A 69,743-nucleotide genomic window follows, 5' to 3' on the forward strand; every position below is an offset into this window, starting at 1 on the left:
TCCCCATGAGACCGGCCTCATCCTGAGTTGTGCAGGGAAGGTCGGGCCCCCTTGCAGACAAAGCAGGGGAATCGACCCACCGGTCACGATCAGGAGGGGAGAAGGGGCTTAAATGAAGTGGTGCCGGGAACCTCGGTGTTCCCCTTGAGTGAGACCGGCGTGTTGGGGGACTTTTGGGGTCGCATCAAGGGTGCCAAGTACCGTTTCGCATTTCAAGACGGAACCTGGGACATCTTTTGAAACGCTGTAGCGGGCAAGGGCCTCATCTTGCGATGACGGGAGAACCACGTGGTTTTGCTCGAGTTGCGGCGGGATTCTCGAGTTATGACCGGGAATTTAGGCTTCCTTTTGTTGGCCTTGAAATCCAATCTTCCTTTCGGGTTGCGAGGGGGAGCTGGGGATTGCGCTAGAGTCACTGCAGGGCAAAAGAGACCTAATCTAGGCTTGTGTCCAGGATCTAACGTTGCTCTCCAGGGGCGACAGGGATCTCGGGTTTGCATTCCAGACTCATCCGGGGAGTCAGTTCTCACCTCGAGGGTAAGCAAAGAATTCCGCTCTCGTCTCGAGTCGCGATGGGTATCTCTTGGAGCCCACTGTGTGTACTAAAGGGAGTCAAGCCTCCTGTGGAGTTTGGAGAGAGGACTCGGGATTGGACTCCAGGCCATGCAGGAAAAGAAGGCCCTCATCTCGAGATGACGGTGGCGTCTCGTGGGTTTTCTCGAGCTGCGGCGCCAGTGTGGGGTGTCTCATGAAGTACCACGGGGATCTCAGGGAGCCTCTTGTATGGCGCCAGGAAAATCCAGTATTCCATTCGAGTTGCAAGTTAGAACTGGGGTTTGCTCTCCAGTCACTGCAGGGCAAAATAGACCTCATCTACGCTTGTGTCCAGGACCTAGTGTTCCACTACTGGGCCAACAGGGATCTCAGGGTTGCATTCTCGACTCACCCGGGGAGTCAGGCCTCGTCTTGAGGGGAAAAAAAGGACTCCGCTCTCCTGTCGAGTCGCGACAGGTATCTCTTGGAGCCCACTGCGTGGCGTAAAGGGAGTGAAGCCTCCTATGGAGTTTGGAGAGATGACTCGGGATTGTTTTCCTGGCCATGCAGGAAAAAAGGCCCTCATCTCGCGATGACGGGGGCATCTCGTGGGTTTTCTCCAGCTGCGGCGCCAGTATCAGATTTCTCACGAGGTATGACGGGGAGCTCAGAGAGCCTCTCGTGTGGTACTAGGGACGTCAGGTCTCCGTGCGTGTGGTGAAGGGGAGTGCGTGATTGCTCTCGAGTCATAGTAGGCGAATCGGGCCTCAAGACGCATTGAAGAAGGACTCTTGAGGTCTTTCTCGGGTTGCGGCAGGGAACCCTGGGTTCCCTTGATTTGTGTCGGTGACCTCAGGCAACTTCTAAGGGTGCCTCTGAGAAGTCAGGCACACTGTGGATTTGGGAGGGGCCTTTCGTTACTCAACTGGGTTTGGTGCAATCGAAGAGGGCCTCATCTCGAATGGAGGCAGGAACCTCAGGGGTCCTCTCCATATCTGACTCGGGTCGCAGGGTACCTGCAGAGTATGGACAAGAGAGTCACGCCTCGTCTTCTGTGGAGGAATGGATTTCCCCTTGCCTTTCGAGTTGTTCACGGAGTGACAGGCCACTTGTTGAGCTGAGTGTGGAACCTGCGGGTTTTTCTGGACGATGCACGGGGGTGTCAGTGCCCCTTCGTGTTGTGCCTTCATCCACAGGGTTGCCTTCAAAGAGGTTTCCGGGCATCGGGTTCTTTTCAAGAGCGTACCGGAAAATTGGGGTCTTTCAGCATGTGGTACCACCCACGAGGCTACGTCTCGAATTTCCTCGGGAGACCGGCCTCATCCTGAGGTGCACCAGGAAGCTCGGGAACCCCTTGCAGACAAAGCAGGGGAATCGACCCACCGGTCGCAATCAGAAGGGGAGAAGGGGCTCAGATGAAGTGGTGCCGGGAACCTCGGTGGTCCCCTCGAGTGAGACCAGTATGTCACGGCACTTTTGAGGTCGCATCAAGGGTGCCAAGTACAGTTTCGCACTTCAAGACGGAACGTGGGAATTCTCTGGAGATGCTGTAGCGGGCAAGGGCCTCATATTGCGATGACGAGGGAAACGTGGTTTTTCTCGAGTTGAGGCGGGATTCTCGAGTTACAATGGGGAATTCAGGCTTCCTCTTGTGTTGGCCCAGGAAGTCCAATCTTCCATTCAACTTGTCAGAGAGAGCTGGGGGTTGCTCTCGAGTCACTTCAGGGCAAAGAGTCCTCATCTAGGCTTGGGTCCAGGACGTAATGTCCCTCTCCAGGGGCGACAGGGATATCGGGGTCGCATTCCAGTCTCACCCGGTGGGTCACGCCTCGTCTCGAGTGGAAGCAAAGGACTCCACTATCCTCTCGAGTCGCGACGTGTAACTCTTGGAGCCCAATGAGTGGCCTAAAGGGAGTCAAGCGTCCTGTGTAGCTTGGACAGAAGGTTCACGCTTGATCTGCATACCATGCAGTTAAAGATGGCCCTCCTCTCGTGATGACGGGGGCGTCTCATGGGTTTTCTCGAGCTGCGGCACCAGTGTGGGGTTTCTCACGAGATATGATGGGGAGTTCAGGGAGCCTCTCGTGCGGCGCCAGAGAAGCCTGACTCCATGCGTGTGGCCAGGCAGATCGCGTCATTGCTCTCGAGTCATGGGAGGGACTAGGGCCTCAAGAGGCAATTAAGAAGGACTCTCAAGGTCTTTCTTGGGTTGGGGCGAGAAACACTCGTTTCCATCGACCTCTAAGGGGACCTTAGGGAACTTCCCAGGTGCCTCTGAGAGGTGAGGGATACTGAGGAGTTAGAGGGGCCTCTCGGGACTCCACTAGGTTTGACGAAATGAAAGAGGGCCTCATCTCGATTGGAGGCAGGAACCTCAGGCTTCCTCTCCATTTCTGACTCCGACCGCAGGGTCCCTGCAGAGTTGGGACAGGAGAGTCAGGCCTCGTCTTGTCTGAGTAACGGAACTCTGCTTGCCTCTCGAGTCGTTCAGGGGGTCTCAGGGCCCTTGACAAGCTGTTAGTGGAACCTGCGGGTGTTTCCAGAAGATGCATGGGGGTGTCAGTGCCCCTTCGTTTTGTGCCTTCCCCCACAGGGTTTCCTTCAAAGAGGTGTCCGGGCATCGGGTTCATTTCAAGAGCTGACCGGGAAATCGGGGTCATTCGGCATGTGGCACCACCCACGTGGCTCATCTCGAATTTCCTCGTGAGACCAGCATCATCCTGAGGAGCGCCGGGAAGGCCGGGAACCCCTTCCACACAAAGTAGGGGAATCGATTCTCCTGTCGCGATCAGGAGGGGAGATGGGGCTCAGATGAAGTGGTGCCGGGACCCTCGGTGTTCCACTCGAGGGAACCCGGCGATTCAGGGAACTTTAGGGGTCGCATCAAGGGAGCCAAGTACCGTTTCCCACTTCAGGACGGAACATGGGACTTCCCTGGAGACGCTATAGAGGGCAAGGGCCTCATCCTGTGAAGACGTTGGAACCACGTCGTTTTTCTCGAGTTGCATCGGGATTCTCGAAAACGACAGGAATTTCAGGCTTCCTCTTGGGTTGGCCCTGGGAAGCCCAATCTTCAATTCGAGTTGCGATGGAAAGCTGGGGGTTCTGCTCGAGTCACTACAGGGCCAAAGAGACCTCATCGAGGCGTGTGTCCAGGACCTAATATTCCTCCCAAGGGAAGACAGGGATCACGGGTTTCCATTCCAGACTCCCCCGGGGGGTCAGGACTCGCCTGGAGGGGAAGCAAAGGACTCCGCTTTCCTCTCAAGTCGCGACACGGTTCTCTTGGAGCCCACTGAGTGGACTCAAGGGTGTCGAGCCTCCTCTTCAGTTTGGAGAGAGGACCCGGGATTGCTCTCCAGGCCAGGCAGGAAAAGAAGGCCCTCATCTCGCGATGACGGGGGCGTCTCATGGGTTTCCTCAGGCTGCTGCGCTCATGGAGGTTTTCTCACGAGGCACGACGAGGACCTCAGGGAGCCTCTCGTGCGGCGCCAGGGAAGTCAGGTCCCCATGCGCATGGCGAGGGGGAGCTGGTCATCACTCTCGAGTCATGGGAAACGGCTAGGTCCTCAAGAGGCGTTGAAGAAGGACTCTCGAGGTCTTTCTTGGGTTGTGGCGGGAAACCCTCGTTTCCCTCGACTTCTGCACGGGACCTTAGTGAACTTCCCACGGTGCCTCTGAGAGGTGAGGGATGCTGTGTAGTTGGCAGGGCCTCTCGGGACTCTGCTGGGTTCGGCGCAATGGAAGAGGGCCTCATCTCGAGGGGAGGCATGAATCTCAGGCTTCCTCTCGGTTTCGGACTCCGACTGCACGGTCCCTGCAGGGTTGGGACAGGAGAGTCATGCCTCGTCTTGTCTGAGGAATGGAATTCTGGTTGCCTCTCGAGTTGTTCCAGGAGTCTCAGGCCCCTTGTCGAGCTGTGTGTAGACCCTGCGGGTTTTCCCGAATGATGCATGGGGGTGTCACTGCCCCTTCGTGTTATGCCTTCACTCACAGGGTTGCCTTCGAAGACGTGTCCGGGCATCGGGTTCTTATAAAGAGCAGACCGGAAAATCGGAGTCGTTCGGCACGTGGCACCTCACACGTGGCTAGTCTCCAATTTCCTCCTGAGACCGGCCTCATCCTGAGGTGCACCAGGAAGGCCGGGAACCCCTTCCAGACAAAGCAGGGGAATCGACTCTCCTGTCGTGATCAGGAGGGGAGAAGGGGCTCAGATGAAGTGGTGCCGGGACCCTCGGTGTTCCCCTCGAGGGAACCCAGCGTGTCGGGGAACTTTTGCGGTCGCATCAAGGGTGTCAAGTACCGTTTCACCCTTCAGGGCGGAACATGGGACTTCCCTGGAGACACCGGGAACTTCGGTGTTCCCCTGCAGTGAGACCGGTATGTTGGGGAACTTTGGGGTCGCATCAAGGGTGCCAAGTAGCATTTCGAACTTTAAGATGGAACGTGGGACTTCTCTTGAGACTCTAGCTGGCAAGGGCCTCATATTGCGATGAAGGGGGAACCACATAGTTTTTAAGACTTGAGGCTGAATTCTCGAATTACGATGGGAAATTCAGACTTCCTCTTGTGTTGACCGTGGGAAGACCAATCTTCCATTCAAATTGTGAGGGAGAGATGGAGGTTGCTCTCGAGTCACTGTAGGGCAAAATAGACCTCATCTAGGCTTGTGTCTAGGACATAATGTTCCACTCCAGGGGTGACATGGATCTCGGGGTTGCATTCCAAACTCACCCGGGGAGTCAGGCCTCGTCTCCAGGGAAGCAAAGGACTCCGCTCTCCTCTCGAGTCGCACCGGGTATTTCTTGGACCCAACTGAGTGGCCTAAAGGGAGTCAATACTCCTGTGAAGTTTGGAGAGAGGACCAGGAATTGCTCTCCAGGTCAGGCAGGAAAAGAAGGCCCCCATCTCTCCTTGACGGGGGCATCTTGTGGTTTTTCTCGAACTGCGGCGCCAGTGTGGGTTTTCTCACGAGGTACGATGGGGTACTCAGGGAGCCTCTTGTGTGGTACTATGGAAGTCAGTTTTCCTGCTTGTGGCGAGGGGAGCGCGTCCTTGCTCTGGAGTCATGGTAGGGGAATCGGGCATCAAGAGACGTTGAAAAAGGACTCTCCAAGTCTTTCTCGGGTTACTTCAGGAAACTCTGGGTTCCCTCGACTTGTGCCAGTGACCTCAGGTAGCTTCTCAGGGAGCCTCTGAGAATTCAGGGATACTGTGGTGTTGGGAGGGGCCTCTCGGGACACCACTGAGTTTGGTTCAATGGAAGAGGGCCTCTTCTCTAGTTGAGGCAGGAACCTCAGGGTTCCTCTCCATTTCTGACTCCAATTGCAGGGTCCCTGAAGAGTTGGGACAGGAGAGTAAGGCCTCGTCATGTGTGAAGGAATGCAACTTCACTTGCCTCTCGAGTTGTTCACGGGGTGACAGTCCACATTTGGAGCTGTGAGTGGAATCTGCGGGTTTTTCCAGACGATGCATGGGGATGTCAGTGTCCCTTCGTGTTGTGCCTTCATCCACAGGGTTGCCTTCGAAGAGATGTCCGGGCATCAGGTTCTTATCTAGAGTGGACCGGGAATTCGGGATCTTTCAGCATATGGCACCAACCATGAGGCTACTTTTCGAATTTCCTCATGAGACCGGCCTCATCTGGAGGTTCGCGGGGAACGTCGGGAACCCCTTGCAGACAAAACATGGGAATCAACCCTTCTGGCGCGAGCAGGAGGGGTGAAGGGGCTCACAGGAAGTGGTGCCGTGAACTTTGGTGTTTCCCTCGAGTGAGACCGGTATGTCAGGGAACTTTGGGGGTCGCATCAAGGGTGCCAAGTACCGTTTTGTACTTCAGGATGGAACGTGGGACTTCTCTTGATACGCTGTAGCGGCCAAGGGGCTCATCTTGCGATGACGGGGGAGCCACGTGGTTTTTCTCGAGTTGCGGCGGGATTCTCGAGTTACGACGGGGATTTCAGGCTTCCTCTTGTGTTGGGCCAGGGAAGTCCAATCATCCATTCGAGTTGCGAGGGAGAGCTGGGGGTTGCGCTCGAGTCACGTCAGGGCAAAGGAGACCTCATCTAGGCTTGTGTCCAGGACCTAATGTTCCTCTCCAAGGGCCACAGGGATCTCAGGTTTGCATTCCAGACTCACCCAGGGAGTCAGGCCTCATGTCGAAGGGAAGCAAAGGACTCCGCTCTCCTTTCGAGTCGCGACGGGCACCTCTTGGAGCCCACTTTGTGGCCTAAAGGGAGTCAAGCCTCCTGTGAAGTTTGGAGAGAGGACTTGGGACTGCTCTCCAGGCCATGCAGGAAAAGATGGCCCTCATCTCGCGATGACGGAGGGATCTTGTGGGTTTTCTCGAGCTGCGGCGCCAGTGTGGGGTTTCACACGAGGTACGACGGGGAGCTCAGGGAGCCTCTCGTGTGGCGCCAGGGAAGTCAGGTCTCCATGTGCGTGGCGAGGGGGAGCGCATTATTGCTCTCGAGCTATGGTAGGGGAATCTGACCCCAAGACACATTGAAGAAGGACTCTCGAGGTCTTTCTTCGGTTGTGGCAGGAAACCCTTATTTCCCTCGACTTTTGCCGGTGGCCTCAAGGAGCTTCTCAGAATGCCTATGAGAAGTCAGGGATATTGTGGAGATGGGAGGGGCCTCTCGGGACTCCACTGGGTTTGTTTTAATGGAAGAGGGTCTCATCTCGGGTTGAGGCAGGAACCTCAGGTTTCCTCTCCATTTCTGACTCAGATCGAAGCGTGCCTGCAGAGTTGGGATTGGATACTCAGGCCTCGTCTTGTCTGAGGAAGGGAACTCCGCTTTCCTCTCTCATTGTTTAAGGGGTGACAGGCCAGTTGTGGAGCTGTATGTGGATCCTGCGGGGTTTTCCGGACCATGAACAGGGTTGCCAGTGCCCCCTCGTGTAGTGCCTTCATCCACAGGGTTGCCTTAGAAGAGGTGTCCGGGCATCGGGTTCTTATCAAAAGCAAGACCGAGAAATCGGGGTCTTTTGGCACGTGGCACCAACACGAGGCTACGTCTCGAATTTCTTCGTGAGACTGGCCTCATCCTGAGGTGCGCCATGAAGGTCGGGAACCCCTTCTAGACAAAGCAGGGGGATCGACCTTCCTGCCGTGATCAGGAGCGGAGAAGGGGCTCAAATGAAGTGGTGCCAGGAACTTCGGTGTTCCCTTGGAGTGAGACCGGTATATTGGGGAACTTTTGGGGTCGCATCAAGGGTGCCAAGTAGCATTTCGAACTTTATGACGAAACATGGGACTTCTCTTGAGACTCTGTAGCGGGCAAAGGCCTCTTATTGCGATGAATGGGGAACCACGTGGTTTTTAAGAGTTGCGGTGGGATTCTCGACTTACAACGGGAAATTCAGACTTCCTCTTGTGTTGGCCCAATGAAGACCAATCTTCCATTCGAATTGCGAGGGAGAGATGGGTGTTGCTCTCGAGTCACTGTAGGGCAAAATAGACCTCATCTAGGCTTTTGTCCAGGACATAATGTTCCTCTCCAGGGGCAACAGGGATCTCGGGGTTGCATTCCAGACTCACCCGAGGTAAGGCCTCGTCTCAAGGGGAAACAAAGTACTCTGCTCTCCTCTCAAGTCGCGACAGGTATCTCTTGGAGCCCATTGAGTGGCCTAAAGGGAGTAAAGCCTCCTGTGAAGTTTGGAGAAAAGACCAGGGATTGCTCTCCAGGTCAGGCAGGAAAAGAAGTCCCCAATCTCGCGATGACGGTGGGTTTTCCTGAGCTGCGGCGCCAGTGTGGGGTTTCTCACGAGGTATGACGGGGAGCTCAGGGAGCCTCTCATGTGGCGCCAGGGAAGTCAGGTGTCCATGCGCATGGCGAGGGGGAGCGTGTCATTGCTCTCGAGTCATGGTAGGGGAATCCGTCCTCAAGACGCGTTGAAGAAGGACTCTTGAGGTCTTTCTCGGGTTGCGGCAGGATACCCTGTGTTCCCTCGACTTGTGCCGGTGACCTCAGGGAGTTGCTCAGGGTGCCTCTGAGAAGACACTGATACTGTGGAGTTAGGAGGGGCCTCTAGGGACTCCACTGGGTGTGGTATAATACAAGAGGGCCTCATCTCGTGTTGAGGAAGGAACCTCAGGGTTCCTCTCCATTTCAGACTCCGATCTCAGGATTCCTGCAGAGTTGGGACAGGAGAGTCAGGCCTCGTATTCTGTGGAGAAATGAAACTTAGCTTGCCTCTCGAGTTGTTCACGAGGTAACAGGTCACTTGTCGAGCTGTAGGTGGAACCTGCAGAATTTTCCAAAAGATGCACGGGTGTTCAGGGTCCCTCCTTGTTGTGCCTTCATCCTACGGGATGCATTCCAAGAAGTGTACGGGCATCGGGTTCTTATTAATAGCTGACCGGGAAATGGGGTCTTTCCGCATGTGGCACCACCCACGAGGCTACATCTCCAATTTCCTCGTGAGACAGGCCTCATCCTGATGTGCGCTGGGAAGATCGGTAACCCCTTCCACACAAAGCAGGAGAAAAGACACTCCTGTTGCAATCAGGAGGGGAGAAGGGGCTCAAATGAGGTGGTGCGGGGAACATGGGTGTTACCCTCGAGTGAGGCCTGTAAGTTGGGGAACTTTGGGGGTGCCATCATGGCTGCCAAGCACCGTTTTGCACTTCAGTAGGAACGTGGGACTTCTTTTGAGACGCTGTGGCGGGCAAGGGCCTCATGCTGCGAAGACGATGGAACCACGTGGTTTTTCTCGAGTTGCGGCGGGATTCTCGAGTTACGACGGGGATCTCAGCCTTCCCCTTGGGTTGGCCCTGGGAAGCCCAATCTTCCCCTCGGGTTGCGAGGGAAAGCTGGGGGTTGCGCTCGAGTCACTGCAGGGCCGAAGAGACCTCACCTAGGCGTGTGTCCGGGACCTAATATTCCTCTGCAGGGAAGGCAGGGATCTCGGGGTTGCATTCCAGGCTCCCCCGAGGAGTCAGGCCTCGTCTCGAGGGGAAGCCAAGGACTCCGCTCTCCTCTCGAGTCGCGACGCGGGTCTCTTGGAGCCCCCTGAACGGCCTCAAGGGAGTCCAGCCTCCTCTTCCGTTTGGAGAGAGGACCCGGGATTGCTCTCCAGGCCATGCAGGAAAAGAAGGCCCTCAGCTCGCGAGGACGGGGGCATCTCAGGGGTTTCCTCGAGCTGCGGCGCCCGTGGGGGTTTTCTCCCGAGGCACGACGAGGATCTCAGGGAGCCTCTCGTGCGGCGCCAGGGAAGTCAGGTCTCCATGCGTGTGGCGAGGGGGAGCGAGTCATGGCTCTCGAGTCACGGGAGGGGACTAGGGCCTCGAGACGCGTTGAAGAAGGACTCTCGAGGTCTTTCTCGGGGGGCGGCGGGAAACCCTCGTGTCCCTCGCCTTCTGCCGGGGACCTTAGGGAACTTGCCAGGGTGCCTCTGAGAGGCGAGGGATCCTGTGGAGGTGGCGGGGCCCCTCGGGACTCCGCTGGGTCTGGCACAACGGAAGAGGGCCTCACCTCGAGGGGAGGCAGGAACCTCAGGCTTCCTCTCCGTTTCGGACTCCGACCGCAGGGTCCCTGCAGAGTTGGGACAGGAGAGTCAGGCCTCGTCTTGTCTGAGGAAGGGAACCCCGCTGGCCTCTCGAGTTGCTCAGGGGGTCTCAGGCCCCTCGTTGAGCTGTGTGTGGAACCCGCGGGTCTTTGCGGACGATGCACGGGGATGGCAGTGCCCTTTCGTGTTGTGCCTTCACCCACAGGGTTGCCTTCAAAGAGGGGTCCGGGCCTCGGGTCCTTCTCAACAGCGGACCTGGGGAATCGGGGCGTTCGGCATGTGGCACCACCCACGTGGCTCGTCTCGAATTTCCTCGTGAGACCGGCCTCATCCTGAGGTGCGCCGGGAAGGCCGGGAACACCTTCCAGACCACGCAGGGGAATCGCCTCTCCTGTCGCCATCAGCAGGGGAGAAGGGGCTCAGAGGAAGCGGTGCCGGGACCCTCGGTGTTCCCCTCGGGGGAACCGGGTGTGTCGGGGGACTTTTGGGGGTCGCAGGAAGGCTGTCAGGGACCGTTTCGCCCTTCAGAGCAGAACAGGGGACTTCCCTTGAGACGCCGTCGCGGGCAAGGGCCTCATTTTGCCAAGAGGTGGGAACCACGTGGTTTTTCTCGAGGTGCGGCGGGATTCTCGAGTTACGACGGGGATCTCAGCCTTCCCCTTGGGTTGGCCCTGGGAAGCCCAATCTTCCCCTCGGGTTGCGAGGGAAAGCTGGGGGTTGTGCTCGAGTCACTGCAGGGCCGAAGAGACCTCACCTAGGCGTGTGTCCGGGACCTAATATTCCTCTCCAGGGAAGGCAGGGATCTCGGGGTTGCATTCCAGGCTCCCCCGGGGAGTCAGGCCTCGTCTCGAGGGGAAGCCAAGCACTCCGCTCTCCTCTCGAGTCGCGACGCGGGTCTCTTGGAGCCCCCTGAGCGGCCTCAAGGGAGTCCAGCCTCCTCTTCACTTTTGAGAGAGGACTCGTGATTACTCTCCAGGCCAGGCAGGAAAAGAAGGCCCTCATCTCGCGAGGACGGGGGCATCTCAGGGGTTTCCTCGAGCTGCGGCACCCGTGGGGGTTTTCTCCCGAGGCACGACGAGGATCTCAGGGAGCCTCTCGTGCGGCGCCAGGGAAGTCTTGTCTCCATGCACGTGGCGAGAAGGAGCGCGTCATTGTTCTCGAGTCATGGGAGGGGACTAGGGCCTCGAGACGCGTTGAAGAAGGACTCTCGATGTCTTTCTCGGGTTGCAGCGGGAAACCCTCTTTTCCCCCGACTTCTGCCGGGGACCTGAGGAAACTTCCCAGGGTGCCTCTGAGAGGTGAGGGACGCTGTGGATTTGGCGGGGCCTCTCGGGACTCCACTGGGTTTGTCGCAATGGAAGAGGGCCTCATCTCGAGTGGAGGCAGGAACCTCAGGCTTCCTCTCCAATTCTGACTCTGATCGTAGTGTCCCTGCAGAGTTGGGACAGGAGAGTCAGGCTATGTCTTTTCTGAGGAATGGAACTCCGCTTGCCTCTCGATTTGTTCATGGGGTTTCAGGCCCCTTGTCAAACTGTGTGTAGAATCTGCAGTTTTTTCCAGACGATGCATGGGGGTGTCAGTGACCCTTCCTTTTGTGTCTTCATCCACAGGGTTGCCTTCGAAGAGGTGTCCGGGCATCGTGTTCTTATGAAGAGCAGCCTGGGAAATCGGGGTCGTTCAGCATTTGGCACCACCCACGTGGCTAGTCTCGAATTTCCTCATGAAACCGGCCTCATCCTGAGGTGTGCCGCGAAGGTCATGAAACCCTTCCAGACAAAGCAGAGGAATCGACCCTCCTGTGGCGATCAGGAGTGGAGAAGTGGCTCAGATGAAATGCTGCTGGGAACCTCGGTGTTTCCCTCAAGTGAGACAGGTATGTCGGGTAACTTTTGGGGTCGCATAACGCGTTCCAAGTACCGTTTCGCTCTTCAAATTGGAACGTTGGACTTCTCTTGGGGTGCTCCAGCGGGCAAGGGCCTCATCTTGGAATGACTGGGGAACCACTTGGTTTTTCTCTAGTTGCGGTGGGATATTTGAGTTACCACGGGGAATTCATGCTTCCTCTTGTGTTGGCCCACAAAAGTCTTATCTTCCATTCGAGATTCGAGGAAGAGCTGGAGGTGCGCTCTAGTCACTGAAGGCAAAAGAGACCCCAGCAAGGCTTGTGTGCAGGACCTAATGTTCATGTCAAGGGGCGACAGGAATCTCGGGGTTGCATTCCAGACTCACCCTGGAGTCAGGCCTCGTCTCGAGGGGAAGCAAAGGACTCTGCTCTCCTCTCGAGTCGGACGGGTATGTCTTGGAGCCCACTGAGTGGCTTAAAGGGAGTCAAACCTCCTCTGGTGTTTGGAGGGAGGACACGGGATTGCTCTCCAGGCAATGCAGGAAATGAAGGTCCTCATCTCGAGATGACGGTGGCGTCTCGTGGGTTTTCTCGAGCTGCGGCGCCAGTGTGGGGTGTCTCATGAAGTACCACGGGGATCTCAGGGAGCCTCTTGTATGGCACCAGGAAAATCCAGTATTCCATTCGAGTTGCAAGTTAGAACTGGGGATTGCTCTCCAGTCACTGCAGGGCAAAATAGACCTCATCTACGCTTGTGTCCAGGACCTAGTGTTCCACTACTGGGCCAACAGGGATCTCAGGGTTGCATTCTCGACTCACCCGGAGAGTCAGGCCTCGTCTTGAGGGGAAAAAAAGGACTCCGCTCTCCTGTCGAGTCGCGACGGGTATCTCTTGGAGCCCACTGCGTGGCGTATAGGGAGTGAAGCCTCCTATGGAGTTTGGAGATGACTCGGGATTGTTTTCCTGGCCATGCAGGAAAAAAGGCCCTCATCTCGCGATGATGGGGGCATCTCGTGGGTTTTCTCCAGCTGCGGCGCCAGTATCAGATTTCTCACGAGGTACAACGGGGAGCTCAGAGAGCCTCTCGTGTGGTGCTAGGGACGTCAGGTCTCCGTGCGTGTGGTGAAGGGGAGTGCGTGATTGCGCTCGAGTCATAGTAGGCGAATCGGGCCTCAAGACGCATTGAAGAAGGACTCTTGAGGTCTTTCTCGGGTTGCGGCAGGGAACCCTGGGTTCCCTTGATTTGTGTCGGTGACCTCAGGCAACTTCTAAGGGTGCCTCTGAGAAGTCAGGGACACTGTGGATTTGGGAGGGGCCTTTCGTTACTCAACTGGGTTTGGTGCAATCGAAGAGGGCCTCATCTCGAATGGAGGCAGGAACCTCAGGGGTCCTCTCCATATGTGACTCGGGTCGCAGGGTACCTGCAGAGTATGGACAAGAGAGTCACGCCTCGTCTTCTGTGGAGGAATGGATTTCCCCTTGCCTTTCGAGTTGTTCACGGAGTGACAGGCCACTTGTTGAGCTGAGTGTGGAACCTGCGGGTTTTTCCGGACGATGCATGGGGGTGTCAGTGCCCCTTCGTGTTGTGCCTTCCCCCACAGGGTTTCCTTCAAAGAGGTGTCCGGGCATCGGGTTCATTTCAAGAGCGGACCGGGAGATCGGGGTCATTCGGCATGTGGCACCACCCACGTGGCTCATCTCGAATTTCCTCGTGAGACCAGCATCATCCTGAGGTGCGCCGGGAAGGCCGGGAACCCCTTCCACACAAAGTAGGGGAATCGATTCTCCTGTCGCGATCAGGAGGGGAGATGGGGCTCAGATGAAGTGGTGCCGGGACCCTCGGTGTTCCACTCGAGGGAACCCGGCGTTTCAGGGAACTTTAGGGGTCGCATCAAGGGAGCCAAGTACCGTTTCCCACTTCAGGATGGAACATGGGACTTCCCTGGAGACGCTGTAGCGGGCAAGGGCCTCATCCTGTGAAGACGTTGGAACCACGTCGTTTTTCTCGAGTTGCATCGGGATTCTCGAAAACGACAGGAATTTCAGGCTTCCTCTTGGGTTGGCCCTGGGAAGCCCAATCTTCAATTCGAGTTGCGATGGAAAGGGGGGGTTCTGCTCGAGTCACTACAGGGCCAAAGAGACTTCATCGAAGCGTGTGTCCAGGACCTAATATTCCTCTCAAGGGAAGACAGGGATCACGGGTTTCCATTCCAGACTCCCCCGGGGGGTCAGGACTCGCCTGGAGGGGAAGCAAAGGACTCCGCTTTCCTCTCAAGTCACGACACGGATCTCTTGGAGCCCACTGAGTGGACTCAAGGGTGTCGAGCCTCCTCTTCAGTTTGGAGAGAGGACTCGGGATTGCTCTCCAGGCCAGGCAGGAAAAGAAGGCCCTCATCTCGCGATGACGGGGGCATCTCATGGGTTTCCTCAGGCTGCTGCGCCCATTGGAGTTTTCTCACGAGGCACGACGAGGACCTCAGGGAGCCTCTCGTGCGGCGCCAGGGAAGTCAGGTCTCCATGCGCATGGCGAGGGGGAGCTGGTCATCACTCTCGAGTCATGGGAAGCGGCTAGGTCCTCAAGAGGCGTTGAAGAAGGACTCTCGAGGTCTTTCTCGGGTTGCGGCGGGAAACCCTCGTTTCCCTCGACTTTTGCAGGGGACCTTAGTGAACTTCCCACGGTGCCTCTGAGAGGTGAGGGATGCTGTGTAGTTGGCAGGGCCTCTCGGGACTCTGCTGGGTTCGGCGCAATGGAAGAGGGCCTCATCTCGAGGGGAGGCAGGAACCTCAGGCCTCCTCTCGGTTTCGGACTCCGACTGCACGGTCCCTGCAGGGTTGGGACAGGAGAGTCATGCCTCGTCTTGTCTGAGGAATGGAATTCTGGTTGCCTCTCGAGTTGTTCCGGGAGTCTCAGGCCCCTTGTCGAGCTGTGTGTAGACCCTGCGGGTTTTTCCGGATGATGCACGGGGGTGTCAGTGCCCCTTCGTGTTGTGCCTTCACCCACAGGGTTGCCTTCGAAGACGTGTCCGGGCATCGGGTTCTTATCAAGAGCGGACCGGAAAATCGGAGTCGTTCGGCACGTGGCACCTCACACGTGGCTAGTCTCGAATTTCCTCCTGAGACCGGCCTCATCCTGAGGTGCGCCAGGAAGGCCGGGAACCCCTTCCAGACAAAGCAGGGGAATCGACTCTCCTGTCGCGATCAGGAGGGGAGAAGGGGCTCAGATGAAGTGGTGCCGGGACCCTCGGTGTTCCCCTCGAGGGAACCCAGCGTGTCGGGGAACTTTTGCGGTCGCATCAAGGGTGTCAAGTACCGTTTTGCACTTCAGGGCGGAACATGGGACTTCCCTGGAGACACCGGGAACTTCGGTGTTCCCCTGGAGTGAGACCGGTATGTTGGGGAACTTTGGGGTCGCATCAAGGGTGCCAAGTAGCATTTCGAACTTTAAGATGGAACGTGGAACTTCTCTTGAGACTCTGTAGCGGGCAAAGGCCTCTTATTGCGATGAATGGGGAACCACATGGTTTTTAAGACTTGAGGCTGAATTCTCGAATTACGATGGGAAATTCAGACTTCCTCTTGTGTTGACCGTGGGAAGACCAATCTTCCATTCAAATTGTGAGGGAGAGATGGAGGTTGCTCTCGAGTCACTGTAGGGCAAAATAGACCTCATCTAGGCTTGTGTCTAGGACATAATGTTCCACTCCAGGGGTGACATGGATCTCGGGGTTGCATTCCAAACTCACCCGGGGAGTCAGGCCTCGTCTCCAGGGAAGCAAAGGACTCCGCTCTCCTCTCGAGTCGCACCGGGTATTTCTTGGACCCAACTGAGTGGCCTAAAGGGAGTCAATACTCCTGTGAAGTTTGGAGAGAGGACCAGGAATTGCTCTCCAGGTCAGGCAGGAAAAGAAGGCCCCAATCTCTCCTTGACGGGGGCATCTTGTGGTTTTTCTCGAACTGCGGCGCCAGTGTGGGTTTTCTCACGAGGTACGATGGAGTACTCAGGGAGCCTCTTGTGTGGTAGTAGGGAAGTCAGTTTTCCTGCTTGTGGCAAGGGGAGCGCGTCCTTGCTCTGGAGTCATGGTAGGGGAATCGGGCATCAAGAGACGTTGAAAAAGGACTCTCCAAGTCTTTCTTGGGTTACTTCAGGAAACTCTGGGTTCCCTCGACTTGTGCCAGTGACCTCAGGTAGCTTCTCAGGGAGCCTCTGAGAATTCAGGGATACTGTGGTGTTGGGAGGGGCCTCTCGGGACACCACTGAGTTTGGTTCAATGGAAGAGGGCCTCTTCTCTAGTTGAGGCAGGAACCTCAGGGTTCCTCTCCATTTCTGACTCCAATTGCAGGGTCCCTGAAGAGTTGGGACAGGAGAGTAAGGCCTCGTCATGTGTGAAGGAATGCAACTTCACTTGCCTCTCGAGTTGTTCACGGGGTGACAGTCCACATTTGGAGCTGTGAGTGGAATCTGCGGGTTTTTCCAGACGATGCATGGGGATGTCAGTGTCCCTTCGTGTTGTGCCTTCATCCACAGGGTTGCCTTCGAAGAGATGTCCGGGCGTCAGGTTCTTATCTAGAGTGGACCGGGAATTCGGGATCTTTCAGCATATGGCACCAACCATGAGGCTACTTTTCGAATTTCCTCATGAGACCGGCCTCATCCGGAGGTTCGCGGGGAACGTCGGGAACCCCTTGCAGACAAAACATGGGAATCGACCCTTCTGTCGCGATCAGGAGGGGTGAAGGGGCTCACAGGAAGTGCTGCCGTGAACTTTGGTGTTTCCCTCGAGTGAGACCGGTATGTCAGGGAACTTTGGGGGTCGCATCAAGGGTGCCAAGTACCGTTTTGTACTTCAGGATGGAACGTGGGACTTCTCTTGATACGCTGTAGCGGCCAAGGGGCTCATCTTGCGATGACGGGGGAGCCACGTGGTTTTTCTCGAGATGCGGCGGGATTCTCGAGTTACGACGGGGATTTCAGGCTTCCTCTTGTGTTGGGCCAGGGAAGTCCAATCATCCATTCGAGTTGCGAGGGAGAGCTGGGGGTTGCGCTCGAGTCACGTCAGGGCAAAGGAGACCTCATCTAGGCTTGTGTCCAGGACCTAATGTTCCTCTCCAAGGGCCACAGGGATCTCAGGTTTGCATTCCAGACTCACCCAGGGAGTCAGGCCTCATGTCGAAGGGAAGCAAAGGACTCCGCTCTCCTTTCGAGTCGCGATGGGCACCTCTTGGAGCCCACTTTGTGGCCTAAAGGGAGTCAAGCCTCCTGTGAAGTTTGGAGAGAGGACTTGGGACTGCTCTCCAGGCCATGCAGGAAAAGATGGCCCTCATCTCGCGATGACGGAGGGATCTTGTGGGTTTTCTCGAGCTGCGGCGCCAGTGTGGGGTTTCACACGAGGTACGACGGGGAGCTCAGGGAGCGTCTCGTGTGGCGCCAGGGAAGTCAGGTCTCCATGCTCGTGGAAAGGGGGAGCGCGTCATGGTTCTCGAGTCACGGGAGGGGACTAGGGACTCAAGACGCGTTGAAGAAGGACTCTCGAGGTCTTTCTCGGGGGCGACGGGAAACCCTCGTTTCCCTCGCCTTCTGCCGGGGACCTTAGGGAACTTCCCAGGGTGCCTCTGAGAGGCGAGGGATCCTGTGGACGTGGCGGGGCCCCTCGGGACTCCGCTGGGTCTGGCGCAACGGAAAAGGGCCTCACCTCGAGGGGAGGCAGGAACCTCAGGCTTCCTCTCCGTTTCGGACTCCGACCGCAGGGTCCCTGCAGAGTTGGGACAGGAGAGTCAGGCCTCGTCTTGTCTGAGGAAGGGAACCCCGCTGGCCTCTCGAGTTGCTCAGGGGGTCTCAGGCCCCTCGTCGAGCTGTGTGTGGAACCCGCGGGTCTTTGCGGACGATGCACGGGGGTGGCAGTGCCCCTTCGTGTTGTGCCTTCACCCACAGGGTTGCCTTCGAAGAGGGGTCCGGGCCTCGGGTCCTTCTCAAGAGCGGACCGGGGAATCGGGGGCGTTCGGCATGTGGCACCACCCACGTGCCTCGTCTCGAATTTCCTCGTGAGACCGGCCTCATCCTGAGGTGCGCCGGGAACCCCGGGAACCCTTTCCAGACCACGCAGGTGAATCGCCTCTCCTGTCGCGATCAGGAGGGGAGAAGGGGCTCAGAGGAAGCGGTGCCGGGACCCTCGGTGTTCCCCTCGGGGGAACCCGGCGTTTCGGGGGACTCTTGGGGGTCGCAGGAAGGCTGTCAGGGACCGTTTCGCCCTTCAGGGCGGAACAGGGGACTTCCCTTGAGACGCCGTGGCGGGCAAGGGCATCATCTTGCCAAGAGGTGGGAACCACGTGGTTTTTCTCGAGTTGCGGCGGCATTCTCGAGTTACGACGGGGATCTCAGCCTTCCCCTTGGGTTGGCCCTGGGAAGCCCAATCTTCCCCTCGGGTTGCGAGGGAAAGCTGGGGGTTGCGCTCGAGTTACTGCAGGGCCGAAGATACCTCACCTAGGCGTGTGTCCGGGACCTAATATTCCTCTCCAGGGAAGGCAGGGATCTCGGGGTTGCATTCCAGGCTCCCCCGGGGAGTCAGGCCTCGTCTCGAGGGGAAGCCAAGGACTCTGCTCTCCTCTCGAGTTCAACGGGCATCTCTTTTAGCCCACAGAGTGGCCTAAAGGGAGTCAGGCCTCCTGTGGAGTTTGAAGAGAGGCCTCGAGATTGCTCTCCAGGCCATGCAGGAAAAGAAGGCCTTCATCTCGCGATGACGGAGGCATCTCGTGGGTTTTCTGGAGCTAGGGAGCCAGTGTGGGATTTCTCACGAGGTATGACGGGGAGCTCAGGGAGCCTCTCGTGTGGCGCCAGGGAAGTCAAGTCTCCATGCGAGTGGCGAGGGGAAACGCGTCATTGCTCTCGAGTCATGGTAGGGGAATCGGGATTCAAGATGCGTTGAAGGAGGATTTTCGAGGTCTTTCTCGGGTTGCGTCAGGAAACCCTGTGTTCCCTCGACTTGTGCCAGTGACCTCAGGGAGCTTCTAAGGGTGCCTCTGAGAAGTCGCGATACTGTAGATTTGGGAGGGGCCTCTCGGGCCTCCACTGTTTTTGGTGTAATGGAAGAGGGCCTCATCTCGAGTGGAGTCAGGAACCTCAGGGTTCCTCTCCATTTCGGACTCCGATCGCAGGGTCCCTTCAGAGTTGGGACCGGAGAGTCAGGCCTCGTCTTGAGTGCAGGAATGGAACTCTGCTTGCCTCTCGAGTTGTTCATGGGATGACAGGCCTCTTATCGAGCTGTGTGTGGATCCTGCGGCTTTTACCGAATGATGCACGGGAGTGTCAGTGTCCCTTCGTTTTGTGCCTTCGTCCACAGGGTTGCCTTCGAAGAGGTGTCCGGGCATCGGGTTCTTCTCAAGAGTGGGCCGGGAAATCAGGGTATTTCGGCCTGTGACACCACCCACGACGCTATGTCTCAAATTTACTCGTGAGACCGGCCTCATCCTGAGGTGCGCCGGGAATGTGGGGAACCCCTTCCAAACAAAGCAGGGGAATAGACCCTCCTGTCTCGAACAGGAGGGGAGAAGGTGCTCAGATGAAGTGGTGCGGGAACCTCGGTGTTCCTGTCGAGTGAGACCGGCGTGTCCGGGAACATTTGGTGTCGCATCAAGGGTACAAAGTACCGTTTCGCACTTCAAGACGGAACGTGGTTCTTTTCTTGAGACGCCATAGCAGCAAGGGCCTCATCTTTGGATGACGTTGGAAACACGTGGTTTTTCTCGAGTTGCGGCGGGATTCTTGAGTTACGAAGGGGATTTCTGGCTTCCTCTTGTGTTGGCCCAGGGAAGCCCAATCTTCCATTCGAGTTGCGAGGGAGAGCTGGGGGTTGCGCTCGAGTCACTGCAGGGCAAAAGAAACCTCATCCAGGCTTGTGTCTAGGACCTAATGTTCCTCTCAAGGGATGACTGGGATCTTGGGGTTGCATTCTAGACTCACCCAGGAGTCAGGCGTCCTCTCGAGGGGAAACAAAGGACTTCTCTCTCTTCTCGAGTCGCGACGGGTATTTCTTGGAGCCCACTGAGTGGACTAAAGGGAGTCAAGCCTCCTCTGGAGTTTGGAGAGAGGACTCGGGATTGCACTCCAGGACATGCAGGAAAAGAAGGCCCTCATCTCACGATGTCGGGGGGGGGGGTCTCGGTGGTTTTACCGAGCTGCAGCGCCTGTGTTGGTTTCTCAGGAGGTACGACGGGGAGCTCAGTGAGCCTCTTGTGTGGCGCCAGGGAAGTTAGGTCTCGATGCGTGTGGCGAGGGGGAGCGCGTCATTGCTCTCGAGTCATGGTAGGGGAATCAGGCCTCTAGACGCGTTGAAGGACTCTCAAGATCGCTCTCGGGTCTTGGCAAGAATACCTGGGTTCCCTCGACTTGTGCCGGTGACCTCAGGGAGATTCTCCGAGTGCCTCTGAGAAGTCAGGGATACTGTGGAGTTGGGAAAGACCTCTCGGGACTCCACTGGGTTTGGTGAAATGGAAGGGGGCCTCATCTCGAGGGGAGGCAGGAACCTCAGGGTTCCTCTCCATTTCTGATTCCGATCGCAGCCCCCTGCATAGTTGGGAGAGGTGAGTCAGGCCTTGTCTTGTGTGCAGGAATGGACCTCCGCTTGCCTCTCGAGTTGTTCACTGGGTGACACGCACTTGTTGAGCTGTATGAGTAACCTGCGGTCTTTTCCGGACGATGCACGGGGGTGTCAGTGCCCCTTCGTGTTGTGCCTTCATCCACACTATCTTCGAATAGGTGTCTGGGCATCGCGTTCTTATCAAGAGCGGATCGGGAAATCGCGGTCTTTCGGCATGTGGCACCACCATCGAGGCTACGTCTCGAATTTCCTCGTGAGACAGCCTCATCTGAGGTGCGTGGAGAAGGTCGGGAACCCCTTGCAGACAAAGCAGGGGAATTGACCCTCCTTTCGCGATCAGGAGGGGAGAAGGGGCTCAGATGATGTGGTGCCAGGAACCTCGGTGTTCCCCTCTAGTGCGACCCGTATGTCGGGGAACTTTTGGGGTAGCATTAAGGGTGCCAAATATCATTTCGCACTTGAAGACAGAACGTGGGACTACTCTTGAGACGCTGGAGCGGGCAAGGGCCTCATCTTGCAATGACGGGGGAACCACTTGGTTTTTCTCAAGTTGAGGCGGAATTCTCGAATTACTCCTGGGAATTCAGGCTTCCTCTTGTGTTGGCCCAGGGAGGTCCAATCTTCCATTTGGGTTGCGAGGGAAAGCTGGGGAGTGCTCTTGAGTTACTGCAGGGCAAAAGCGACCTCATCTAGCCTTGTGTTCAGGACCCAATGATCCTCCCCAAGGGCGACAGGGATCTCGGGGTTGCATTCCAGACTCACCCGGGGAGTCAGGCCTCGTCTCGAAGGGAATGAATGGACTCCACTCTCCTCTCGAGTCGCGACGGGTATCCCTTGGAGCCCAAGAGTGGCCTAAATGGAGTTAAGCCTCCTGTGGAGTTTGGAGAGAGGACTCGGGATTGCTCTCTAGGCCATGCAGGAAAAGAAGGCCCTCATCTCGCGATGACGGGGGCGTCTCGTGGGTTTTCTCAAGGTGCAGTGCCTGGTTGGGGTTTCTCACGAGATAGGACGGGGAGCTCAGGGAGACTCCTGTGGTGCCACGGAAGTCAGGTCTCCATGGACGTGGCGTGGGGGAGCGCCTCATTGCTCTCGAGTCATGGTAGGGGAATCAAGCCTCAAGACGCTTCGAAGAAGAACTCTCGAGGTCTTTCTCGGGGTGTGGCAGGAAACCCTGGGTTCCCTCGACTTGTGCCCATGACCTCAGGGAGCTTAGCGGGGTTCCTCTGAGAAGTCAGGGATACTGTGGAGTTGAGAGGGGCTTCTCGGGACATCACAGGGACTGGTGCAATTGAAGAGGACCTAATCTCGGATTGAGGCAGTAACGTCAGGGTTCCTCTCCATTTCTGACTCGGATAGCAGGGTCCCTGCAGAGTTGGGACAGGAGAGTCAGACCTCGTCTTGTGTGGAGTAATGGAACTCCGCTTGCCTCTCGAGTTGTTCACGGGATGACAGGCCACCTGTCGAGTTGTATGTGGAACCTGCGGTTTTGGGGGACGATGCACAGGGGTGTCAGTGCCCCTTCGTGTTGTGCCTTCATCCACAGGGTTACCTTCGAAGAGGTGACCGGGCATCGGGATCTTATCAATAGTGGACCAGGAAATCGGGGTCTTTCGGCATGTGGCACAACCCACGAGGCTACGTCTCGACTTCCCTCGTGAGACTGGCCTCATCCTGAGGTTCGCCGGGAAGTCTGGGAACCCCTTCCAGACAAAGCAGGGGAATCGACCCTCCTGTCGCCATCAGGAGGGGAGAAGAGGCTCAGCTGAAGCGGTGCTGGGAACCTCCATGTTCTCCTCGAGTGAGACCGGGGTGTCAGGGAAATTTGGGGGTCGCATCAAGGGTGCCAAGTACCGTTTCACACTTCAAGACGGAACATGGGACTTCCCTGGAGACGCTATAGCTGACAGGGGCCTCATATTTCGATGACGGAGGAGCCACGTTGTTTTTCTCCAGTTGCCGCGGGATTCTCGAATTACAATGGGGAATACAGGCTTCCTCTTGTGTTGGCCCAGGGAAGTCCAATCATCCATTCGAGTTGCGAGGGAGAGCTGGGGATTGCACTTGAGTCAATGCAGGACAAAAAAGACCTCATTTAGGCTTGTGTCCAGGACCGAGTTTTCCTCTACAGGGGCAACACGGATCTCGGGATCCCATTCCAGACTCACCCAAGTAGTCAGGCCTCGGCTCGAGGGGAAGCAACGACTCTGCTCTCCTCTAGAGTAGCGACGTGTATCTCTTGGAGGCTACTGAGTGGCCTAAAGGGAGTCAGGCCTCCAGTGGAGTTTGGAGAGTGGACTCGGGATTGCTCTCTAGGTCATGTAGGAAAAGAAGGCCCTCATCTTACGATGATGGGGGCGTCTCGTGAGTTTTCTCGAGCGGCGGTGCCAGTGTGGGGTTTTCATGAGGTAGGACGGGGAGCGCAGGGAGCCTCTCGTGTGGCGCCAGGGAAGTTAGGTTTCAATGGGCGTGGCGAGGGGAATGCGTCATTGCTCTCCAGTCATGGTAGGGTATCGGGCCTCAAGACGCGGTAAAGAAGGACTCTCGAGGTCTTTCTCAGAATGCAGCAGGAAACCCTGGGTTCACTCGACTTGTGCCAGTGACCGCAGAGAGCTTCTGAGGGTGCCTCTGAGAATCAGGGATACTGTGGAGTTTTAGGGGCCTCTCGGGACTCCACTGGGTATGGCGCAATGGAAGAGGGCCTCATTTCGAGTTGATGCAGGAACGTCAGGTTTCATCTACATTTCTGACTCCGATCGCACGGTCCCTGCAGAGTTGGGAAAGGAGAGTCAGGCCTTCTCTTGTGTGGAGGAACGGAACTCCGCATGCCTCTCTAGTTCTTCAAGGGATGACAGGACACTTGTCGATCTGTGTTTGGAATCTGCGTGTTTTTCCGTACTATGCATGGGGATGTCAGTACCCCTTCGTGTTGTGCATTCATCCACAGGTTTGCTTTCGAAGAGGTGTCCTGGCATCGGGTTCTTGTTAAGAGTGGACCGGGAAATCGGGGTCTTTCCGCATGTGGCACCACCCACCAGGCTACGTCTCGAATTTCCTAGTGAGACCGGCCTCATCCTGAGGTGCGCCGGGAAGGTCGGAAGCCCTTGCAGACAAAGCAGGGGAATCGACCCTCCTGTCTCGATCAGGAGGGGAGAAGGGGCACAGATGAGGTGATGCCGGGAACCTCGGTGTTCCCCTCCAGTGAGACCAGTGTGTTGGGGAACTTTTGGGGTCGCATCAAAGGTGCCAAGTACCGTATCGCACTTCAAGATGGAACGTAAGACTTCTTTTGAGACACTGTAGTGGCAATGGCCGCATCTTGCGATGAAGAGGGAACGACGTGGTTTTTCTCGAGTTGTGGCGGGATTCTTGAGTTACAACGGGAAATTCAGGCTTCCTCTTCTGTTGGCCCAGGGAAGTCCAGTCTTCCATTCGAGTTGCAAGGGAGAGTTGGGGATTGCTCTCGAGTCACTGCAGGAAAAAAGAGACCTCATCTAGGCTTGTGTCCAGGACCTAATGTTTCTCTCCAGGGGCGACAGGGATCTCCGGTTCACATATCAGACACACCCGAGGAGTCAGGCCTCGCCTCGAGGGGAAGGAAAAGACTCCGCTCTCCTCTCGAGTCGCGACGGGTATGTCTTGGAGTCCACTGAGTGACCAAAAGGGAGTCAAGCCTACTGTGGAGTTTGGAGAGAGGACTCGGGATTGCTCTCCAGGCCATGCTAGAAAAGAAGGCCGTCATGTCGCGAAAATGGGGGCGTCTCGTGGGTTTTCTCTATCTGTGGCGCCAGTGTTTGGTTTCTCACGAGGTATGACGGGGAGCTCAGGGAGCCTCTCGTGTGGCGCCAGGGAAGTCAGGGCTTCATGAGTGTAGCAGAGGGAGCGCGTCATTGCCCTCGAGTCATGGTAGGGGAATCAGGCCTCAAAATGCGTTGAAGAAGGACTCTTGAGTTCTTTCTATGGTGGCGGCAGTAAACCCTGGGTTCACTCGAATTGTGCTGGTGCCTCAGGGAGCTTCTCAGGGTGCCTCTGAGAAGTCAGGGATACTGTGGAGCTGGGACGCGTCTCTCGGGACTCCACTGGGTTTCGTGCAATGGAAGAGGTCCTAATCTCGAGTGGAGGCAGGAACCTCAGTGTTCCTCTTGTGACTTCACTGGCGCTGGTCTGATTCGGATCGCAAAGCCCCTGCAGAGTTGGGACAGGAGAGTCAGGCATCGTCTTGTGTAGAGGAATGAAACCCCACTTGCCTCTCGAGTTCTTCAGGGGTGACAAGCCACTTGTTGAGCTGTATGTGGAACCTTCGGGTTTTTCCGGACGATGCACGAGGGTGTCAGTGCCCCTTTGTGTTGTGCCTTCATCCACAGGGTTGCCTTCGAAGAGGTGTCCAGGCATCGGGTTCTTATCAAGAGCGTACCGGGAAATCATAGTCTTTTGGCATGTGGTACCACCCACGAGCTACGTCTCGAATTTCCTCGTGAGACTGGCCTCATCCTGAAGTGCCCCGTGAAGGTCGGGAACCCCTTACTAACAAAGCAGGGGAAGTGACCCTCCTATCACGAACAGGAGGGGAGAAGGGGCTCAGATAAACTGGTGCCGGGAACCTCGGTGTTCACCTCGAGTGAGACCGATATTTCGGGGAACTTTTGGGGTCACATCAAGGGTGTCAAGTATCGTTTTGCACTTCAAGACGGAACGTGGGACTTTTCTTGAGAAGCTGTAGCGGGCAAGGGCCTCATCTTGTGATGACGAGGGAACCAAGTGCTTTTTCTCGATTTGCGGCGGGATTCTCGAGTAACAAGGGGAATTCAGGCTTCCTCTTGTGTTGGCCCAGGGAAGTCCAATCTTCCATTCGAGTTGTCAGGGAGAGAGGGGGATTGCTCTCGAGTTACAGAAGGGCAAAAGAGACCTCATCTAGGCTTGTTTCCAGGACCTAATGTTCCTCTCCAGGGGAGACAGGGATCTCGGGGTTGCATTCCAGACCCACCTGGTGAGTCAGGCCTTGTCTCGAGGGGAAGCAAAGGACTCCATTCTCCTCTCGAGTCGCGACGGGTATCTCTTGGAGCCCACTAAGTGGCCTAAAGGGAGTCAAGCCTCCTGTGGAGTTTGGAAAGAGGATTCGGGATTCCTCTCCAGGCCATGCAGGAAAAGAAGGCCCTCATCTCGCGATGACAGGGGCGTATGGTGAGTTTTCTCAAGCTGCGGCGTCAGTGTGGGGTTTCTCACGAGGTACGACAGGGAGCTCAGGGAGCCTCTCTTATGGCGCCAGGGAAGTCAGGTCTGCATGTGCGTGGCGAGGGGGTGCGTGTCATTTCTATAGAGCCATGGAAGCAGATTCGGGCTTCAAGACACGTTGAAGTAGGACTCTCGAGGTCTTTTTCCCATTGTGGCAGGAAACCCTGGGTTCCCTCGACATGTGCCGGTGACCTCATGGAGCTTCTCCGGGTGCCTCTGAGAAGTCAGGGGTACTGTGGAGTTGGGAGGGGCCTCTCTGGACTCCACTGGGTTTGGTGCAATGGATGAGAGCCTCATCTCAAGTGGAGGCAGGAACCTCATGTTTCCTCTCCTGGGTTTCCTGTCGCTGGTACTGACTCGGATCGCAGTTTCCCTGCAGAGTTGGTACAGAAAATCAGGTCTCGTCTTGTGTGGAGGAATGGAACTCCACTTGCCTGTCGAGTTGTTCACGGGGTGACAGACCACTTGTTGAACTGTGTTTGTAACCTGCGGGTTTTTCTGGACGATGCACGGGGGTGTCAGTGCCCCTTCGTGTTGTGCTTTCATCCACAGGTTTTCCTTCGTAAAGGTGTCAGGGCATCACGTTCTTATCAAGAGCAGACCGGGAAATCGGGGTCTTTTGGCTTGTGGCACCACCCACGAGGCTATGTCTCGAATTTCCTCGTGAGACCTGCCTCATCCTTAGGCGCGCTGGAAAGGTCGGGAACCCCTTCCAGACATAGCAGGGGAATCGACACTCCTGTCGCGATCACGAGGGGAGAAGGAGCTCAAATGAAGTGGTTCCGGGAACCTCGGTGTTCCTTTCGAGTGAGACCGGTATGTCGGGGAATTTTGAGATTGCATCAAGGGTGCCAAGTACCGTTTCGCACTTCAAGACAGAACGTGGGACTTCTCTTGAGTCGCTGTAGCGGGCAAGGGCCTCATCTAGCGCTGATGGGGGAACCACGTGGATTTTCTCGAGTTTCGGCGGGATTCTCGAGTTACGATGTCGAATTCAGGCTTCCAATTGTATTGGCCCAGGGAAGTCCAATCTTCAATTTGATTTGCGAGGGAGAGCTGGCGATTGCTCTCTAGTAACTGCAGTGCAAAATAGACCTCATCTAGGCTTGTGTCCAGGACCGAGTTTTCCTCTCCAGGTGTGACAGGAACTCGGGGTTGCATTCCAGACTCACACGGGGAGTCAGGCCTCGTCTCGAGGGGAAGCAAAGGACTCTGCTCTCCCTTCAGGTCCTGACAGGTATCTCTTGGAGCCAACTGAGAGGCCTAAAGAGAGTCAAGCCTCCTGTGGAGTCTGGAGAGAGGACTCGGTTTTGCTCTCCATGCCAGGCAGGAAACAAGTCCCTCATCTCGTGATGACGGGGGCATATCATGGGTTTTCTCGAGCTGCGGTGCCTGAATGGGGTTTCCGAAGAGGTACGATGGGGAGCTCAGGGAGACTCTCTTCAGGAGTCAGGGAAGTCAGGTATCCATGCGCATGGCGATGGGGAGCGGGTCTTTGCTCTAGAGTCATGGTAGGGGAATCGGGCCTCAAGACGCGCCGAAGGACTCTCAAGGTCTTTCTCGGGTCGCAGCAGGAAACCCTGGGTTCCCTGGACTTGAGCCGGTGACCTCAGGTAGATTCTCAAGGTGCCTCTGAGAATTCAAGGATACTGCGGAGTTGGGAGGGGCCTCTCGCGACTCATCTGGGTTTGGTGCAATGGAAGAGGGCCTCACCTCGAGGGGAGACAGGAACCTCAGGATTCCTCTCCGTTTCGGACTCCGACCGCAGGGTCCCTGCAGAGTTGGGACAGGAGAGTCAGGCCTCGTCTTGTCTGAGGAAGGGAACCCCGCTGGCCTCTCGAGTTGCTCAGGGGGTCTCAGGCCCCTCGTCGAGCTCTGTGTGGAACCCGCGGGTCTTTGCGGACGATGCCCGGTGGTGGCAGTGCCCCTTCGTGTTGTGCTTTCACCCACAGGGTTGCCTTCGAAGAGGGGTCCGGGCCTCGGGTCCTTCTCAAGGGCGGAGCGGGGAATCGGGGGCGTTCGGCATGTGGCACCACCCACGTGGCTCGTCTCGAATTTCCTCGTGAGACCGGCCTCTTCCTGAGGTGCGCCGGGAGGGCCGGGAACCCCTTCCAGACCACGCAGGGTAATCGCCTCTCCTGTCGCGATCAGGAGGGGAGAAGGGGCTCAGAGGAAGCGGTGCCGGGACCCTCGGTGTTCCCCTCGGGGCAACCCGGCGTGTCGGGGGACTTTTGGGGGTCGCAGGAAGGCTGTCAGGGACCGTTTCGCCCTTCAGGGCGGAACAGGGGACTTCCCTTGAGACGCCGTGGCGGGCAAGGGCCTCATCTTGCCAAGAGGTGGGAACCACGTGGTTTTTCTCGAGTTGCGGCGGGATTCTCGAGTTACGACGGGGATCTCAGCCTTCCCCTTGGGTTGGCCCTGGGAAGCCCAATCTTCCCCTCGGGGAGCGAGGGAAAGCTGGGGGTTGCGCTCGAGTCACCGCAGGGCCGAAGAGACCTCACCTAGGCGTGTGTCCGGGACCTACTCTTCCTCTCCAGGGAAGGCAGGGATCTCGGGGTTGCATTCCAGGCTCCCCCGGGGAGTCAGGCCTCGTCTCGAGGGGAAGCCAAGGACTCCGCTCTCCTCTCGAGTCGCGACGCGGGGCTCTTGGAGCCCCCTGAGCGGCCTCAAGGGAGTCCAGCCTCCTCTTCCGTTTGGAGAGAGGACCCGGGATTGCTCTCCAGGCCATGCAGGAAAAGAAGGCCCTCAGCTCGCGAGGACGGGGGCGTCTCAGGGGTTTCCTCGAGCTGCGGCGCCCGTGGGGGTTTTCTCCCGAGGCACGACGAGGATCTCAGGGAGCCTCTCGTGCGGCGCCAGGGAAGTCAGGTCTCCATGTGCGTGGCGAGGTGGAGCGCGTCCTGGCTCTCGAGAAACGGGAGGGGACTAGGGCCTCGAGACGCGTTGAAGAAGGACTCTCGAGGTCTTTCTCGGGGGGGCGGCGGGAAACCCTCGTGTCCCTCGCCTTCGGCCGGGGACCTTAGGGAACTTCCCAGGGTGCCTCTGAGAGGCGAGGGATCCTGTGGAGGTGGCGGGGCCCCTCGGGACTCCGCTGGGTCTGGCGCAACGGAAGAGGGCCTCACCTCGAGGGGAGGCAGGAACCTCAGGCATCCTCTCCGTTTCGGACTCCGACCGCAGGGTCCCTGCAGAGTTGGGACAGGAGAGTCAGGCCTCGTCTTGTCTGAGGAAGGGAACCCCGCTGGCCTCTCGAGTTGCTCAGGGGGTCTCCGGCCCCTCGTCGAGCTGTGTGTGGAACCCGCGGGTCTTTGCGGACGATGCACGGGGGTGGCAGTGCCCCTTCGTGTTGTGCCTTCACCCACAGGGTTGCCTTCGAAGAGGGGTCCGGGCCTCGGGTCCTTCTCAAGGGCGGACCGGGGAATCGGGGGCGTTCGGCATGTGGCCCCACCCACGTGGCTCGTCTCGAATTTCCTCGTGAGACCGGCCTCATCCTGAGGAGCGCCGGGAAGGCCGGGAACCCCTTCCAGACCACGCAGGGGAATCGCCCCTCCTGTCGCGATCAGGAGGGGAGAAGGGGCTCAGAGGTAGCGGTGCCGGGACCCTCGGTGTTCCCCTCGAGGGAACCCGGCGTGTCGGGGGACTTTTGGGGGTCGCAGGAAGGCTGTCAGGGACCGTTTCGCCCTTCAGGGCGGAACAGGGGACTTCCCTTGAGACGCCGTGGCGGGCAAGGGCCTCATCTTGCCAAGAGGTGGGAACCACGTGGTTTTTCTCGAGTTGCGGCGGGATTCTCGAGTTACGACGGGGATCTCAGCCTTCCCCTTGGGTTGGCCCTGGGAAGCCCAATCTTCCCCTCGGGTTGCGAGGGAAAGCTGGGGGTTGCGCTCGAGTCACTGCAGGCCCGAAGAGACCTCACCTAGGCGTGTGTCCGGGACCTACTCTTCCTCTCCAGGGAAGGCAGGGATCTCGGGGTTGCATTCCAGGCTCCCCCGGGGAGTCAGGCCTCGTCTCGAGGGGAAGCCAAGGACTCCGCTCTCCTCTCGAGTCGCGACGCGGTTCTCTTGGAGCCCCCTGAGCGGCCTCAAGGGAGTCCAGCCTCCTCTTGCGTTTGGAGAGAGAACCCGGGATTGCTCTCCAGGCCATGCAGGAAAAGAAGGCCCTCAGCTCGCGAGGACGGGGGCGTCTCAGGGGTTTCCTCGAGCTGCGGCGCCCATGGGGGTTTTCTCCCGAGGCACGACGAGGTTCTCAGGGAGCCTCTCGTGCGGCGCCAAGGAAGTCAGGTCTCCATGCGCGTGGCGAGGGGGAGCGCGTCCTGGCTCTCGAGTCACGGGAGGGGACTAGGGCCTCGAGACGCGTTGAAGAAGGACTCTCGAGGTCTTTCTCGGGGGGGCGGCGGGAAACCCTCGTGTCCCTCGCCTTCTGCCGGGGACTTTAGGGAATTTCCCAGGGTGCCTCTGAGAGACTAGGTATCCTTTGGAGGTGGCGGGGCCCCTCGGGACTCCGCTGGGTCTGGCGCAACGGAAGAGGGCCTCACCTCGAGGGGAGGCAGGAACCTCAGGCTTCCTCTCCGTTTCGGACTCCGACCGCAGGGTCCCTGCAGAGTTGGGACAGGAGAGTCAGGCCTCGTCTTGTCTGAGGAAGGGAACCCCGCTGGCCTCTCGAGTTGCTCAGGGGGTCTCAGGCCCCTCGTCGAGCTGTGTGTGGCACCCTCGGGTATTTGCGGACGCTGCACGGGGGTGGCAGTGCCCCTTCGTGTTGTGCCTTCACCCACAGGGTTGCCTTCGAAGAGGGGTCCGGGCCTCGGGTCCTTCTCAAGGGCGGACCGGGGAATCGGGGGCGTTCGGCATCTGGCCCCACCCACGTGGCTCGTCTCGAATTTCCTCGTGAGACCGGCCTCATCCTGAGGTGCGCCGGGAAGGCCGGCAACCCCTTCCAGAACACGCAGGGGAATCGCCTCTCCTGTCGCGATCAGGAGGGGAGAAGGGGCTCAGAGGAAGCGGTGCCGGGACCCTCGGTGTTCCCCTCGAGGGAACCCGGCGTGTCGGGGGGCTTTTGGGGGTCGCAGGAAGGCTGTCAGGGACCGTTTCGCCCTTCAGGGCGGAACAGGGGACTTCCCTTGAGACGCCGTGGCGGGCAAGGGCCTCATCTTGCCAAGAGGTGGGAACCACGTGGTTTTTCTCGAGTTGCGGCGGGATTCTCGAGTTACAACGGGGATCTCAGCCTTCCCCTTGGGTTGGCCCTGGGAAGCCCAATCTTCCCCTCGGGTTGCGAGGGAAAGCTGGGGGTTGCGCTCGAGTCACTGCAGGGCCGAAGAGACCTCACCTAGGCGTGTGTCCGGGACCTAATATTCCTCTCCAGGAGAAGTCAGGGATCTCAAGGCTGCATTTCAGGCTCCCCCGGGGAGTCAGGCCTCGTCTCGAGGGGAAGCCAAGGACTCCGCTCTCCTCTCGAGTCGCGACGCGGGTCTCTTGGAGCCCCCTGAGCGGCCTCAAGGGAGTCCAGCCTCCTCTTCCGTTTGGAGAGAGGACCCGGGATTGCTCTCCAGGCCATGCAGGAAAAGAAGGCCCTCAGCTCGCGAGGACGGGGGCGTCTCAGGGGTTTCCTCGAGCTGCGGCGCGCGTGGGGGTTTTCTCCCGAGGCACGACGAGGATCTCAGGGAGCCTCTTGTGCGGCGCCAGGGAAGTCAGGTCTCCATGCGCGTGGCGAGGGGGAGCGCGTCCTGGCTCTCGAGTCACGGGAGGGGACTAGGGCCTCGAGACGCGTTGAAGAAGGACTCTCGAGGTCTTCCTCTGGGGGCGGCGGGAAACCCTCGTGTCCCTCGCCTTCTGCCGGGGACCTTAGGGAACTTGCCAGGGTGCCTCTGAGAGGCGAGGGATCCTGTGGAGGTGGCGGGGCCCCTCGGGACTCCGCTGGGTCTGGCGCAACGGAAGAGGGCCTCACCTCGAGGGGAGGCAGGAACCTCAGGCTTCCTCTCCGTTTCGGACTCCGACCGCATGGTCCCTGCAGAGTTGGGACAGGAGAGTCAGGCCTCGTCTTGTCTGAGGAAGGGAACCCCGCTGGCCTCTCGAGTTTCTCAGGGGGTCTCAGGCCCCTCGTCGAGCTGTGTGTGGAACCCGCGGGTCTTTGCTGACGCTGCACGGGGGTGGCAGTGCCCCTTCGTGTTGTGCCTTCACCCACAGGGTTGCCTTCCAAGAGGGTTCCGGGCCTCGGATGCTTCTCAAGGGCGGATCGGGGAATCGGGGGCGTTCGGCATGTGGCCCCACCCACGTGGCTCGTCTCGAATTTCCTCGTGAGACCGGCCTCATCCTGAGGTGCGCAGGGAAGGCCGGGAACCCCTTCCAGACCACGCAGGGGAATCGCCTCTCCTGTCGCGATCAGGAGGGGAGAAGGGGCTCAGAGGAAGCGGCGCCGGCACCCTCGGTGTTCCCCTCGAGGGAACCCGGCGTGTCGGGGGACTTTTGGGGGTCGCAGGAAGGCTGTCAGGGACCGTTTCGCCCTTCAGGGCAGAACAGGGGACTTCCCTTGAGACGCCGTGGCGGGCAAGGGCCTCATCTTGCCAAGAGGTGGGAACCACTTGGTTTTTCTCGAGTTGCGGCGGGATTCTCGAGTTACGACGGGGATCTCAGCCTTCCCCTTGGGTTGGCCCTGGGAAGCCCAATCTTCCCCTCGGGTTGCGAGGGAAAGCTGGGGGTTGCGCTCGAGTCACCGCAGGGCCGAAGAGACCTCACCTAGGTGTGTGTCCGGGACCTAATATTCCTCTCCAGGGAAGGCAGGGATCTCGGGGTTGCATTCCAGGCTCCCCCTGGGAGTCAGGCCTCGTCTCGAGGGGAAGCCAAGGACTCCGCTCTCCTCTCGAGTCGCGACGCGGGTCTCTTGGAGCCCCCTGAGCGGCCTCAAGGGAGTCCAGCCTCCTCTTCCATTTGGAGAGAGGACCCGGGATTGCTCTCCAGGCCATGCAGGAAAAGAAGGCCCTCAGCTCGCGAGGACGGGGGCGTCTCAGGGGTTTCCTCGAGCTGCGGCGCCCGTGGGGGTTTTCTCCCGCGGCACGACGAGGATCTCAGGGAGCCTCTCGTGCGGCGCCAGGGAAGTCAGGTCTCCATGCGCGTGGCGAGGGGGAGCGCGTCCTGGCTCTCGAGTCACGGGAGGGGACTAGGGCCTCGAGACGCGTTGAAGAAGGACTCTCGAGGTCTTTCTCGGGGGGCGGCGGGAAACCCTCGTGTCCCTCGCCTTCTGCCGGGGACCTTAGGGAACTTGCCAGGGTGCCTCTGAGAGGCGAGGGATCCTGTGGAGGTGGCGGGGCCCCTCGGGACTCCGCTGGGTCTGGCGCAACGGAAGAGGGCCTCACCTCGAGGGGAGGCAGGAACCTCAGGCTTCCTCTCCGTTTCGGACTCCGACCGCAGGGTCCCTGCAGAGTTGGGACAGGAGAGTCAGGCCTCGTCTTGTCTGAGGAAGGGAACCCCGCTGGCCTCTCGAGTTGCTCAGGGGGTCTCAGGCCCCTCGTCGAGCTGTGTGTGGAACCCGCGGGTCTTTGCGGACGCTGCACGGGGGTGGCAGTGCCCCTTCGTGTTGTGCCTTCACCCACAGGGTTGCCTTCCAAGAGGGTTCCGGGCCTCGGATGCTTCTCAAGGGCGGACCGGGGAATCGGGGGCGTTCGGCATGTGGCCCCACCCACGTGGCTCGTCTCGAATTTCCTCGTGAGACCGGCCTCATCCTGAGGTGCGCCGGGAAGGCCGGGAACCCCTTCCAGACCACGCAGGGGAATCGCCTCTCCTGTCGCGATCAGGAGGGGAGAAGGGGCTCAGAGGAAGCGGCGCCGGCACCCTCGGTGTTCCCCTCGAGGGAACCCGGCGTGTCGGGGGACTTTTGGGGGTCGCAGGAAGGCTGTCAGGGACCGTTTCGCCCTTCAGGGCGGAACAGGGGACTTCCCTTGAGACGCCGTGGCGGGCAAGGGCCTCATCTTGCCAAGAGGTGGGAACCACTTGGTTTTTCTCGAGTTGCGGCGGGATTCTCGAGGTACGACGGGGATCTCAGCCTTCCCCTTGGGTTGGCCCTGGGAAGCCCAATCTTCCCCTCGGGTTGCGAGGGAAAGCTGGGGGTTGCGCTCGAGTCACCGCAGGGCCGAAGAGACCTCACCTAGGTGTGTGTCCGGGACCTAATATTCCTCTCCAGGGAAGGCAGGGATCTCGGGGTTGCATTCCAGGCTCCCCCTGGGAGTCAGGCCTCGTCTCGAGGGGAAGCCAAGGACTCCGCTCTCCTCTCGAGTCGCGACGCGGGTCTCTTGGAGCCCCCTGAGCGGCCTCAAGGGAGTCCAGCCTCCTCTTCCGTTTGGAGAGAGGACCCGGGATTGCTCTCCAGGCCATGCAGGAAAAGAAGGCCCTCAGCTCGCGAGGACGGGGGCGTCTCAGGGGTTTCCTCGAGCTGCGGCGCCCGTGGGGGTTTTCTCCCGAGGCACGACGAGGATCTCAGGGAGCCTCTCGTGCGGCGCCAGGGAAGTCAGGTCTCCATGCGCGTGGCGAGGGGGAGCGCGTCCTGGCTCTCGAGTCACGGGAGGGGACTAGGGCCTCGAGACGCGTTGAAGAAGGACTCTCGAGGTCTTTCTCGGGGGGCGGCGGGAAACCCTCGTGTCCCTCGCCTTCTGCCGGGGACCTTAGGGAACTTGCCAGGGTGCCTCTGAGAGGCGAGGGATCCTGTGGAGGTGGCGGGGCCCCTCGGGACTCCGCTGGGTCTGGCGCAACGGAAGAGGGCCTCACCTCGAGGGGAGGCAGGAACCTCAGGCTTCCTCTCCGTTTCGGACTCCGACCGCAGGGTCCCTGCAGAGTTGGGACAGGAGAGTGAGGCCTCGTCTTGCCTGAGGAAGGGAACCCCGCTGGCCTCTCGAGTTGCTCAAGTGGTCTCAGGCCCCTCGTCAAGCTGTGTGTGGCACCCGCGGGTCTTTGCGGACGACGCACGGGGGTGGCAGTGCCCCTTCGTGTTGTGCCTTCACCCACAGGGTTGCCTTCGAAGAGGGGTCCGGGCCTCGGGTCCTTCTCTAGGTCGGACCGGGGAATCGGGGGCGTTCAGCATGTGGCCCCACCTACGTGGTTCGTCTCGAATTTCCTCGTGAGACCGGCCTCATCCTGAGGTGCGCCGGGAAGGCCGGGAACCCCTTCCAGACCACGCAGGGGAATCGCCTCTCCTGTCGCGATCAGGAAGGGAGAAGGGGCTCAGAGGAAGCGGCGCCGGCACCCTCGGTGTTCCCCTCGAGGGAACCCGGCGTGTCGGGGGACTTTTGGGGGTCGCAGGAAGGCTGTCAGGGACCGTTTCGCCCTTCAGGGCGGAACAGGGGACTTCCCTTGAGACGCCGTGGCGGGCAAGGGCCTCATCTTGCCAAGAGGTGGGAACCACTTGGTTTTTCTCGAGTTGCGGCGGGATTCTCGAGTTACGACGAGGATCTCAGCCTTCCCCTTGGGTTGGCCCTGGGAAGCCCAATCTTCCCCTCGGGTTGCGAGGGAAAGCTGGGGGTTGCGCTCGAGTCACCGCAGGGCCGAAGAGACCTCACCTAGGTGTGTGTCCGGGACCTAATATTCCTCTCCAGGGAAGGCAGGGATCTCGGGGTTGCATTCCAGGCTCCCCCTGGGAGTCAGGCCTCGTCTCGAGGGGAAGCCAAGGACTCCGCTCTCCTCTCGAGTCGCGACGCGGGTCTCTTGGAGCCCCCTGAGCGGCCTCAAGGGAGTCCAGCCTCCTCTTCCGTTTGGAGAGAGGACCCGGGATTGCTCTCCAGGCCATGCAGGAAAAGAAGGCCCTCAGCTCGCGAGGACGGGGGCGTCTCAGGGGTTTCCTCGAGCTGCGGCGCCCGTGGGGGTTTTCTCCCGAGGCACGACGAGGATCTCAGGGAGCCTCTCGTGCGGCGCCAGTGAAGTCAGGTCTCCATGCGCGTGGCGAGGGAGAGCGCGTCCTGGCTCTGGAGTCACGGGAGGGGACTAGGGCCTCGAGACGCGTTGAAGAAGGACTCTCGAGGTCTTTCTCGGGGGGCGGCGGGAAACCCTCGTGTCCCTCGCCTTCTGCCGGGGACCTTAGGGAACTTGCCAGGGTGCCTCTGAGAGGCGAGGGATCCTGTGGAGGTGGCGGGGCCCCTCGGGACTCCGCTGTGTCTGGCGCAACGGAAGAGGGCCTCACCTCGAGGGGAGGCAGGAACCTCAGGCTTCCTCTCCGTTTCGGACTCCGACCGCAGGGTCCCTGCAGAGTTGGGACAGGAGAGTCAGGCCTCGTCTTGTTTGAGGAAGGGAACCCCGCAGGCCTCTCGAGTTGCTCAGGGGGTCTCAGGCCCCTCGTCGAGCTGTGTGTGGAACCCGCGGGTCTTTGCGGACGCTGCACGGGGGTGGCAGTGCCCCTTCGTGTTGTGCCTTCACCCACAAGGTTGCCTTCTAAGAGGGGTCCGGGCCTCGGATCCTTCTCAAGGGCGGACCGGGGAATCGGGGGCGATCGGCATGTGGCCCCACCCACGTGGCTCGTCTCGAATTTCCTCGTGAGACCGGCCTCATCCTGAGGTGCGCCGGGAAGGCCGGGAGCCCCTTCCAGACCACGCAGGGGAATCTCCTCTCCTGTCGCGATAAGGAGGGGAGAAAGGTCTCAGAGGAAGCGGTGCCGGGACCCTCGGTGTTCCCCTCGGGGGACCCCGGCGTGTCGGGGGACTTTTGGGGGTCGCAGGAAGGCTGTCAGGGACCGTTTCGCCCTGCAGGGAGGAACAGGGGACTTCCCTTGGGAAGCCATCGCGGGCTAGGGCCTCATCTTGCCAAGAGGTGGGAACCACGTGGTTTTTCTCGAGTTGCGGCGGAATTCTCGAGTTACGACGGGGATCTCAGCCTTCCCCTTGGGTTGGCCCTGGGAAGCCCAATCTTCCCCTCGGGTTGCGGGGGAAAGCTAGGGGTTGCGCTCGAGTCACTGCAGGGCCGAAGAGACCTCACATAGGCATGTGTCAGGGACCTAATATTCCTCTCAAGGGAAGGCAAGGATCTCGGGGTTGCATTCCAGGCTCCCCCGGGGAGTCAGGCCTCATCTCGAGGGCAAGCCAAGGACTCCGCTCTCCTCTCGAGTCGCGACGCGGGTCTCTTGGAGCCCCCTGAGCGGCCTCAAGGGAGTCCAGCCTCCTCTTCCGTTTGGAGAGAGGACCTGGGACTGCTCTCCAGGCCATGCAGGAAAAGAAGGCCCTCAGCTCGCGAGTACGGGGGCGTCTCAGGGGTTTCCTCGAGCTGCGGCGCCCGTGGGGGTTTTCTCCCGAGGCACGACGAGGATCTCAGGGAACCTCTCGTGCGGCGCCAGGGAAGTCAGGTCTCCATGCGCGTGGCGAGGGGGAGCGCATCCTGGCTCTCGAGGCATGGTAGGGGACTAGGGCCTCGAGACGCGTTGAAGAAGGACTCTCGAGGTTTTCTCGGGGGGTGGCGGGAAACCCTCGTGTCCCTCGCCTTCTGCCGGGGACCTTAGGGAAGTTCCCAGGGTGCCTCTGAGAGGCGACGGATCCTGTGGAGTTGACGGGGCCCCTCGGGACTCCGCTGGGTGTGGCGCAACGGAAGAGGACCTCACCTCGAGTGGAGGCAGGAACCTCAGGCTTCCTCTCCGTTTCGGACTCCGACGGCAGGGTCCCTGCAGAGCTGGGACAGGAGAGTCAGGCCTCGTCTTGTCTGAGGAAGGGAACCCCGCTGGCCTCTCGAGTTGCTCAGGGGGTCTCAGGCCCCTCGTCGAGCTGTGTGTGGAACCCGCGGGTCTTTGCGGACGATGCACGGGGGTGCCAGTGCCCCTTCGTGTTGTGCCTTCACCCACAGGGTTGCCTTCGAAGAGGGGTCCGGGCCTCGGGTCCTTCTCAAGGGCGGACCGGGGAATCGGGGGCGTTCGGCATGTGGCCCCACCCACGTGGCTCGTCTCGAATTTCCTCGTGAGACCGGCCTCATCCTGAGGTGCGCCAGGAAGGCCGGGAACCCCTTCCAGACCACGCAGGGGAATCGCCTCTCCTGTCGCGATCAGGAGGGGAGAAGGGGCTCAGAGGAAGCGGTGCCGGGACCCTCGGTGTTCCCCTCGGGGGACCCCGGCGTGTCGGGGGACTTTTGGGGGTCGCAGGAAGGCTGTCAGGGACCGTTTCGCCCTTCAGGGCGGAACAGGGGACTTCCCTTGAGACGCCGTCTCTGGCAAGGGCCTCATCTTGCCAAGAGGTGGGAACCACGTGGTTTTTCTCGAGTTGCGGCGGCATTCTCGAGTTACGACGGGGATCTCAGCCTTCCCCTTGGGTTGGCCCTGGGAAGCCCAATCTTCCCCTCGAGTTTCGAGGGAAAGCTGGGGGTTGCACTCGAGTCACTGCAGGGCCCAAGAGACCTCACCACGGCGTGTGTCCGGGACCTAATATTCCTCTCCAGGGAAGGCAGGGATCTCGGGGTTGCATTCCATGCTCCCCCGGGGAGTCAGGCCTCGTCTCGAGGGGAAGCCAAGGACTCCGCTCTCCTCTCGAGTCGCGATGCGGGTCTCTGGTAGCCCCCTGAGTGGCCTCAAGGGAGTCCAGCCTCCTCTTTAGTTTGGAGACAGGACCCGGGATTGCTCTCCAGGCCATGCAGGAAAAGAAGGCCCTCTGCTCGCGAGGATGCGGTGTCTCAGGGGTTTCCACAAGCTGTGGCGCCCCTAGGGGTTTTCTCCCTAGGCACGACGAGGATCTCAGGAAGCCTCTCGTGCGGCGCCAGGGAAGTCAGGTCTCCATGCGCGTGGCGAGGGGGAGCGCGTCATGGCTCTCGAGTCATGGGAGGGGACTAGGGCCTCGAGACTCGTTGAAGAAGGACTCTCGAGGTGTTTCTCGGGGGGCGGCAGGAGACCCTCGTTTCCCTCGCCTTCTGCCGGGGACCTTAGGGAACTTCCCAGGGTGCCTCTGAGAGGCGAGGGATCCTGTAGAGGTGGCGGGGCCTCTCGGGACTCTGCTGGGTCTGGCGCAACGAAAGAGGGCCTCACCCGAGGGGAGGCAGGAAGCCCAGGCTTCCTCTCCGTTTCGGACTCCGACCGTAGGGTCCCTGCAGAGTTGGGACAGGAGAGTCAGGCCTCATCTTGTCTGAGGAAGGGAACCCCGCTTGCCTCTCGAGTTGTTCAGAGGGCCACAGGCCCCTCGTCGAGTTGTGTGTGGAACCCGCGGTTGTTTCCGGACGATGCACGGGGGTGTCAGTGCCGCTTCGGGCTGTGCCTTCACCCACAGGGTTGCCTTCGAAGAGGGGTCGTCATCGGGTTCTTCTCAAGAGCGGACTGGGGAATCGGGCTCGTTCGGCATGTGGCACCACCCACGTGGCTCGTCTCGAATGTCCTCGTGTGACCGGCCTCCTCTTGAGGTGCGCCGGCAAGTCCGGGAACCCCTTCCAGACCACGCAGTGGAATCGCGTCTCCTGTCGCGATCAGGAGGGGAGAAGGGGCTCAGATGAAGCGGTGCCGGCACCCTCGGTGTTCCACTCGAGGGAACCCGGCGTATCGGGGAACTTTTTGGGGGTCGCAGGAAGGCTGTCAGGGACCGTTTCGCCCTTCAGGGCGGAACAGGGGACTTCACTTGAGACGCCGTCACGGGCAAGGACCTCATCTTGCCAAGAGGTGGGAACCACGTGGTTTTTCTCGAGTTGCGGCGGGATTCTCATGTTACGACAGGGGATTACAGGCTTCCTCTTGTGTTGGCCCTGGGTAACCCAAACTTCTATTCTACTGGCGAGGGAAAGCTGGGGGTTGCCCTCGAGTCACTGCAGGGCCAAAGAGACCTCATCTAGGCGTGTGCCCAGGACCTAATGCTCCTCTCCAGGGAAGACAAGGATCTCGGGGTTGCATCCCAAGCTCCCCCGGGGAGTCAGGCCTCGCCTCGAGAGGAAGCAAAGGACTCCGCTCTCCTCCCGAGTCGCGACGCTGATATCTTGCTGCCCCCTGAGTGGCCTCAAGGGCGTCCAGCCTCCTCTTCACTTGTGAGAGAGGACTCCAGATTGCTCTCCAGGCCAGGCAGGAAAAGACGGCCCTCACCTCGCGAGGACGGTGGCATCTCAGGGGTTTCCTCGAGCTGCGGCACCCGTGGGGGTTTTCTCCCGAGGCACGACGAGGATCTCAGGGAGCCTCTCGTGCGGCGCCAGGGAAGTCATGTCTCCATGCACGTGGCGAGAAGGAGCGCGTCATTGTTCTCGAGTCATGGGAGGGGACTAGGGCCTCAAGACGCGTTGAAGAAGGACTCTCGATGTCTTTCTCGGGTTGCAGCGGGAAACCCTCGTTTCCCCCGACTTTTGTCGGGGACCTGAGGGAACTTCCCAGGGTGCCTATGAGAGGTTAGGGTCGCTGTCGTGTTGGTGGGGCCTCTCGGGACTCCACTGGGTTTGTCGCAATGGAAGAGGGCCTCATCTCGAGTGGAGTCAGGAACCTCAGTCTTCCTCTCCAATTCTGACTCTGATCGTAGTGTCCCTGCAGAGTTGGGACAGGAGAGTCAGGCTATGTCTTTTCTGAGGAATGGAACTCCGCTTGCCTCTTGAGTTGTTCATGGGGTTTCAGGCCCCTTGTCAAACTGTGTGTGAAATCTGCAGGTTTTTCCAGACGATGCATGGGGGTGTCAGTGACCCTTCGTTTTGTGTCTTCATCCACAGGGTTGCCTTCGAAGAGGTGTCCGGGCATCGTGTTCTTATGAACAGCAGACTGGGAAATCGGGGTCGTTCAGCATTTGGCACCACCCACGTGGCTAATCTCGAATTTCCTCATGAAACCGGCCTCATCCTGAGGTGTGCCGCGAAGGTCATGAAACCCTTCCAGACAAAGCAGAGGATTCGACCCTCCTGTGGCGATGAGGAGGAGAGAAGTGGCTCAGATGAAGTGCTGCTGGGAACCTCGGTGTTTCCCTCAAGTGAGACAGGTATGTCGGGTAACTTTTGGGGTCGCATAACGCGTTCCAAGTACCGTTTCTCTCTTCAAATTGGAACGTGGGACTTCCCTTGGGGTGCTCCAGCGGGCAAGGGCCTCATCTTGGAATGACTGCGGAACCACTTGGTTTTTCTCGAGTTGCGGTGGGATATTTGAGTTACCATAGGGAATTCATGCTTCCTCTTGTGTTGGCCCACAAAAGTCTTATCTTCCATTCGAGATTCGAGGAAGAGCTGGAGGTGCGCTCTAGTCACTGAAGGCAAAAGAGACCCCACCAAGGCTTGTGTGCAGGACCTAATGTTCATGTCAAGGGGCGACAGGAATCTCGGGGTTGCATTCCAGACTCACCCTGGAGTCAGGCCTCGTCTCGAGGGGAAGCAAAGGACTCTGCTCTCCTCTCGAGTCGGACGGGTATGTCTTGGAGCCCACTGAGTGGCTTAAAGGGAGTCAAACCTCCTCTGGTGTTTGGAGGGAGGACACGGGATTGCTCTCCAGGCAATGCAGGAAATGAAGGCCCTCATCTCCCGATGACTGGGGCGTCTCGTAGGTTTTCTCGAGCTGTGGCGCTAGTGTGGGGTTTCTCACGAAGTAAGACTGGGAGCTCAGTGAGCCTCTCATGTGGTGCCAGGGCAGTCAGGTCTCTATGCACGTGGTGAGAGGGAGCCCGTCATTGTTCTCGAGTCATGGTAGGGGAATTGGGCCTGAAAACGTGTTAAAGAAGGACTCTCGAGGTCTTTCTTGGGTTGAAGCAGGAAACCCTGGGTTCCATCGACTTGTGCCAGTGACCTCAGGAAGCTTCTCAGCGTGCCTCTGAGAAGTCAGGGTCACTGTGGAGTTGGGAGGGGCCTCTCGGAACTCCACTGGGTTTGGTGCAATGGAAGAGGGCCTCATGACAAGTTGAGGCAGGAACCTCAGGGTTCCTCTCCTGGCTTCGAATGCGCCGGATCTGACTCGGATCGCAGAGTCCCTGCAGAGCTGGGACAGGAGAGTCAGGCCTCGTCTTGTGTGGAGGAATGGAACTCCGCTTGACTCTCGCGTTGTTCATGGGGTGACAGGCCACTTGTCGATTTGTATGTGGAACTTGCGGGTTTTTCTGGACGATGCACTGGGGTGTCACTGCCCCTTCGTGTTGTGCCTTGATCCACAGGATTGCCTTCGAGTTGGGTTCTGCCATCGGGTTCTTATCAAGAGCGGACCAGGGAATCGGGGTCTTTTGGCATGCCGCACCACCCACGAGGCTATGTCTCGAATTTCCTCATGAGACTGGCCTCATCTTGATGTGCACCAGGAAGGTCGGGAACGCCTTCCAGACAAAGCAGGGGAATCGAACCTCCTGTCGCGATCAAGAGGGGAGAAGAGTCTCAGATGAAGTGGTGCCGGGAACCTCGGTGTTCTCCTCAAGTGAGACTGGTATGTCGGGGAACTTTTGGGGTCGCATCAAGGGTTCCAAGTAACTTTTCGCTCTTCAATACGGAACGTGGGACTTCTCTTGAGACGCTGTAGTGGGCAAGGGCCTCATCTTTCGATGACGGGGGAACCACGTGGTTTTTCCTGAGTTGGGGCGGGATTCTCGAGTTACAACCGGGAATTCAGGCTTCCTCTTCAACTGGCCCAGGGAAGTCCAGTTTTCATTCGAATTGTGAGTTAGAACTGGGGATTGCTCTCGAGACACTGCAGGGCCAAATAGACCTCATCTAGGCTTGTGTCCAGGACCTAATGTTCCTCTGCTGGGGCAAAAGCGATCTCAGCATTGCATTCTCGACTCACCCGGGGAGTCAGGCCTCGTCTCGAGGGGAAGCCAAGGACACCGCTCTCCTGTCAAGTCGCGACGGGTATATCTTGGAGCTCACTGTGTGGCCTAAAATGAGTCAAGCCTCCTGTGGAGTTTGGAGAGAGGACTCAGGATTGCTCTCCAGGCCATACAGCAAAAGAAGGCCCTCATCTCGTGAGGACTGGGGCGTCTCGTGGGTATTCTCGAGCTGTGGCTCCAGTGTGGTGTTGCTCACGAGGTATAATGGGGAGCTCAGGGAGCCTCTCCTGTGGCGCCAGGGAAGTCAGGTTTCTATGCGCGTGGCTAGGGGGAGCGCGTCATTGCTCTCGAGTCATGGTAGGGGAATCGCACCTCAAGACGCGTTGAAGAAGGACTCTCGAGGTCTTTTACGGGTTGGGGCAGGAAACCCTTGGTTCCCTCGACTTGTGCCGGTGATCTCAGGAAGGTCTAAGGGTGCCTCTGAGAAGTCAGGGATACTGTGCAGTTGGGAGGGGTCTCTCGGGACTCCACTGGGTTCGGTGCAATGGAAGAGGGCCTCATCTCGAGTGGAGGCAGGAAACTCATGTTTCCTCTCCTGACTTCCCCTGGGCCAGATCTGACTCGGATCGCAGTTTCGCTGCAGAGTTCGAACAGGAGAGTCAGGCCTCGTCTTGTGTGGAGGAATGGAACTGTGCTTGCCTCTCCAGTTGTTCACGGGGTGACAGGTCACTTCTCGAGCTGTGTGTGGTACCTGCGGGTTTCTCCGGACGATACCCAGGGGTGTCAGTGCCCCTAAGTGTTGTGCCTTCATCAAAAGGGTTATCTTCAAAGAGGTGTCCGGGCATCAGGATCTTATCAAGAGCGGACCGGGAAATCGGGGTCTTTTGGCATGTGTCACCATCCACGTGGCTATGTCTCGAATATCCTCGTGAGACCGGCCTCATCCTGAGATGCACCGGGAAAGGCGGGAACCCCTTCAAGACAAAACAGGGGAATCGACCCTCCTGTCGCGATCAGGAGGGGAGAAGGGGCCCAGATGTAGTGGTGCAAGGAACCTCGGTGTTCTCCTCGAGTCAGACTGGTGTGTCGAGGAACTTTTGAGGTCGCATCAAGGGTGCCAATACCGTTTCGCACTTCAAGACGGAACGTGGGACTTCTCTTGAGACGCTGTAGGGGGCAAGGGCCTCATCTTGGGATGACGGGGGAACCACGTGGCGTTTCTCGAGTTGTGGCGGGATTCTCGAGTTTCGACGGGGAATACAGTCTTCCTCATGTGTTGGGCCAGGGAAGTCCTATCTTCCATTCGAGTTTAAAGGGAGAGCTGGGGATTGCTCTCGAGTCACTGCAGGGCAAAATAGACCTCATCTAGGCTTGTGTCCAGGACTTAATGTTCGTCCCTAGGGGCGACAGGGATCTTGGGGTTGCATACCAGACTCACCCGGGGAATCAGGCCTCGTCTCGAGGGGAAGCAAAGAACTCCGCTGTCCTTTTGAGTCGCGATGGGTATCTCTTGGAGCCCACTGTGTGCCCTAAAGGGAGTCAAGCCTCCTGTGGTGTTTGGATAGAGGACTCGGGATTCCTCTCCAGGCCATGCAGGAAAAGAAGGCCCTCATCTCGCGATGATGGCGGCGTCTCGTGGGTTTTCTAGACTGCTGCGCTAGTGCCGGGTTTCTGACGAGGTACGAGAGGGAGCTCAGGGAGCCTCTCGTGTGGCCCCAGGGAAGTCAGGTCCCCATGAGATGGCTAGGGGGAGCTCGTCATTGCTCTCAAGTCATGGTAGGGTAATCGGGCCTCAAGACGGGTTGAAGAAGGACTCTCGAGGTCTTTCTCGGGTCACTGCATAAAACCCAGGGTTCCCTTAACTTGTGCCTGCGACCTCAGGGAGCTTCTCAGAGTGCCTCTGAGAAGTCAGGGATACTGTGCAGTTTGGAGGGGCCTCTCGAGACTCCTCTGCATTTGGTGGAATGTAAGAGGGACTCATCTCGAGTTGAAGCAGGAACCTCAGTGTTCCTCTCCATTTCTGACTCAGATCGCAAGGTCCCTGCATGTTGGTACAGGAGAGTCAGGCCTCGTCTTTTCTGGAGGATGGGACTCCTCTTGCCTCTCGAGTTGTTCTCGAGGTGACAGGCCACTTGTCGAGCTGTGTGTGTAACCTGCCCGTTTTTCCGGATGATGCACAGGTGTGTTAGTGCCCCTTCGTGTTGTACCTTCATACTCAAGGCTGCCTTCCAAGAGGTGTCCGAGCATCGGATTCTTATCAAGAGCGGACCGGGAAATTGGAGTCTTTCAGCAAGTGGCACCACCCACAAAGCTACGTATCGAATTTCCCCATGAGACCGGCCTCATCCTGAGTTGTGCAGGGAAGGTCGGGCCCCCTTGCAGACAAAGCAGGGGAATCGACCCACCGGTCACAATCAGGAGGGGAGAAGGGGCTTAAATGAAGTGGTGCCAGGAACCTCGGTGTTCCCCTTGAGTGAGACCGGCGTGTTGGGGGACTTTTGGGGTCGCATCAAGGGTGCCAAGTACCGTTTCGCATTTCAAGACGGAACCTGGGACATCTTTTGAAATGCTGTAGCGGGCAAGGGCCTCATCTTGCGATGACGGGAGAACCACGTGGGTTTGCTCGAGTTGCGGCGGGATTCTCGAGTTATGACCGGGAATTTAGGCTTCCTCTTGTTGGCCTTGAAATCCAATCTTCCATTCGGGTTGCGAGGGGGAGCTGGGGATTGCGCTAGAGTCACTGCAGGGCAAAAGAGACCTAATCTAGGCTTGTGTCCAGGATCTAACATTGCTCTCCAGGGGCGACAGGGATCTCGGGTTTGCATTCCAGACTCATCCGGGGAGTCAGTTCTCACCTCGAGGGTAAGCAAAGAATTCCGCTCTCGTCTCGAGTCGCGATGGGTATCTCTTGGAGCCCACTGTATGTACTAAAGGGAGTCAAGCCTCCTGTGGAGTTTGGAGAGAGGACTCGGGATTGGACTCCAGGCCATGCAGGAAAAGGAGGCCCTCATCTCGAGATGACGGTGGCGTCTCGTGGGTTTTCTCGAGCTGCGGCGCCAGTGTGGGGTGTCTCATGAAGTACCACGGGGATCTCAGGGAGCCTCTTGTGTGGCGCCAGGAAAATCCAGTATTCCTTTCGAGTTGCGAGTTAGAACTGGGGATTGCTCTCCAGTCACTGCAGGGCAAAATAGACATCATCTACGCTTGTGTCCAGGACCTAGTGTTCCACTACTGCGCCGACAGGGATCTCAGGGTTGCATTCTCGACTCACCCGGAGAGTCAGGCCTCGTCTTGAGGGGAAAAAAAGGACTCCACTCTCCTGTCGATTCGCGACGGGTATCTCTTGGAGCCCACTGCGTGGCGTAAAGGGAGTGAAGCCTCCTATGGAGTTTGGAGAGATGACTCGGGATTGTTTTCCTGGCCATGCAGGAAAAAAGGCCCTCATCTCGCGATGACGGGGGCATCTCGTGGGTTTTCTCCAGCTGCGGCGCCAGTATCAGATTTCTCACGAGGTACAACAGGGAGCTCAGAGAGCCTCTCGTGTGGTGCTAGGGACGTCAGGTCTCCGTGCGTGTGGTGAAGGGGAGTGCGTGATTGCTCTCGAGTCATAGTAGGCGAATCGGGCCTCAAGACGCATTGAAGAAAGACTCTTGAGGTCTTTCTCGGGTTGCGGCAGGGAACCCTGGGTTCCCTTGATTTGTGTCGGTGACCTCAGGCAACTTCTAAGGGTGCCTCTGAGAAGTCAGGGACACTGTGGATTTGGGAGGGGCCCTTCGTTACTCAACTGGGTTTGGTGCAATCGAAGAGGGCCTCATCTCGAATGGAGGCAGGAACGTCAGGGGTCCTCTCCATTTCTGACTAGGGTCGCAGGGTACCTGCAGAGTATGGACAAGAGAGTCACGCCTCGTCTTCTGTGGAGGAATGGATTTCCCCTTGCCTTTCGAGTTGTTCACGGAGTGACAGGCCACTTGTTGAGCTGAGTGTGGAACCTGCGGGGTTTTCCGGACGATGCACGGGGGTGTCAGTGCCCCTTCGTGTTGTGCCTTTATCCACAGGGTTGCCTTCAAAGAGGTTTCCGGGCATCGGGTTCTTTTCAAGAGCGTACCGGAAAATTGGGGTCTTTCAGCATGTGGTACCACCCACGAGGCTACGTCTCGAATTTCCTCGGGAGACCGGCCTCATCCTGAGGTGCGCCGGGAAGGTCGGGAACCCCTTGCAGACAAAGCAGGGGAATCGACCCACCGCTCGCGATCAGAAGGGGAGAAGGGGCTCAGATGAAGTGGTGCCGGGAACCTCGGTGGTCCCCTCGAGTGAGACCGGTATGTCACGGCACTTTTGAGGTCGCATCAAGGCTGCCAAGTACAGTTTCGCACTTCAAGACGGAACGTGGGAATTCTCTGGAGATGCTCTAGCGGGCAAGGGCCTCATATTGGGATGACGAGGGAAACACGTGGTTTTTCTCGAGTTGAGGCGGGATTCTCGAGTTACAACGGGGAATTCAGGCTTCCTCTTGTGTTGGCCCAGGAAGTCCAATCTTCCATTCAACTTGTCAGAGAGAGCTGGGGGTTGCTCTCGAGTCACTTCAGGGCAAAGAGTCCACATCTAGGCTTGGGTCCAGGACGTAATGTTCCTCTCCAGGGGCGACAGGGATATCGGGGTCGCATTCCAGTCTCACCCGGTGGGTCACGCCTCGTCTCGAGTGGAAGCAAAGGACTCCACTATCCTCTCGAGTCGCGACACGTAACTCTTGGAGCCCAATGAGTGGCCTAAAGGGAGTCAAGAGTCCTGTGTAGCTTCGACAGAAGGTTCACGCTTGATCTGCATACCATGAAGTTAAAGATGGCCCTCCTCTCGAGATGATGGGGGCGTCTCATGGGTTTTCACGAGCTGCGGCGCCAGTGTGGGGTTTCTCACGAGATATGATGGGGAGTTCAGGGAGCCTCTTGTGCAGCGCCAGAGAAGCCTGACTCCATGCGTGTGGCCAGGCAGATCGCGTCATTGCTCTCGAGTCATGGGAGGGACTAGGGCCTCAAGAGGCATTTAAGAAGGACTCTCAAGGTCTTTCTTGGGTTGGGGCGGGAAACACTCGTTTCCCTCGACCTCTACAGGGGACCTTAGGGAACTTCCCAGGTGCCTCTGAGAGGTGAGGGATACTGAGGAGTTAGAGGGGCCTCTCGGGACTCCACTAGGTTTGACGAAATGAAAGAGGGCCTCATCTCGATTGGAGGCAGGAACCTCAGGCTTCCTCTCCATTTCTGACTCCGACCGCAGGGTCCCTGCAGAGTTGGGACAGGAGAGTCAGGCCTCGTCTTGTCTGAGTAACGGAACTCTGCTTGCCTCTCGAGTCGTTCAGGGGGTCTCAGGGCCCTTGACAAGCTGTGTGTGGAACCTGCGGGTGTTTCCAGAAGATGCATGGGGGTGTCAGTGCCCCTTCGTTTTGTGCCTTCCCCCACAGGGTTGCCTTCAAAGAGGTGTCCGGGCATCGGGTTCATTTCAAGAGCGGACCGGGAAATCGGGGTCATTCGGCATGTGGCACCACCCACGTGGCTCATCTCGAATTTCCTCATGAGACCAGCATCATCCTGATGTGCGCCGGGAAGGCCGGGAACCCCTTCCACACAAAGTAGGGGAATCGATTCTCCTGTCGCGATCAGGAGGGGAGATGGGGCTCAGATGAAGTGGTGCCGGGACCCTCGGTGTTCCACTCGAGGGAACCCGGCGTTTCAGGGAACTTTAGGTGTCGCATCAAGGGAGCCAAGTACCGTTTCCCACTTCAGGACGGAACATGGGACTTCCCTGGAGACGCTGTAGCGGGCAAGGGCCTCATCCTGTGAAGACGTTGGAACCACGTCGTTTTTCTTGAGTTGCATCGGGATTCTCGAAAACGACAGGAATTTCAGGTCTCTCTTGGGTTGGCCCTGGGAAGCCCAATCTTCAATTCGAGTTGCGATGGAAAGCTGGGGGTTCTGCTCGAGTCACTACAGGGCCAAAGAGACCTCATCGAGGCGTGTGTCCAGGACCTAATATTCCTCTCAAGGGAAGACAGGGATCCAGGGTTTCCATTCCAGACTCCCCCGGGGAGTCAGGACTGGCCTGGAGGGGAAGCAAAGGACTCCGCTTTCCTCTCAAGTCGCGACACGGATCTCTTGGAGCCCACTGAGTGGACTCAAGGGTATCGAGCCTCCTCTTCAGTTTGGAGAGAGGACTCGGGATTGCTCTCCAGGCCAGGCAGTAAAAGAAGGCCCTCATCTCGCGATGACGGGGGCGTCTCATGGGTTTCCTCAGGCTGCTGCGCCCATGGGGGTTTTCTCACGAGGCACGACGAGGACCTCAGGGAGCCTCTCGTGTGGCGCCAGGGAAGTCAGGTCTCCATGCGCATGGCGAGGGGGAGCTGGTCATGACTCTCGAGTCATGGGAAGCGGCTAGCTTCTCAAGAGGCGTTGAAGAAGGACTCTCGAGGTCTTTCTTGGGTTGCGGCGGGAAACCCTCGTTTCCCTCGACTTCTGCAGCGGACCTTAGGGAACTTCCCACGGTGCCTCTGAGAGGTGAGGGATGCTGTGTAGTTGGCAGGGCCTCTCGGGACTCTGCTGGGTTCGGCGCAATGGAAGAGGGCCTCATCTCGAGGGGAGGCAGGAACCTCAGGCTTCCTCTCGGTTTCGGACTCTGACTGCACGGTCCCTGCAGTGTTGGGACAGGAGAGTCATGCCTCGTCTTGTCTGAGGAATGGAATTCTGGTTACCTCTCGAGTTGTTCCGGGAGTCTCAGGCCCCTTGTCGAGCTGTGTGTAGACCCTGAGGGTTTTTCCGGATGATGCACGGGGGTGTCAGTGCCCCTTCGTGTTGTGCCTTCACCCACAGGGTTGCCTTCGAAGAGGTGTCCGGGCATCGGGTTCTTATCAAGAGCGGACCGGAAAATCGGGGTCGTTCGGCACGTGGCACCTCACACGTGGCTAGTCTCGAATTTCCTCCTGAGACCGGCCTCATCCTGAGGTGCGCCAGGAAGGCCGGGAACCCCTTCCAGACCACGCAGGGGAATCGCCTCTCCTGTCGCGATCAGGAGGGGAGAAGGGGCTCAGATGAAGTGGTGCCAGGACCCTCGGTGTTCCCCTCGAGGGAACCCAGCGTGTCGGGGAACTTTTGCGGTCGCATCAAGGGTGTCAAGTACCGTTTCGCACTTAAGGACGGAATATGGGACTTCCCTGGAGACACCAGGAACTTCGGTGTTCCCTTGGAGTGAGACCGGTATGTTGGGGAACTTTGGGGTCGCATCAAGGGTGCCAAGTAGCATTTCGAACTTTAAGATGGAACGTGGGACTTCTCTTGAGACTCTAGCTGGCAAGGGCCTCATATTGGGATGAAGGGGGAACCACATGGTTTTTAAGACTTGAGGCTGAATTCTCGAATTACGATGGGAAATTCAGACTTCCTCTTGTGTTGACCGTGGGAAGACCAATCTTCCATTCAAATTGTGAGGGAGAGATGGAGGTTGCTCTCGAGTCACTGTAGGGCAAAATAGACCTCATCTAGGCTTGTGTCTAGGACAAAATGTTCCACTCCAGGGGCGACAGGGATCTCGGGGTTGCATTCCAAACTCACCCGGGGAGTCAGGCCTCGTCTCCAGGGAAGCAAAGGACTCCGCTCTCCTCTCGAGTCGCACCGGGTATTTATTGGACCCAACTGAGTGGCCTAAAGGGAGTCAATCCTCCTGTGAAGTTTGGAGAGAGGACCAGGAATTGGTCTCCAGGTCAGGCAGGAAAAGAAGGCCCCCATCTCTCCTTGACGGGGGCATCTTGTGGTTTTTCTCAAACTGCGGCGCCAGTGTGGGTTTTCTCACGAGGTACGATGGGGTACTCAGGGAGCCTCTTGTGTGGTACTAGGGAAGTCAGTTTTCCTGCTTGTGGCGAGGGGAGCGCGTCCTTGCTCTGGAGTCATGGTAGGGGACTCGGGCATCAAGAGACGTTGAAAAAGGACTCTCCAAGTCTTTCTCGGGTTACTTCAGGAAACTCTGGGTTCCCTCGACTTGTGCCAGTGACCTCAGGTAGCTTCTCAGGGAGCCTCTGAGAATTCAGGGATACTGTGGTTTTGGGAGGGGCCTCTCGGGACACCACTGAGTTTGGTTCAATGGAAGAGGGCCTGTTCTCTAGTTGAGGCAGGAACCTCAGGGTTCCTCTCCATTTCTGACTCCAATTGCAGGGTCCCTGAAGAGTTGGGCCAGGAGAGTAAGGCCTCGTCTTGTGTGAAGGAATGCAACTTCACTTGCCTCTCGAGTTGTTCACGAGGTGACAGTCCACATTTGGAGCTGTGAGTGGAATCTGCGGGTTTTTCCAGACGATGCATGGGGATGTCAGTGTCCCTTCGTGTTGTGCCTTCATCCACAGGGTTGCCTTTGAAGAGATGTCCGGGCGTCAGGTTCTTATCTAGAGTGGACCGGGAATTCGGGATCTTTCAGCATATGGCACCAACCATGAGGCTACTTTTCGAATTTCCTCATGAGACCGGCCTCATCCGGAGGTTCGCGGGGAACGTCGGGAACCCCTTGCAGACAAAACATGGGAATCGACCCTTCTGTCGCGATCAGGAGGGGTGAAGGGGCTCACAGGAAGTGGTGCCGTGAACTTTGGTGTTTCCCTCGAGTGAGACCGGTATGTCAGGGAACTTTGGGGGTCGCATCAAGGGTGCCAAGTACCGTTTTGTACTTCAGGATGGAACGTGGGACTTCTCTTGATACGCTGTAGCGGCCAAGGGCCTCATCTTGCGATGACGGGGGAGCCACGTGGTTTTTCTCGAGTTGCGGCGGGATTCTCGAGTTACGACGGGGATTTCAGGCTTCCTCTTGTGTTGGGCCAGGGAAGTCCAATCATCCATTCGAGTTGCGAGGGAGAGCTGGGGGTTGCGCTCGAGTCACTGCAGGGCAAAGGAGACCTCATCTAGGCTTGTGTCCAGGACCTAATGTTCCTCTCCAAGGGCCACAGGGATCTCAGGTTTGCATTCCAGACTCACCCAGGGAGTCAGGCCTCATGTCGAAGGGAAGCAAAGGACTCCGCTCTCCTTTCGAGTCGCGACGGGCACCTCTTGGAGCCCACTTTGTGGCCTAAAGGGAGTCAAGCCTCCTGTGAAGTTTGGAGAGAGGACTTGGGACTGCTCTCCAGGCCATGCAGGAAAAGATGGCCCTCATCTCGCGATGACGGAGGGATCTTGTGGGTTTTCTCGAGCTGCGGCGCCAGAGTGGGGTTTCACACGAGGTAGGACGGGGAGCTCAGGGAGCCTCTCGTGTGGTGCCAGGGAAGTCAGGTCTCCATGTGCGTGGCGAGGGGGGGCGCATTATTGCTCTCGAGCTATGGTAGGGGAATCTGACCTCAAGACGCATTGAAGAAGGACTCTCGAGGTCTTTCTTCGGTTGTGGCAGGAAACTCTTATTTCCCTCGACTTTTGCCGGTGGCCTCAAGGACCTTCTCAGAATGCCTATGAGAAGTCAGGGATACTGCAGAGATTGGAGGGGCCTCTCGGGACTCCGCTGGTGTTGTCGCAATGGAAGAGGGCCTTATCTCGAGGGGAGGCAGTAACCTCAGGCTTCCTCTCTGTTTCTGACTCCGACCCTCCGACCTCAGGGTCCCTGCAGAGTTGGGAGCGGAGAGTTAGGCCTCGTCTTGTCTGAGGAAGGGAACTCCGCTTGCCTCTCGAGTTGCTCAGGGGGTCTCAGGCCCCTCGTCGAGCTGTGTGCGGAACCCACGGGTGTTTCTGGACGATGCACGGGAGTGTCAGTGCCCCTTCGTGTTGTGCCATCACCCACAGGGTTGCCTTCGAAGAGGTGTCCGTGCAACGGGTTCTTCTCAAGAGTGGACCGGGAAATCGAGGTCGATCGGCATGTGGCACCACCCCCGTGGCTCATCTCGAATTTCCTTGTGCGGACGGCCTCATCCTGAGATGCGCCGGGAAGGCCGGGAATCCCTTCCAGACCACGCAGGGGAATCGCCTCTCCTGTCGCGATCAGGAGGGGAGAAGGGGCTCAGAGGAAGCGGTGCCGGGACCCTCGGTGTTCCCCTCGGGGGAACCCGGCATGTCGGGGGACTTTTGGGGGTCGCAGGAAGGCTGTCAGGGACCGTTTCGCCCTTCAGGGCGGAACAGGGGACTTCCCTTGAGACGTCGTGGCGGGCAAGGGCCTCATCTTGCCAAGAGGTGGAACCACGTGGTTTTTCTCGAGTTGCGGCGGGATTCTCGAGTGACGACGGGGATCTCAGCCTTCCCCTTGGGTTGGCCCTGGGAAGCCCAATCTTCCCCTCGGGTTGCGAGGGAAAGCTGGGGGTTGTGCTCGAGTCACTGCAGGGCCGAAGAGACCTCACCTAGGCGTGTGTCCAGGACCTAATATTCCTCTCCAGGGAAGGCAGGGATCTCGGGGTTGCATTCCAGGCTCCCCTGGGGAGTCAGGCCTCGTCTCGAGGGCAAGCCAAGGACTCCGCTCTCCTCTCGAGTCGCGACGCGGATCTCTTGGAGCCCCCTGAGCGGCCTCAAGGGAGTCCAGCCTCCTCTTCCGTTTGGAGAGAGGACCCGGGATTGCTCTCCAGGCCATGCAGGAAAAGAAGGCCCTCAGCTCGCGAGGACGGGGGCGTCTCCGGGGTTTCCTCGAGCTGCGGCGCCCGTGGGGGTTTTCTCCCGAGGCACGACGAGGATCTCAGGGAGACTCTCGTGCGGCGCCAGGGAAGTCAGGTCTCCATGCGCGTGGCGAGGGGGAGCGCGTCCTGGCTCTCGAGTCACGGGAGGGGACTAGGGCCTCGAGACGCGTTGAAGAAGGACTCTCGAGGTCTTTCTCGGTGGGCGGCGGGAAACCCTCGTGTCCCTCGCCTTCTGCCGGGGACCTTAGGGAACTTCCCAGGGTGCCTCTGAGAGGCGAGGGATCCTGTGGAGGTGGCGGGGACCCTCGGGACTCCGCTGGGTCTGGCGCAACGGAAGAGGGCCTCACCTCGAGGGGAGGCAGCAACCTCAGGCTTCCTCTCCGTTTTGGACTCCGACCGCAGGGTCCCTGCAGAGTTGGGACAGGAGAGTCAGGCCTCGTCTTGTCTGAGGAAGGGAACCCCGCTGGCCTCTCGAGTTGCTCAGGGGGTCTCAGGCCCCTCGTCAAGCTATGTGTGGAACCCGCGGGTCTTTGCAGACGATGCACGGGGGTGGCAGTGCCCCTTCGTGTTGTGCCTTCACCCACAGGGTTGCCTTCGAAGAGGGGTCGGGCCTCGAGTCCTTCTCAAGGGCGGACCGGGGAACCGGGGGCGTTCGGCATATGGCCCCACCCACGTGGCTCGTCTCGAATTTCCTCGTGAGACCGGCCTCATCCTGAGGTGCGCCGGGAAGGCCGGGAACCCCTTCCAGACCACGCAGGGGAATCGCCTCTCCTGTCGCGATCAGGAGGGGAGAAGGGGCTCAGAGGAAGCGGTGCCGGGACCCTCGGTGTTCCCCTCGGGGGAACCTGGCGTGTCGGGGGACTTTTGGGGGTCGCAGGAAGGCTGTCAGGGACCGTTTCGCCCTTCAGGGCGGAACAGGGGACTTCCCTTGAGACGCCGTGGCGGGCAAGGGCCTCATCTTGCCAAGAGGTGGGAACCACGTGGTTTTTCTCGAGTTGCGGCGGGATTCTCGAGTTACGACGGGGATCTCAGCCTTCCCCTTGGGTTGGCCCTGGGAAGCCCAATCTTCCCCTCGGGTTGCGAGGGAAAGCTGGGGGTTGCGCTCGAGTCACTGCAGGGCCGAAGAGACCTCACCTAGGCGTGTGTCCGGGACCTAATATTCCTCTCCAGGGAAGGCAGGGATCTCGGGGTTGCATTCCAGGCTCCCCCGGGGAGTCAGGCCTCGTCTCGAGGGCAAGCCAAGGACTCCGCTCTCCTCTCGAGTCGCGACGCGGGTCTCTTGGAGCCCCCTGAGCGGCCTCAAGGGAGTCCAGCCTCCTCTTCCGTTTGGAGAGAGGACCCGGGATTGCTCTCCAGGCCATGCAGGAAAAGAAGGCCCTCAGCTCGCGAGGACGGGGGAGTCTCAGGGGTTTCCTCGAGCTGCGGCGCCCATGGGTGCCGGGGTCCAACCCCGGCTGATCCAGGGTCTTCGAAGGAGAGACGGCTAGGCGACCTATTCAAATGTTAATTAGATATAATAAAGAGGAATATAATGATGATAGCTCAGTAGGAAAATTCAGTGGAGAAAAGAAGCTGAGTGGCTTGGTTTACGCGGAAAATCAATATAACCCGTGACACCAGGTTAGCTCTGACCACGGAGGCCGCAGGCGCCCTCTCGAATAGCGGAAGGTGCCCCACCTTAGACACCTTCTCGAGTGGGTCTTAGAAGCCCTGGCAAATAAATGGTCGCAGAGGACATCCACGCTCCAGATGGACACTCAGCTAGAAGTTAAAGGGAAGAATGACATGGGGAGACCAAGCGTTGGTGAGCAAGGCCCATAGCTTTATTTTCAACAGGGGCTTTTATACCCTAATTTACACATAGAGGACAATAGGGGATGCAAAATCAGCAGTCTTTGATGCTTATCAAAAACCAGGGTTTCTTTCCTGCAGATTTATCGTATACAAATGGTTTAGGTGATTTACATCATCTTCTGGCCAGAGGCCTATTAACATTTTATGACTCTTGACAAGGACTTATCAACAAAGACTTATTTTCTCTAAGAGTAATTATTTTAAGGTTTGGCGCCATCCTCCGAAGATAAGATTACGTTCCTATAGGGTGGATGTGTAATGGGTTTACAAAGGAAAGAATTTACTACCTTAAGGGTCTAAAGTTACTAACACCAAGGCCACTACTTATTTTTTCTACATACCAACTATATTAATTAATGCACATTCAAGGATACAATTCAAGGGATGTGAAAACTTGGCAACAAACATTGGCTCATCAATGAAATCTTTTACTAGTTTTATTCTGACAGTTTCTAATTCTCTGAGAGGCTCTAAGCTATTTGAATATCTTAAGCTTCCCGTGCCTCTGGAGGCTGGGAGACTGTAAACAATTGTATGCATAGCTGTAGGTGTCTGGGTAAACTTGTCAGGCGAGTTAGAGAGCCATCTGAGGGGGTTGGATTTAAACACTCCTAATTGCCCAGGAACTTTATTAATTGGAGCTGTAAGTTAACTCTTTGACAGAGAGAGTGAGATGGTGGTGGGGGACAGCCCCCAGTAAAGTCAGAGGTGAGAGCACAAAGCAATAAAGTAGGCAGACTCTGGTTTTTGGGGGGTAGATGCTCGAGAATATCCGGGGGCACTCCCGAGGCTCGATCCCGCCTTTGCGTATGCCGAGCCCCCTTCCTCATGACCTTTGTCACGAGTGGAATGTCTCTCGCCGGCTCCCGGCATCTCCCCCTTTTTTATTTCTTAAAACAGCCAGATGTAGCTCAGTCGCGAGCCTCTGAATGCTCTGCCGAAGAATCCTGACAATACAAGGAAGAATGAATATGAGAAGCAGAATTAAAACAGCCACAGTAACATAGCTAAGGAAGGTAGACAGCATATTTTTTCCTGAAATGTAGTTAGAGAAAGTATGGAAGAAATCATTTGCTGTTCCAGCGGCAGTAAAATCTAATCGGGAGTGTTCCATAGTTGCTATTTGATTGTGAAGTTTCCCTAAGTCTAGACCAATGTCAGAGCTGTTCCAGATACCTGAAATATGGTTTTTAATCTTTTCCCATTCAAAATCTGTCTCATTTACTTTCAGAGGTGTTACACATATCCACCAATAGTCAGCATGACAGGACAATGCTATTTTCACCTTTAAAGCCTGCAATTCAGTCCCAATATGTATTACTGCTTCCTCTAGGGCGTCTACCCTCATTTCTAATTTCCTGTCTATAGCTTCCTGTGTTGCCAATGCTAAAGAAACATTTTTGGACATAGAATCAACATATTGAGCAGTATGTACTTGTTGAGTCAATGATATTGCTGTCACAGTAACAGAAGTGATTGCACTTATCAAAGCTGCTATTCCCAAGATAAGTAAGCCCACAAACCGTCGGGTTCGCATTAAATCCTGCAGTTGTTGTGATACAGCCAAACCGTAATTATCATACCAATAAGAACGCACAGACACAGGTATCATGAGATAGGGTGGGCGTTTCAACCCAACAAAAGAACAAACATTATATTGGGGGGTCAAACAAGATGAAAGCACACATTGTTCACAACACCACTACCACAAAGGAGCAAACATTATATTGAGGGTTTAAACAAGATGAGCCAGGAAGCAGCTGCAGGCGTCGGCCCTGGGGAGCAGTGTCCCCAGCATCAGGAGGCAGAACGCGAGCGCAAGCTGTGGGCCTCGGCGCTTACGGCGGGCGGAGGGGCGGGGCTCGCGGCCTTGGGCTAGCCGCCGCGGCTTGGGCTCTCAGCGTTCCCCTCTCGCCGGCGGGAGTGCGCTGGTCTGGACTGCATTCCGCGGGCGCGCTTTCCTCTCTGGCCCTCACTCACCGCACAGACTTCTTTGCTCTAGGTCGCAGGGTGCAGCGAGAAGGGTACTGGGCGCTGCTGGCGGCGCGGAGGCGAGAGCTGGCTGGGGGAGGGGGAGCGAGCGAGTGCGCGCCGCGAACCTGGTCTTTGGGGAACGTGACATGACGAATTTGTCTGAGATCCAAATTGAAGAATCTGCATTCTGTAGAAATATACAAGCATACCCTCTCCCACAAGTTAGCAACACATCTGGCCTTTTTCACTCTCCAGTATGGAGGTCTTTTTACTTGACCAGGGGCCGAGTCGTAGCCTGTAATTCAGGCATCTAGTGTCTCATCATTGTAGTCTGCCCCTGTGTGTTTACGTTTAAGTGATTAATTACAATTTGGACATAACTATTTGTCTAGCTGTTTACCTAGAGATATGAAATTTATACCTTGAACCAGCTGCATTTTGATGGTGAATTTTGTGAGAATTTTTGGCCTTATCAATCTTTTTATTTAAGTTTAAAACAATTACTTTAGTCAATGCATCTGCCAAAGCATTTCCTTCATGTAAAGGGCCGGGCAAGCTGGAATGGGCTCTATGTCCCACAAAATATTTTTTATCTCTGTGTTTAATCTTTCTGTAAATCAGATAACAAGGAGAAGATAGTAGTTTTATTTTTTGGAATATTAGCAGTTTCAATATGAGGAAACAACCCTACAATATATCAGGAGTCAGTCAAAAGATTAAAGGTGTGGTCTCCTAAATGTTGAAAGGCCTAAATAACTGCTTGTAACTCAGTCTTGACATTTTATTCCCTTGAATTAAAAGATCTTTTAAAGGCCTTGGAGCTGTAATTTCCTGCACCCAAAAGGCTAGATCACTAGATTCAAATGTTTTGTGGCTCTTATCTTGAGAAGTCAAGTTTTTTCTTTTCTGATAATAAGGTAAAAGCAAAAGCTATGTTACTCTTTAACCTTTATTAATTTATACAGTTTTGGTAGACAGTGAGATCAAGACTTTAATTTCTCAATATAATCAGAATCTACTACACCATGCACCACCGAAATTTCTTTTTTTCTTTCTTTTTTTTTTTTTTTTTATTTGAAAAGAAAGCGAGCTACGCCCCAGGACAAATCTTCCAAAGTCCTCGGGTAGGGGGCCAGCCACTCCCGTTGGAATTGAAGTAAGCGGCACGTCAGGGGTTAATATTGTTGCTCAATCCTCTTGCCTTTTCTCCTAGCCTGGGTGAGACCCCCCCTGAGGGGGTTTTCTCCAAGGAGCACGCTCTGCATATTGTGTACTAAAAGCTCCTTTGTTTAAAAAACTTTTTATCTTCCTCAGGCTTAGGCAACTCTTTGAGAGGCTTTGGGGGCAAAGTGGGGAACTCCTGGGTCCTGGGAGGCACAAACGGAGGCGGTGGCAATCGCCTTAAATCAGAAAGTGGTGGATAAGTTTTTTAAAGGTTTGCGCAGAGGGGGAGGGAGCTCGCCAGGGCGCTCAGCCGCAGCGTCCTGTAAGCCCTCTCCTTCCTTGGGAGGTAAAGCACTTTCTCCCTCTTTTTTTTTTTTTTTTCCAATAGCAGAAATTATGATCTGTGCAGAAAGTGGAGACTCACCACCATCCACCGCTATAGCCTCTCTCATAGGCTATTTAACAGCCTCATGACGGAGGTCCAGGACATGTCTAATCATAATACACAGAGCCAATAAACATTTGTCTATTCTTAGATGCAGAGAAACCCATTTTTTTTTTTGAGAATATTTTTATTTATTTTGTACCCTCTTTACCCTATCTAAACTGCAGAGGGGACTAAAAAAGAAGCCTCAAGGTGAGGATCAAATTTATCCTCGGGACTAGAGAAAACCCCTTTCCGGGAAACTCCTAGCGGAGGCCCTTTACCCCCACATGGAGGAGGAGGCATGGGGGGATGGGAGCGTCCCGTATTTCTCTTCTCCTGTTCTGGAGATCTTTTAACTGTTTGGTGACTAAATCTTACAGACTGTCTGATAAGGGATGTTTCCCTCAAGCTCCTAGGAACGGGTGGTCTGACAGGGGAAGTTTCTCTTAGGCCTTTTGGGGCATCATTGTTTAAGAGATGCCGATCTCCATCAGAGTGATATTTAGCTATTATCTCGCCTAAATTCTCTTTTTCTTTTGGGGAAGGCTGATCTTGTTTCTCATCCCTAACTTTAAGTTGTTCCTGAGTAGTCATGGCTGCTAACATTTTTCTTAGTTGCCGATAGTCAGGTGGGTCTTCATTTTTCTCATTTTCCTGAGGTTTAACTACAGTTTCGACCTCATTTTCCTCTTTAAAGGTTACTTTTTTAGATTCAGGGGCAGGTTTAGCCTCAGCATTTTCTTCACTATCCCCTTTAAGATGTACTTTTTCTGAATCGGGGGCAGGGTCTAAGACATCTCTAATGATGTTCCATAAGGAAAAAGCGTCATTAGGGACATTTTCTGAGTCATGTTCGGCATGGTAAGTTTTTAGCTGTTTTCCTACTTTTTCCCAGACATCTAAGTTAACAGAGCCTTCGTCTGGGAACCAGGGACAGTGCTCTTGTACAAATGAAAAAAATGATTGAATGGCAGATTTTTTAACTTTGATTCCTCTTTTATTTAATAACTGTAAGATTACTCCTATAAAGAGCTGTCTTTCATTTGATTCAGTGTTACCCATGTCAGAAAATTAAGTATAGTAAAAGATTTTGCTTTTAGCTATCAAAAGATCAGGCTTTTCTTTGGCCTTTTAACTTCAGAAACTGTTTTCTCTCTCTAAGTCTAACACTTTAACACTTTCAACACTTCCCACTCCTCTCGCCCTGTCTGTCCTACAGGGGGGTCCGCGGCACCCTTGAGTGGGGTCCTAGCCGTCCCGAACACTGGAAGGACATTAGGGCTGATGACCCAGATTGTCCCGGGGTGGGGGAACAGAAGGCTGGTGACCCAAACTGTTCCGAGGGGGGAGCAGTAGAGCTGATGACCCAAACTGCTCCGTGGGGGAACAAGAAAGCTGATGACCCAGTTGTTCTGAGAACGGGGGAGCAAAAGGGCTGATGACCCTAATTGCTTTGGGGAGCTTACCTTCGAAAAACCTGTTTCGGGCGCCACCTGCCGGGGTCCAGCCCCGGCTGATCCAGGGTCTTCGAAGGAGAGACGGCTAGGCGACCTATTCAAATGTTAATTAGATATAATAAAGAGGAATATAATGATGATAGCTCAGTAGGAAAATTCAGTGGAGAAAAGAAGCTGAGTGGCTTGGTTTACGCGGAAAATCAATATAACCCGTGACACCAGGTTAGCTCTGACCACGGAGGCCGCAGGCGCCCTCTCGAATAGCGGAAGGTGCCCCACCTTAGACACCTTCTCGAGTGGGTCTTAGAAGCCCTGGCAAATAAATGGTCGCAGAGGACATCCACGCTCCAGATGGACACTCAGCTAGAAGTTAAAGGGAAGAATGACATGGGGAGACCAAGCGTTGGTGAGCAAGGCCCATAGCTTTATTTTCAACAGGGGCTTTTATACCCTAAGTTACACATAGAGGACAATAGGGGATGCAAAATCAGCAGTCTTTGATGCTTATCAAAAACCAGGGTTTCTTTCCTGCAGATTTATCGTATACAAATGGTTTAGGTGATTTACATCATCTTCTGGCCAGAGGCCTATTAACATTTTATGACTCTTGACAAGGACTTATCAACAAAGACTTATTTTCTCTAAGAGTAATTATTTTAAGGTTTGGCGCCATCCTCCGAAGATAAGATTACGTTCCTATAGGGTGGATGTGTAATGGGTTTACAAAGGAAAGAATTTACTACCTTAAGGGTCTAAAGTTACTAACACCAAGGCCACTACTTATTTTTTCTACATACCAACTATATTAATTAATGCACATTCAAGGATACAATTCAAGGGATGTGAAAACTTGGCAACAAACATTGGCTCATCAATGAAATCTTTTACTAGTTTTATTCTGACAGTTTCTAATTCTCTGAGAGGCTCTAAGCTATTTGAATATCTTAAGCTTCCCGTGCCTCTGGAGGCTGGGAGACTGTAAACAATCGTATGCATAGCTGTAGGTGTCCGGGTAAACTTGTCAGGCGAGTTAGAGAGCCATCTGAGGGGTTTGGATTTAAACACTCCTAATTGCCCAGGAACTTTATTAATTGGAGCTGTAAGTTAACTCTTTGACAGAGAGAGTGAGATGGTGGTGGGGGACAGCCCTCAGTAAAGTCAGAGGCGAGAGCACAAAGCAATAAAGTAGGCAGACTCTGGTTATTGGGGGGTAGATGCTCGAGAATATCCGGGGGCACTCCCGAGGCTCGATCCCGCCTTTGCGTATGCCGAGCCCCCTTCCTCATGACCTTTGTCACGAGTGGAATGTCTCTCGCCAGCTCCCGGAACGTGGGGGTTTTCTCCCGAGGCACGACGAGGATCTCAGGGAGCCTCTCGTGCGGCGCCAGGGAAGTCAGGTCTCCATGCGCGTGGCGAGGGGAAACGCGTCCTGGCTCTCGAGTCACGGGAGGGGACTAGGGCCTCGAGACACGTTGAAGAAGGACTCTCGAGGTCTTTGTCTGGGGGCGGCGGGAAACCCTCGTGTCCTCGCCTTCTGCCGGGGACCTTAGGGAACTTCCCAGGGTGCCTCTGAGAGGCGAGGGATCCTGTGGAGGTGGCGGGGCCCCTCGGGACTCCGCTGGGTCTGGCGTAACGGAAGAGGGCCTCACCTCGAGGGGAGGCAGGAACCTCAGGCTTCCTCTCCGTTTCGGACTCCGACCGCAGGGTCCCTGCAGAGTTGGAACAGGAGAGTCAGGCCTCGTCTTGTCTGAGGAAGGGAACCCCGCTGGCCTCTCGAGTTGCTCAGGGGGTCTCAGGCCCCTCGTCGAGCTGTGTGTGGAACCCGCGGGTCTTTGCGGACGAAGCACGGGGGTGGCAGTGCCCCTTCGTGTTGTGCCTTCACCCACAGGGTTGCCTTCGAAGAGGGATCCGGGCCTCGGGTCCTTCTCAAGAGCGGACTGGGGAATCGGGGGCGTTCGGCATGTGGCCCCACCCACGTGGCTCGTCTCGAATTTCCTCGTAAGACCGGCCTCATCCTGAGGTGCGCCGGGAAGGCCGGGAACCCCTTCCAGACCACGCAGGGGAATCGCCTCTCCTGTCGCGATCAGGAGGGGAGAAGGGGCTCAGAGGAAGCGGTGCCGGGACCCTCGGTGTTCCCCTCGGGGAAACCCGGCGTGTCGGGGGACTTTTGGGGGTCGCAGGAAGGCTGTCAGGGACCGTTTCGCCCTTCAGGGCGGAACAGGGGACTTCCCTTGAGACGCCGTCGCGGGCAAGAGCCTCATCTTGCCAAGAGGTGGGAACCACGTGGTTTTTCTCGAGTTGCGGAGGGATTCTCGAGTTACGACGGGGATCTCAGCCTTCCCCTTGGGTTGGCCCTGGGAAGCCCAATCTTCCCCTCGGGTTGCGAGGGAAAGCTGGGGGTTGCGCTCGAGTCACTGCAGGGCCGAAGAGACCTCACCTAGGCGTGTGTCCGGGACCTAATATTCCTCTCCAGGGAAGGCAGGGATCTCGGGGTTGCATTCCAGGCTCCCCCGGGAAGTCAGGCCTCATCTCGAGGGGAAGCCAAGGACTCCGCTCTCCTCTCGAGTCGCGACGCGGCTCTCTTGGAGCCCCCTGAGCGGCCTCAAGGGAGTCCAGCCTCCTCTTCCGTTTGGAGAGAGGACCCGGGATTGCTCTCCAGGCCATGCAGGAAAAGAAGGCCCTCAGCTCGCGAGGACGGCGGCGTCTCAGGGGTTTCATCGAGCTGCGGCTCCCGTTTGGATTTTCTCCCGAGGCACGACGAGGATCTCAGGGAGCCTCTCGTGCGGCGCCAGGGAAGTCAGGTCTCCATGCGCGTGGCGAGGGGGAGTGCGTCATGGCTCTCGAGTCACGGGAGGGGATTAGGGCCTCGAGACGCGTTGAAGAAGGACTCTCGTGGTCTTTCTCGTTGGGCGGCAGGAAACCCTCGTTTCCCTCGCCTTCTGCCGGGGACCTTAGGGAACTTCCCAGCGTGCCTCTGAGAGGCGAGGGATCCTGTGGAGGTGGCGGGGCCCCTCGGGACTCCGCTGGGTCTGGCGCAACGGAAGAGGGCCTCACCTCGAGGGGAGGCAGAAACCTCAGGCTTCCTCTCCGTTTCGGACTCCGACGGCAGGGTCCCTGCAGAGTTGGGACAGGAGAGTCAGGCCTCGTCTTGTCTGAGGAAGGGAACCCCGCTGGCCTCTCGAGTTGCTCAGGGGGTCTCAGGCCCCTCGTCGAGCTGTGTGTGGAACCCACGGGTCTTTGAGGATGATGCACGGGGGTGGCAGTGCCCGTTCTTGTTGTGCCTTCACCCACAGGGTTGCCTTCGAAGAGGGGTCCGGGCCGCGGGTCCTTCTCAAGAGCGGACCGGGGAATCGGGGTCGTTCGGCATGTGGCCCCACCCACGTGGCTCGTCTCGAATTTCCTCGTGAGACCGGCCTCATCCTTAGGTGCCCCGGGAAGGCCTGGAACCCCTTCCAGAGAACGCAGGGGAATCGACTCTCCTGTCGCGATCAGGAGGGGAGAAGGGGCTCAGAGGAAGCGGTTGCGGGACCCTAGGTGTTCCCCTCGAGGGAACCCGGCGTGTCAGGGAACTTTTGGTGGTCGCATGAAGGCTGGCAGGATCCTTTCCGCCCTTCAGGGCGGAAGAGGGGACTTCCCTTGAGACGCCGTCGCGGGCAAGGGTCTCATCTTGCCAAGAGTTGGGAACCACGTGGTTTTTCTCGAGTTGCGGCGGGATTCTCGAGTTACAATGGGGATCTCAGCCTTCCTCTTGGGTTGGCCCTGGGAAGCCCAATCTTCCCCTCGAGTTGCAAGGGAAATCTGGGGGTTGCGCTCGAGTCACTGCAGGGCCGAAGAGACCTCACCTAGGCGTGTGTCCAGGACCTACTATTCCTCTCCAGGGAAAGCAGGCATCTCGGGGTTGCATTTTAGGCTCCCCCAGGGAGTCAGACCTCGTCTTGAGGGGAAGCCAAGGACTCCGCTCTCCTCTCGAGTCGCGACAAGGATCTGTTGGAGCCCCCTGAGCGGCCTCAACGGAGTCCAGCCTGCTCTTCAGTTTGGAGAGAGGACTCGTGATTGGTCTCCAGGCCATGCAGGAATATAAGGCCCTCATCTCGCGATGACCGGGGTGTCTCATGTGTTTCCTCGAGCTGCCGCGGCAGTGTGGGTTTCCTCACGAGGTACGATGAGGATCTCAGGGAGCCTCTCGTGCAGTGCCAGGTTAGTCAGGTCTCCATGCGCGTGAAGAGGGGGCGCGTGTCATGGCTCTCGAGTCATGTTAGGGGAATCGCGACTCAACACATTTTGAAGCACTCTCGAGGTCTTTCTCGAGTCATGGCAGAAAACCCAGGGTTCCCTCGACTTGTGCCTGTGACCTCAGGGAGCTTCTCATTGTGCCTCTGAGAACTCAGGGATACTGTGGAGTTGGTAGGGGCCTCTCGGGACTCCACTGGGTGTGGTGCAATGGAAGAGGGCCTCATCTCGAGTGGACGCAGGAACCTCAGGCTTCCTCTCCGTTTCTGACTCGGATCCCATGGTCCCTGCAGAGTAGGGACAAGAGAGTCACACCTAGTCTTCTGTTGAGGAATGGACCTTCGTTTGCCTTTCGAGTTGTTTACAGGGTGACAGGCCACTTGTCGAAATGTCTTTGGGACCTGCGGGTTTTTCTGGATGATGCACGCGGGTGTCAGTGCCCCTTCGTGTTGTGCCTTCATCCACAGGTTTTCCTTCAAAGAGGTGTGCTGGCATCGGGTTCTTTTCAAGAGTGGACCGTGAAATTGGGGTCTTTCGGCATGTGGCACCACCCACGAGGCTACGTCTCGAACTTCCTCATGAGACCGGCCTCATCCTGAGGTGCGCCCGGAAGGTCGGGAACCCCTTGCAGACAGAGAAGGGGAGTCGACCCTCCTGTCGCAATCAGGAGAGGAGAAGGGGTCAGATGAAGTGGTGCCGGGAAACTCGGTGTTCCCCTTGAGTGAGTCTGGTATGTCGCGGAACTTTTGGGGTCGCATCAAGGGTGCCAAGTACCGTTTCGCACTTCAGGATGGAACGTGGGACTTCTCTTGAGATGCTGTAGCGGACAAAGGGCCTCATCTTGCGATGACGAGGGAAGCACGTGGATTTTCTCGAGTTTCGGTGGGATTCTCGAGTTACGACGGGGAATTCAGGCTTCCTCTTGTGTTGGCCCAGGAAGTCTAATCTTCCATTCGAGTTGCCAGGGAGAGCTGTGGATTGGGCTCCATTCACTGAAGGGCAAACTAGACCTCATCTAGGCTTGTATCCAGGACTTAATGTTCCTCTCCATAGGCGACAGGGATTTGGGGTTGCATTCCATACTCACCCGGGGAGTCAGGCCTCATCTCGAGGGGAAGCAAAGGACTCCACTCTCTTCTCGAGCCGCGACAGGTATCTCTTGGAGCCCACTGAGTGGTCTTTGCTCTGTAGGAGAGCTCTAGTGTACATAAGCCTGTACATAAGTGAACACAGACATTCTGTGTGCATGTTGCTGCGTACCCAAAATAGGGCCACAAGGAGCCTCATGCTCTCCATGCAGCGCGGAAGCTGTGCAGCCACGCAGCAGCTGAAGAATCCAACCAATTGCTCTTTTCTTACCTCTGACAGAGCTCGCATTGCCGTAGCCCTTGGCAGTTTGGAAACACTGGACCCTAACCCCTCTCAAAGTAGGCCTGGGTTCTAGTTCGAATAGAAAGTCAATAGCGGAGCTGAGGACAGGAACGCGGCAGTCATTTATCACACGCTCCTGCAGCCTGCTACTACAGGGACACTAACGCTAGAAGCTAGGAATGTCTTTGCAAGGTGCGCAAAGGACAAGGGAGAACCTCGACCCTGACTCTAGTATTTCAGCCCCCTGAGCAGATCTGAGGTTCTCCCGCTGTAGAAGCTAACCCATTCCTTTCAAATACAGGCTTCCTAACACAGGGCCAGTTGGCTGCTTGCTCTTCCACGAAGCAGGCTTCCTTAACTTGCAAACTGCGAATTCCGCTTAACAGCCTGGAGGAAAAATCGCTTCTTGCAAGATTTTTTTCAGAGGCTGTATCCCCGGAGCTGGGGCCAAGCTAGGGGACCCATACTGGCAAGGGAAGGCAAAACCACATCCAATGTCTTTGCTCTGGAGGACAGCTTTGGTGAGCCTAAGTCTTTCAGGAATATTTCTGGCTCCAACAGAGTCAAATTCTGTGTGTGAAGCTGCACAGCCAAAATAGGGGAACAGAGACCCTGATTCTCTCTGTGTAGCTTTGAAGCTGTCATTCAAACAACAGCTTGAGAATCCATACAATGCTCTCCCTTACTGCTAAGAGAATTCTCATTGCTGTAGTCCTTGACAGTTTGTAGAAATCCGCACCCTAACCCTTCTCCAAGTAGGCCTGGGTCCTAGCTCGGAACAACAGGCAACGGCGGAGCTGAGGCCAGTAAGGCACAAGTGAGGTCTCACACACTCTTGCAGCCTGATCGTCCAGGAGCAGTAAGGCCTCTTTTTCCCTGCAGGAGGCTCGCTTGCCTTGCCTCCTGTGAACTGCATTTCCCAGCCTGGGCGCAAAGCTGTTCCTGGAGATTTTTTCTCAGGGGCTGTTTCCCTGGAGCTGGGTCGGACCTCGGGGGCCCAACTCACAGGGGAAGACAAAACCACATGGACAGGTCTATGCTCTGTAGGAGAGCTCTAGTGAACCTCATCTCTCAGGAACATTCTTGGCTTCTACAGAGACACCTCTGTGTATGAAGCTACACACCCCACATAGTGGCAAAGGGAGTCTGATTCTCTCCGTGGGTGCTGATGCTTTGTGGCAAAGCACCTGCTAAGAATCCATCCGCATAGGCTTCCCTCACCTTGACAGAGGTCTCATTGCTGTAGTCCTTGGCAGTTTGGAAAGAAGCTGACCCTTACCCTTCACCAAGTAGGCCCTTGTCCTTGTTTGAATGGAAAGGCAGTAGCTGAGCTGAGGCCAATAAGGCGCCAGTCAAGTCTGACATATTCCCGATGCCTGCTCCTTCATGGAAAATAACGTTAGAATCTGGGAATGTCTTTGCAAGGCTGGCAAAGGGCAGTCAGGAACCTCGACCCTGCCTCTGGAATTTCTATCTTCTCAGCACATCCGGAGGTCTCGGTCAGGAGAAACTAACCCATTCCTTGCAAATATAGGCTTCCAAACACAGGCCGGTTGGCTGTCTCTTTTTGCCGAAGGAAGCTTGCTTATCCCACCTCCTGCGAACTCCGCTTCCCAGCCTGGGGGATAAGAGGTTCTTGGAGATCTTTTCTCAGAGGCTGTTTCCACGGAGCAGGGGCTGATCCCGGAGCCCACACGCACAGGGGAAGGGAAAACCGCATGGATAAGTCTTTGCTCTCTAGGAGTGCTCTAGTGAACCTCAGTCTATGCGGAATGTTCTTGGCTCCAACGGGGACATCTCTGTGTGGGAAGCTGCATAGCCAACATAGAGACACAGAGGCCTGATTCTCTCTGTGCAGCTTTGACGCTGTCGTTCAAACAACAAATTGAGAATCCACACAATGCTCTCCCTTACCACTGAGAGAGTTATCATTGCTGTAGCCCTTCGCAGTTTCTGGAAATCGGCACACAAACACTTCTCCAAGTAGGCCTGGGTTCAAGTTCAGATGAACATGCAATAGCGGAGCTGAGGCCAGTAAGGCACCAGTCAGGTGTCACACACTCTGGCAGCCTGCTCCTCCAGGGACAGTAAGGCCTCTATTTCCCTTCAGGAGGCTCGCTTGCCTTACTTCCTGTGAACAGCGTTTCCCAGCCTGGGCGGAAAGCAGTTCCTGGAGATCTTTTCTCAGGGGCTGTTTCCCCAGAGTTGGGGCGGACCTCGGGGACCCAACTCACAGGGGAAGGCAAAACCAAATGGACAGGTCTATGCTCTGTAGGAGATCTCTAGTGAACTGCCGGGGCCCAGCCCCAGCTGATCCAGGGTATTCGAAGCAGAGACGGCGTAGGCGAGGGTCAGGGAACAACTGCTTAATTAAACGTTAATTAAGGATATAAAGAGTAATAAAATGAGGATAGCTCAGTAGGAAAATTCAGTGGAGAAAAGAGGCTGAGTAGCTTGGTTTACGCGGGGGACCAATAAAACTTCAAGACAAGAAGCTTGCACCACTTACGTAGGCCGCAGGCGTCCTTCCATTCTCCCGAAGAAGAGGAGACACTGAGGCCTCCCCGGTCGGATCTTAGAAGCCCAGGCAAAATTAGTAAGCTTGGTGGGTTCCGCGCTCCAGATGGAGACTCAACCAGAGTGAGAGAGAGAGAGAGAGACATGGGGAGACCAGTATTTCGAGAAACTGATCCCAATTCTTTATTTTCCATGGTCTACTTTTATACACTGAGATGTTATGCAAAAGTCACGTGGGGTCAGCAGTCCTGACTTTTATCAAAGTCAGGTGCTTCATACAAAAGTATACAGAGGTCTTAGGGGTGTTACATCATCTTCTGGCCGGGGGGCCTGCTGACAATTTACGACCCTCTCCTTGTGACAGCGGTCAGTCAACCAGGACACTTATTTCTCCAGGGGTGATTATTCTTAAAACAGACGCCACCCAAATAAAGTTACATTCCTATAGGGTGAGGGTGTAGTGGGTTTTAGTTAAGGAAAGAATTTACTTAGCCTAAGGTCTAACGTGATTTATATCAAAGGTTAATACTTATTTCTTCTATATATTCATTAATGTGTATAAGGGCAGGGGATGTGGAGACTTAGCAGTAAACATCAGCTCAACAAATGAAAAACCCTTCACCAATATGATTTCTAATCAGCCCATTATACTTATACTAATAATTTTCTAACTTTTCTAAGGAACCTGTTTTTAGAAGGTTTAAAGCATCTCGTGCCTCTCATGGTTGGGAGGCTGTGAGCAATCACATGTGGCCGGACAAGCCTGTCAGGCAGGCTAGAGAACCTTCAGAGGAGTTTGTAGGTTAAAACACTCTTGTCACACCCAGGGGTTTTTATCAACTGGAGCTCTAGGTTAACTCCTTCTCCGAAAGAGGTGGTGGGGGACAGCCCCCCGTAAAGTCAGAGGTGTAGGTGAGAGCACAAAGTAGTAAGGTAGGCAGGCTCTGGTTATGGGGGTAGATGCTCGAGGATTTCCAGGGGGACTCCTGAGGCTCGATCCCGCCTTTGCGTATGTCGAGCCTCCTTCCTCATGACCTTTGCCATGGGCGGAGTGCCTCACTCTGGCCCCCAACAGTGAACCTCCTCTCTCAGGAACATTCTTGGCGCCTATCGAGACACCTCTGTGTGTAGCTACACACGCAACGTAGGGGCAAAGGGAGCCAGATTCTTTCCGTGGGGTGCTGATGCTTTGTGGCAAAGCACCTGCTTGAAAATCCATCAGCTTACGCTTCCCTCGCCTTGACAGAGGTCTCATTGCTGTAGCCCTTGGCAGTTTGGAAAGAAGAGGACCCTTACCTCTCATAAAGTGGGCCCTTGTTCTAGTTTGAAGGAAAGGCAAGAGCTGAGCTGAGGCCAATAAGGCGCCAGTCAAGTCTGACATATTCCCGAAGCCTGCTCCTTCATGGAAAATAACGCTGTAATCTAGGAATGTCTCTGCAAGGCTGGCAAAGGGCAGTCAGGAGCCTGCACCCTGCCTCTGGAATTACCGACTTCTGAACAGATCTGGAGGTCTCCCTTAGGGGAAGCTAACCCATTCTTCCAAATAGAGGCTTCCAAACGCAGGCCGCTTGGCTGCCTCTTGCTCTCTGAAGGAGGCCTGCTTTTCCTGCCTCCTATGAACCCAGCTTCCCAGGCTCTGGGAAAAGCGGATCTTGAAGATCTTTTCTCAGGGGTTGTTTCCACGGAGCTGGGGCTAAGCCTGGAGCCCCAAACTAACAGGGGAAGAAAAACCACATGTACAAGTCTTTGCTCTCTAGGAGAGCTCTAGTGAACTTCACTCTGTCACGAACATTCTTGATTCATATGGAGACA

The sequence above is a fragment of the Bubalus kerabau genome, unplaced genomic scaffold (genome assembly GCF_029407905.1).
Source record: "Bubalus kerabau isolate K-KA32 ecotype Philippines breed swamp buffalo unplaced genomic scaffold, PCC_UOA_SB_1v2 scaffold_27, whole genome shotgun sequence".
Classification (NCBI taxonomy): Eukaryota; Metazoa; Chordata; class Mammalia; order Artiodactyla; family Bovidae; genus Bubalus; species Bubalus kerabau.